At 40.0% G+C, this 72,089-nt stretch overlaps 2 protein-coding genes across 2 annotated transcripts; one reads left to right on the top strand and one right to left on the bottom strand.

Moving 5' to 3' along the window:
- Positions 1-24,761: 24,761 nt before the first annotated feature.
- Positions 24,762-26,926, top strand: LOC128745533 (pro-resilin). The gene is made up of 3 exons (XM_053842608.1): positions 24,762-25,381; positions 25,450-25,764; positions 25,825-26,926. Exons 1-3 carry the CDS (start codon positions 24,762-24,764, stop codon positions 26,924-26,926), a joined length of 2,037 nt encoding a protein of 678 aa, XP_053698583.1.
- A 9,658-nt stretch (positions 26,927-36,584) lies between these two features.
- LOC128732755 (high-affinity choline transporter 1) lies at positions 36,585-58,567 on the bottom strand. The gene is made up of 9 exons (XM_053826096.1): positions 58,402-58,567; positions 51,327-51,434; positions 50,801-51,255; positions 50,615-50,744; positions 50,225-50,546; positions 42,385-42,427; positions 41,066-41,295; positions 40,826-40,937; positions 36,585-36,821 (listed from the first exon to the last, which is right to left on the bottom strand). Exons 1-9 carry the CDS (start codon positions 58,565-58,567, stop codon positions 36,585-36,587), a joined length of 1,803 nt encoding a protein of 600 aa, XP_053682071.1.
- Between the last annotated feature and the right edge of the window lie 13,522 nt (positions 58,568-72,089).

A 72,089-nucleotide genomic window follows, 5' to 3' on the forward strand; every position in this document is an offset into this window, starting at 1 on the left:
CAGAATTTGTTTGGAATTTGTACAAATTTATTTGGAAAAATCAACTCACTAGTATTTTTGATTCTATACACCACTATACCTTCATGCTTAAATAAACTGCTTTTCTTCGCTTTTTGCTTTTCTTGTACAATTGTGAGTAACAGCAAGTGAAGAAAATGACAATTGAAATCTGAAATCAAAGAAAAGAAAAAACTTTTCGAATGAATCCCGCTATTTAATATTTATTTGCAACAGATACGTAGTTCTCCTACGACGTGCAGGCTTCATCAGTGTCTTATTTCAAAGCGTATACGTATCTGTCGCGAATAAATATTAAATAGTGGAATTTAGTCGGTAAAAGTTTTTTCTTTTCTTTAATTACAGAGTTCGTATTCCATTAAGAGGCTTCAAAAACTTCAGACAATTGACATATTTCTCACTTTTCTTGAGTTTCATTGCAAATTTTAAAATTGCAAATTGTCATCACATACATACATACACACATACATACATACATACATACATACATACATACATACATACATACATACATACATACATACACACATACATCACACACATCTCATACATTGAATACAATCAACATTTGATTGATATGTTTTGATTTCACACGTTTTAACGGTTTAATATACGGGGCTTAAATGTTAAAGTTTGAATAACTTTTGAATGAAGCGACCGATTTTAAATAACTCGGTTTCGTTTGATAGATCTCAGCAGTAATTTTCAAATAATCATAAAATGTGTGATGTTTTGCCTTTCTACTATATAAATATATAGTATAAAGGTATAGAAATCACTCGGAAAATCGGAAATGGAAAGAAGGTCCTGCGGGCCGAATGTCATATACCATTCGACTCAGTTTCGAAAACTGAGCATTTTCTGTGTGTGTGTATGTATGTGTGTGTGTGTGTGTGTGTGTGTGTGTGTGTGTGTATGTGTGTGTGTGTGTGTGTGTATGTGACGCTTTTAATCTCACTCACTTTTCTCGGAGATGACTGGACCGATTTTAATGTTCTTAGTGTCAAATGAAAGGTCTAGGTGTCCCATTGGTCGCTATTGAATTTCATACTGATCGGACTTTTAGTTCAAAAGTTATGTATAAAAATATGAAAAATATGGGACTTCATTATCTCATAGGTCCCTTAACCGATTTGAACAAAATTGATTGCATATGAAAGAGGAGCCTTGCAAACCCTTAACTTCCAAATTTCATGACGATTGGGCTTGTAGTTTGAAAGTTACATAAAGAAATGTGAAAAAATAGTATTTAAAACATATTTTTGTAACATATAAGCATTAATTCAATGAAAAACATCACACATTTTATTATTATTTGAAAATTACTACTGAGATCTATCAAACGAAATCGAGTTATTTAAAATCGGACAGTTCATTCAAAAGTTATTCAAACTTTAACACTTAAGCACCTTATATTAAACCGTTAAAACGTGTGAATTCAAAACAAATGTTGATTATATTCAATGTGTGTGATGTATGTGTGTATGTGTGTATGTATGTATGTATGTATGTATGTATGTATGTATGTATGTATGTATGTATGTATGTATGTATGTATGTATGTATGTATGTATGTATGTATGTATGTATGTATGTATGTATGTATGTATGTATGTATGTATGTATGTATGTATATATGTATGTATGTATGTATGTATGTATATATGTATATATGTATGTATGTATGTATGTATGTATGTATGTATGTATGTATGTATGTATGTGTGTGTATGTGTGTGTATGTGTGTGTATGTGTGTATATGTGTGTGTATGTGATCCCAAGCAACAATGTGAGTTTGATTGTACTTTTATGGTGGTTTTCATGACCAATTTTGGTCTTGAATGTCATCATAAGAGTGTAATAAAACTCAAATTGTTACTTGGGATGACAATTTGCAATTTTTAAATTTGCATTGAAATTCAAGAAAAGATGTTTCTCACTTTTCTGAATCAATTGTCTGAAATTTTTGAAGCCTCTTAGTGGAATACGAAATTTGAAATTAAAGAAAAGAAAAAAACTTTTACCGACTAAATCCCACTATTTAATATTTATTCGCAACAGATACGTATACGCTTTGAAATAAGACGCTGTTGAAGCCTGCACGTCGTAGGCGAACTACTTATCTGTTGCAAATAAATGTTAAATAATGGGATTCTTTTCTTTTCTTTGATTTCAGATTTCAATTGTCATTTTGTTCACTTGCTGTTACTCACAATTGTACACGAAAAGCAAACAGCGAAGAAAAGCAGTTAATTTAAGCATGAAGGTATAGTGGTGTATAGGATTAAAAATGAGTTGATTTTTCCAAAAAAATTTATACAAATTTCAAACAAATTTTGCGCATCAATAGATGCTCTTTCCAATCAATAGATACTAGAGCTTAGAAATGTTATATGAAAAATAGGAAGTAAACGTTGCACGGTAGTAATTTTGTAAGATTTGTTTTCGTTAATGACATTTTAAAGGACAGATGTCTTATGTCATGTATCATGTTTCAACAAATAAATCAAAAATGACAAGCACTGAAAATCATATCGATCATATTTCCCATTCTCAAGCATGTTTAAGGCGCAGTTTTTGCAACCCTCTTGTTTTCCTAACCCTCCAACATTGTAAAAACGATGCGATCAAGCTAATGACTATCTTTTCATTAAAGTACATTCAAAAAAAGCATAAGTTTTGATTTTCATGCAAAAATAATTATCTGAAGGAGCGCCAGCTAAGAAAAAGTTCAATTTCTCTTTTTCATATCTAATGCTCTATTCAGTTATTTTTTCTAATTCAGATATACTGCAAAACTGAAGCCAAGCAAACTAATAGTAAAATTTTGAGATTAATCATTTTGTTGTCGATATTCTTTGTCTTCAAAGGCGAAGTATAATAATAATTTTTCTGAACTCTTGTTTTTCAAAGATGCTAACTTTTGAACACATGGTATTAATTAATTATCAAAAAATCTGTTCTGAACACATATTTCATATTGTCAATTCAAAGCAAGTTTCCTATGTGGCTCTGAAGCCCGAAAGTTTAGGCCGACCGATTATAAAACTAAATAAGGCGTTACAAGTATTTACGCACACAAGGAAAGAAAATTTAATTATTCTACGCAATACGTTGTGAATTTTACTGGCAAATAAGGATTTTGAGGAATACGGAACGGATATTTAAAAATATAATCAAGTTAATTATACATAGATGTTCCTGAGAAATTAAATGATGATTATTGTGACAGTAGAAAGGCTAGGTCACGCCGCTAGGTGGATTAATTCGGGTTTTTCATTGAATTAATGCTTATATGTTACATAAATATGTTTTAAATACTATTTTTTCACATTTCTTTATGTAACTTTCAAACTACAAGTCCAATCGTCATGAAATTTGGAAGTTAAGGGTTTGCAAGGCTCCTCTTTCATATGCAATCAATTTTGTTCAAATCGGTTAAGAGACCTATGAGATAATGAAGTCCCATATTTTTCGTATTTTTATACATAACTTTTGAACTAAAAGTCCGATCAGTATGAAATTCAATAGCGACCAATGGGACACCTAGACCTTTCATTTGACACTAAGAACATTAAAATCGGTCCAGCCATCTCCGAGAAAAGTGAGTGAGATTAAAAGCGTCACATACACACACACACACACATACACACACACACACATACATACACACACACAGAAAATGCTCAGTTTTCGAAACTGAGTCGAATGGTATATAACATTCGGCCCGCAGGACCTTCTTTCCATTTCCGGTTTTCCAAGTGATTTCTATACCTTTATACTATATATTTATATAGTAGAAAGGCAAAAGGTTTCCAGACCAAGTAGCTAGTTCGGAACATCGTACAACAGTTCCATTATAATGACGCTATGATCAAAATATGGCCGACGAAAACTTGACGTGACAGAGTCTTTTCCGAATAACAAAACAAAAAAATTGTTCATTACTTTCCGAGAAAAAGGTACACATCAAGCTTTCAAATCTTGTTTTTACAGGAGCGGTGTTTTTCTGTGCGGCACACATGGAACACTCATGTGTATGATCGCTTTTCATCCACTTCCCGTGATCGGAGCATAACAAAATTGGTATCAAAATAAGCGGAAACGTCCGTAGAATCGAAATCTGGAATTAAAAAAAAATGATTTTTCAAAATTTTTAATCATTCACGCGACTAAAAATTTTGAAAAATTATTTTTTTCATCATTTTTTTGGCTTTTTCTATATTTATACTAATCAAATTTTAAAACGAAATTTTTTTTATAGAAAATTGTTTCTGTTGAAAATTGTTTTTTTTTTATTGAAAATTGTATGCAATGTTGTTTGACCAAATTTTGATCGTAACACCCTTTAATTACCAGAAGCCGCATACAATACTGTAATTACACGAGCAAATCTACTCACTCAACTGGAATATAATTCTTCGATTATTTTTCATTTCCTCTCCATTTAATTTTCTGTAAATCCCCATAGGATCAAATGATGTAAATTCTGTTTGAAATAAATTGTATTACATCTTCATTGCTTTAGTTGAGCTACTGTTGTCAGAACCAAACCGTAAATTATTCTTTTCTCGAATGGTCCGCCGTATTGAGGACTGTCGAAACAGAAGGTTAAACTCCCACGATATCTGTTTACGTAGCTTTTACTTTCTGCAGCTAGGTTAGTAGTTTACCTAATGAAGGTATAGGCTGTGGAAATAAATATTAAAGGTCGGATTACATAGTTGAACGGTTAATTTTATTTCTTTCCATAACCGACTGTTTCACGTTTTATATCGGTCTAGTACAGTTCACAAACCTGGCATTATTTACCGCAGTCTTTTTTGAACGACAAGGTTCTTTTATCGATGATGCAGTCTTCCAAGAAAAATTTATGAATCTATGCTTTATTTCCAAAAAAAAAAAAGTTTCTATGGTTTGTTCACAAAACGGCTTATAACCACACCTTATTTTCACACACATAAACCACATGTGTTTGGGTGGTTTGTTTTCCTCCACTTCCATTTCGTGTTGGAAAGTTTTCTGGATGACAAAAAATTGTGTACATGTGAAAAATGAAACGCTAAAAAATTGATCATACGTGATCAAGTGAACACTGATTATGTTATTAAAGCTTGCTTCAGATAAAATTGCAACCAAAACAATTGCGTGTATTTCAGTTACTTATTATTGAATTTCAGATCTTTTCTTACACAAATGTAGCATTTTCTTCATACTCTTTAGAAAAATTACGTATAAAATTATTCGTCACGGTTTTGAAGGAATTCTCGAACTTTTCCTGTAATATGGCTCATTAGGCGGGGCACACTTTCTTCGTCCATCGTTTTGGCTATCTTATTCATTATTCACCACCAGGTCTTCATCTGATTCATGTCTTTGAGAACTTTTCCCTTTGCCTTGAGTCTCTTCTTCATGATTACCCAGTACACTCAACCCCCGCTAATATGAAAAACTCCTCGTTCAGATTGGGCGAGTTCATTTTTAATCTGAATATTTGGTAACTCTATTCATTTGCACATACGCGCAAGACGCGCACCCTATGAACTTGTTGTTTTGATTTGACGAAAACAAACGTTTTGAAAACATTTCAAATATGCACGAATTCTAAACGTCCGGTTTGCAGAAGAGGTAATTGGCTCGGCAGTTTCGACTAAAATGGTCTATTTTGATTGCTGGAGAGAGGTAAGTTCCATATGAGCTATATTACCAATGCGCTTGAGCAAGAGGAAACGAATTTTTTTGCTTTTTTTTAATTTACCCGGGCAACTTTAACGTCAATTGTGTATGACGCTTGATCGGTTTTTAATGTGAACGCATTCATACCACCTCAACGGGGTACAGATTAAAAATGTTCAGATTAAAGTAGGTCATACCAACGGGGGTACACGGTATTTCTCAATAGGGCGGAACTGGGGGCAATTGGGTGGGTTAAGGTCTTTCGGAGCAAACTGGATCCCTTTCTCTGCATACCATTCTTGAACAACTTTGCTGTATTAACAGCTTGCCAAATCTGGCCAAAACATCGCGGGATGTTAGTGGAATCGAATGAACGGCAAAATTCGTTTTTGGAGAAACTCCTTTTGGTACAGTTCCGACGTCATTGTCTTGTTTGTAACGAAAACTTTCGTTTTTTTTGCTTGGAACATTCTCTCGTGCCGTTGCCAGGTAAAATTTTTGACCTGGCATTCGCCCGAAGTCAGACATATGCTTTATCGTCCATCAGAAGACACCCGTCGAACTTGGTTAGCACCCGGTCGTATAGCTTTCGAGCACGGGTTTTGGCCACTCTATTCTGTTTTATTTTTTCCCTTCTTTCGGCTTTCATGTTGTTTGTTTACAAAATACAGTCGTTTTGTGGAATGTCAAAAATAGGTGAAACTAACAAAATTTTCGACACGTGGGCGCCAAGAACTTCCTAATCCGTCCACCAACAGCGCCACGATATGAGCAAAAGCTTGTTCCAATTCTAAATGAAGCAAGCTTTATATCACTTCTACTGACAAATAATGATTATATTGAAAAATAATACCATTGGACATACAAATGAGTGTTCCTATTTTGGCCACTCTGCTGAAAAAGTATCGCAAAACATGTTAAACTATTTACAGTCAGTTCACAATCATGGATCACACACAATTGTGGGTCATTTTAGCTTTAGCTGCTAATTTCCGTTTAAATATCACCTAATAATTGATTAGGTTATTAGTTCTATCTATGAGTAACAATTTTGTCAATCAATTAGTTAACATTTATGCATTAATCGGCAGTTAAAGTTAAATACGCATATAAGCTAGACCGATGAGAAAATTCTGAACTATTTTCCATAACATATTGCAGGTTACAGTCAGATGTAAAAATCTTTCGAAGACTACTACTTGCTAGGTCTAGTAGCGTTAGTTACAACCTATACAGTAATATTATATATACGGTAGCTCCACGTAGTGAGGCAATTCTACATTATTTTCTATATTATCTGCAAGGCTGCTATTACTGAAACAACTTTTCCCTAGAAAGTAAACCAAAGATAGGTTACATATGGTTTATAAGCTATAGCAAATAAAACGAGGTCTTTTATATATTAGCGCCGCACATTGAGAATATTCTGCACTATTTTCAATGCCGTCTCCGAGATGACAGTCATTTGAACAATCTTCCCGAAGACTGCAACTTGCTAAATAGTCAGTAGCGTAAGATACAGCCTATACAAGAATATTACATAAGCACTAGCGTCATGTAGCGAGAAAATCCTGAACTACTGCTTCCAACCGACCACGATTCTGAGGAGGAAAAAGCGCCAGAAGGAGGACAGAGATCGTGAGGAGCTAGAACAACTATTCCGGGCTAATGACACCCGCAAGTTCTACGAGAAGATGAACCAAACTCGCAAGGCCCACACACCAAAACCTGACTTGTGTTGGGACGAGGGATGGGATCTAATCACAAACGAGAGCGAGGTAGTCGACAGGTAGAAGCAGTTCTTCGATGAGCACCTCAACGGCGATATAGCAGCTGGAGACGCAATGAAAGTTAACCTCGGAGTACCTACAAACGACAACAGCGTACCGGCCCCCGATCTCGAAGAGATCCGGCGAGAAATTGGGCTGCTGAAGAATAATAGAGCCGCCGGAAAGGACCGACTCCCAACAGAACTCTACAAAAATGGCCAAGAACCGCTAGCAACGGCACTTCACAGACTGATTTCAAGGATTTGGGAAGAAGAGAAACTAACGAAGGAGTGGATGGAAGGCGTAGTCTACAAAAAGGGCGACCGGCTGGACTACTGTAACTACCGCGACATTAGGCTGGTCAACGCCGCCTACAAGGTGCTCTCCCAGATTTTGTTGCGTCGTCTATTTCCAATAGCAAGAGAATTCGTAGGGCAGCGGCAGAGGGCCCGTGCTACTACGGATCGAATTTTTACTCTCTGACAAATCCTCCAGAAATGTTGAGAGTACAACGTGCCAACGCATCATATTTTCGTGGATTTCAGAGCAGCATACGATATCGTTGAACGCAAACAGCTATGGTAGATAATGCACGAGTACGGTTTTCCGGACAAACTGACGCGGCTGATCAAAGCTACTCTGAAACGAGTGATGTGCTACGTGCGCGTTTCGGGGACACTCTCGAGTTCTTCCGAATCGCGCAGAGGGTTGCGGCGATGGGATGGACTGTCCTGTATGTTATTCAATATCGCTATTGAAGGTGTGATCCGGCGAGCGGGCATCGAAACGAGAGGAACGATCTTCAGCAAGAGTAGCCAACTCCTAGTCTTTGCAGGCGACCTCGACATCATTACTAGAAACCGTGGGACGGCGGCGCCAGACTAAAAACGGAGGCTAGGAGGATAGGGTTACAAATTAATGCGTCGAAAATCAAATATATGGTAGGAAGAGGCTCCCGAGAAAGCAACGTTTACCTCCCACGGACAGTGACTATTGATGGCGATGAACTGGAAGTGGTTGATGAGTTCGTATATTTGGGATCTCTGGTCACCGCCGACAATAATACGAGTAAGGAGATCCAACGACGCATTTCCAGTTTGAAATCGAGCCTACTTTTCCCTCCGCAAAACGTTTCGATCTAGGAGCATACGCCGCCGCACAAAGCTGACGATGTACAAAACGCAAATCAGACCGGTAGTCCTCTACGGACTTGAGACAGTAACTTGGCTTACGGAAGACATACGTACACTAGCCGTTTTTGAACGAAAGGTGTTGCGGACTATTTTTGGCGGAGTACAAACGGAAAGCGGAGAGTGGCGGAGACGTATGAATCATGAGCTACAGGCACTGGTTGGTGAGATTCCCATCGTACATCTGGAAAAAAGTTGGGAGACTACGGTGGGCCGGCCACGTCGCAAGGATGCCGGACGGCTGTGTAGGGAAATCCGTTCTCTTCAAGAACCCCACCGGCACCAGGAATAGAGGGGCTCAACGTGCTAGATGGCTCGACCAGGTTGAAGCCGACTTGCGTGTGTCGAGACGCGAAACGGATTGGCGACGAGTAGCCCACGACCGAGTACAATGGAGAGGAATTCTTGATACGGCAAGAGCTACCCCGGCTCTCGGCTGAATAAGTAAGTAAGCCTTACTACTGCTGAAATACTACTGCCAGCCCTTTCACCTGCCTTTCAATGAAGATGATTGGGTAATATGATTCTAAGATATGCACTTGCACCCTTTTCACACCAAGTAATAAATCCTTATAATCGAATTTTCTAGGTAATGTTAACTTTGGATCTGATTTTTTCAAAATTTTCTTTTGGTCGCTCTCACCCCTTTCCTTCTGACCCAATATTGGAAATCCACGAGCACGATTTCAGAACTAAATAAGAATAGACTTTACGAATGGTGAAAACGGGCGTATGAAATATGAAATCGCTTTAACGTATGGTCACAAAACGAAAAGTAAAAGTGGAACTCGTTTAATCTTCTTTAACTTTTATCTATTGCTTCACGCTATCAAATCAATGAATCGATCTATTTAGTTTTAAAATTCTACGTAGCAACATTATGGTAAGTATTTCCTAAATTTCTATTCTGATATATTTCTTTTCCAGGGTCGTTCTGGATTTAATTGTCCTCCAACACCACCAAGTTTACAACAGCACGCCACTTTTATTTATTTTATTTATTGATTAACTGATTGATAGGCTTCGCCCGTTATCATCATTAAAAACTAATTAATTATCACATAAAATTTACATAAAACAATCTAAAACTACACTTAATTTGCTGCTTTGTCATTTGAACATTAACAATATCTCGATAATTATTAAATATGGACATCATTCTGTATACTGGTTCGTTTCTAGCATAGTTTTGGACTCTATTTGTCAGTTGAAAAGGCCTAACCCGCCTCAACGAAGAACGTCCATCGTACACGGTTATCTGACTCAATAGATATGGCGAGTTATACCTGCCGCTGAGTAGATCCTTTAAGAAAAGAGCATCTGTGGTACGTCGTCTGCTCTCTAAGCTTTCCGTTCCAATCAACATGCATAACGACTTGTAATCGGGCATCTCTCCAGACCATCCTAAATTCCGAAGGGCATAGCGTATGATTTTTTTCTGAATTCGTTCGACTCGTTTCTTATGAACTTCATAGCATGGTTGCCAAATTATGCTCGCGTATTCAATACCACTGCGTACTACGGAATTGTATAGAGTAATGATAGTATACGGGTCATTCAGATCTCCACTAAGGCGTTTGATTAAACCGAACAGCGAATTTGCCTTTGCTACTATCTTTTCCACATGACGAACAAAGTTGAGCTCATTATCTATTTCTACTCCAAGATCACATACACAATCCTTTCTAGGAATTACGTCACCTTCTATTAAATACTCAGACAACAATTTGTTTGGTTTTCGAGTGAACGAAACCACGCTGCACTTCGTTGTATTCACTTTGAGACCAAACATTTCGCAAAAGCCGACGAGCCGATCGACGCTATCTTGAAGTATGCGACAATCTTTCATGCATTTTACTGGGAGAAAAATCTTAACATCGTCGGCATAAATTAGGACGTAAACATCGGGAAGTAGTTCCGGAAGCTCGTTCATGATAGTTACGAATAGTAAAGGTCCAAGATGACTCCCTTGGGGTACACCAGACCAAACGGGATACGACATTGATTTGCTTTTATCAATCTTGACATATTGCGATCGGTTTCTTAAATAGTCGTTTATCCACTGCAGATTCATTCCGCCTATTCCATATTTTGGTAACACAGCTGTAATCGCATCTATATTAATTACGTCAAACGCTTTCGACATATCCGTGTAGATTGTATCCACCTGATAACCATCCATCATCCATTGCGCAGTTCTCGAGACAAATTCTGCCAAATTCGTTACCGTTGAGCGTTTTTTAAGAAAACCATGTTGAAAACTTGAAATTTTTGGTTCAATAACAAGATACAATTGCTCATATACCAGAGATTCAAACATTTTAGGTATGGCCGAGAGAATGGCAATTCCTCTGTAGTTCTCAACCGGCAGCTTAGAACCTTTTTTGTGAATGGGTATAATGTGCGAGATCTTCCATAACTTTGGGAATGAACCTGTTGCTAATGAGGCACTGAATAGGCTATGTAGTGGAGCTAATAAACCATCTACACAATTTCTTAACAAAGCATTCGGAATTCCGTCAGGCCCACTGGATTTAGAAGTATCTAAAGACAAAATCGCATTACGAATGTCTGTCAACGATAGTTCGAATGTAGCTGGTGTTGGATCTGATAACGGAGATACAGGGTATCCTGACCTTGGATTGGAGTTAAACACATTTTTAAAGAACTCAGAGAACAACTCAGCTGCTTCGAATGCATTTCCGGCTTTTTTGTCTTTATACGCAACATTTATCGGCAGTCCTTTGTCCTGGCGCTTCGAATTAACATAAGTCCAAAAGGTCTTCGGGTTGAGCTGAATGTCCCTCTGCAACCTGTCCATGTATAGTTTATGTTGTGCTCTATTCCTGGATTTAAAAGCATCACGAACTTGCCTATATGCCAATTCGTCGGAAGATAGCCTGCTTTTTCTGAATTTATTATACAACTTTTTCTTCCTTTTTAATAGCGAGATTGTTTCACCGTCAAACCATGCGGGATAATTGGTTGCTAACTCACGTTTACCAATTATTGCGCAATGCCGGGATAGAACTTTATATATTGCATGCCACTATACACTATCTGCTTGCCAAATGCGCCCATCATCAAGTGCACACAGTAAGTCTTCACCGACCACACCATTCTCTCCCAGATGCCGCCCAAGTGCAGCATCACAGCAGGTTTGAAATGCCAGACCGTTGCGGAACTCTTCACACAATTTCTGCAGTAAGCGTTGTTTATTTTCGCTGTTTTGTGCATTGTAAGCGTCGGTAGAGGCCGATTGTGAAGATAGTCATTTTATTTTTTACTGCTCTGAAACATGTCGCATTGTGTGCGATTTTCTTAGGCGTTCCAAATTTGCTGCTGGAACGAACGATACTCGTTCGGCGGAGACTCATGTTGCTGCGTGCTGATAATCTAAATAAAGTCCTGCCTGCAATATGTAGCTATTATGGATGTTCGCTTGATAGCAAATTTTCAATATAAATTATGATGATAATCGTATTTAAATTTTAGAGCCATCTAAAAGGGTCGCGTCAGAGTCGGTTGCTATATGCTGCTGTAATCGAGTCTGCTATTCCAAGAAAACGCGATAAAAAAAGAATAGTTCATTAATTTGAATCTAAAGTTACATTGTTTAATAATGGAAGGTAAGACCATTGTCACAATCCTTTTACAGTCATCATCACCAATGACATTGTTTTCTGATACAGAAAGTATCCAAGGAAACAACAAGCATTGTAACCTTCGCTCATATCATAACTCACGCAATCATCGGTTTTAAAAGTCATAAAATAACTATCATTGATAACACTCACGATTGTTTCCGCGTTGTCACCACACCAGGTGCATCTAGTGATGCCGCATCGCTGATCATCAATGCGAGCACGACGCCATACGTCGCATATCGACTCGATCGAATAATACAAAACGCAATCACTTAGTAAACGAAGCATAATCACTTAACAACGCATCGTCTCCATCACCTCGTATCGGTCGCGACGCCACCGCGCACCTTTGCTAAGATGAACCTGCGCGAACAGCGCCAGCTCGTACAGATCGCCTCAAATCAGCTGTGAAACTGTGAAGTGAAGAATGGTATCTTCTCCCTCTCTGTCTCTGTCTCTCTTTCTTTTGCATGTGTGCAAATCACGTCACGTTCTCTGCTCGAGCTTCAGCTTCAGCTCCAGTGGGGGCTGTTTCACTCTCGTTTGCCACCCCCCGGAGAAGGGGTTCTTTAGAAGTAAGCGGCACCAAACATGAAAACAGCAGCAGAAAAAAACCAACGCTCACCCCTCGCCGATGGATGCTCCCGTGTCGAATTCCGCGGGCCTTCTTCGTGCCTAGGCTACTGGCATCAGAAGAGCCGACGTCTCCCTCGCTAGTTCTATGCGTTGCCGTTCGTCGTCGTCTCAGCAGACGTCGTCATCAACGTCAGCGTCGGTTTTCTCAAGCCTAAACAAACGAAAAATTGCACTTTTGTTTAGTTTTCGGTATAAAAGTGCCGATTACTCCGATTTGAATATCATTCAGCTAAGTACATCGGTTCGGTTCATTAGATTTTAAGACAACTCCAATCGGTCTCCGTTCCGAGAGTTGCACCGTTCTGCCGTGAAGTTAGAACGATTCCGGCGTGTCTACCACCCACAAAGGACTAGGAAGGATTCTCCCGAGCGGATCCTGCTGCAGCCGTTAAAAGTAAGCATCGTCTGTTCGTGATGGGCAAAGCGGGAAGAGAAAAAAAAAGTTTTTCTCGTAATTTTTCGAGAACGGAAACACGCCAGGAAAAAAAGGGATATCCAAAAGTTCGTGCCACTGGCATGCCAGTTCGTGGCGCATGGACACAACTTTGTGATCGGAGAAAATTTAATTTGTGTCCGTAAAGTGCTGGAAATGGGGTAAAAAACAGAACTTATCGTACGTAGTGCAGGAACTGTTCATCCATCGGGTTTAGTGCTGACGGCGAAACAGGAAAGAAAAAAAAGACTAAATCAGTTTTAAAGTGACTTACGAAAACTGTACCAATTTGAAACGGGAGAGTGGTTTAATGCACCGAACGGAACGGATATCCAGTGCTAGTGATTCTCGGGTGAAAAATAGATTTTTTTTCTATGCTAGTGAAAAGGGACTAACTAAAGGGGCTCTTAAATGTGTGGTAAAATTGTTTTAGCTATGAAGTGAAATGCGGACAATTTATACTACACAAAAGTGTGGTATAAACATTGTGATATTGCTTAATTCAGACATTCTTAGCATTACTACAAAGTTTAAAGCTGCTTGAAATTTTCTCCAAATCTTGTTTTTGTATAATACAAAAGATTGTTTTAATATATGTTGAACAGTTATCAGTTTTCTCAGCTTGCACTGTGCTGTGATATTGCCGTTGCTCTCTGTTACTACGATCTCGTTAATGATGATCGTTAACATTTACGACGGCGCCAATATAAGGACGAAAATTTGTTTGTTTAGTATTTCTGTAATTATACTATCGCTCGTTACAAATGTAAAGTGCAGCAATAAATTGAAAATTATTTTCATTGTGTTAAATCATAGTGTAAATGAAGGTCGTTGTAGTTGTAAACTGTTGTTCGACTAAAATCTAAATTATCATGATTGACTAAAGTTTTTGTGAGCACCTTGAGGGATTGCAAAACTTCATAAATTTTTCACAGACTTTATTTGCTGAACCGGTTTATTTTAGACTGACTAAGAGATATAAGAGATAAAAGCTGCTTTCTAAAAAGAAATTGAATGAAAATTTTTATTAAACCATCCACTTTGTACCACATAAATAAGTGTTTTGTGATATAAAATTTCAAAACCAAACCCAATTCTTATTCAAAAGTCACTTTGCCAGCCATCACAAATTACCATTAGTGTGAGCAGTATGTGGATTTAGTAACCTTATGACGTAGTCCTGAACTATATATAAGAGCAATTTTAATATTAAGCTTTTCAAAATTTGACCGCCGTCCAAATTTTGTAAAAATCTAAAACAAATATATTATTTATACATTTGAATGAATAATTTATTGATGAAAAAAAAATGAGCGGCACCATCTTCGAAACACTGAACAAATGCTCTTAAAAAATTTTTCGATTTTTTTACAGTGATATTCGCATCGGAAAATTTCCACAAAATAATGGAAATGTGTCCTGCGGTGAGCTTAAAGGTTGTGATTTTTTTCAGATTTTTATGTTACAATTGGTTTCGGAGTAAACTACGAAAAATGAAAATCACTCTAGCCGCCATAACTGATTCAAGATAGCGTCTAATGATATGAAAATTTGCCAAAATGCTCCCCAGGTCATGAGCTTTGTTTGAATCATTCCGGACATTCGGGGGCATTTATTTGTGTGGAAAACTTTTTAGCCCAACTGTTGTTTCATAAAGAAGCTGATAGTTATCTACCAAATTTTAAACAAATGTGGAAAGAAAATCACTTACGATATTGGAGAACACTGCTAAACGCCTAATTGCTAAACGCCTATATGCAACTGACCACTATTCTTAAAGTAGCCAAAACAGCATTGTTCACCATTTTTCCATTGGTTTTATCTGAATTCACTATAAAGCGCTAATAAAACTAATACTTCTTAATGCCTGAATTACTTAAGGGAACAAAGTTTTTTGCAAGATAGCCCTAAACTTTGTTCTTCTAATGTAAACAAAATCGACGAAAACAAACAAACGAAATTTGTTCCCTCCGGCTACCTTCTGGACGAGTTTGAGAGAAACCAAAATATATTTACAGTTCGTTTATTGCTGTGAATCTGAACCGTTGCCCACAGTCGGTTCAAACCCCTGATGATTAAAAGAAGCCTTGCATTTCTTTTCGCTTGCAATTGCTGGAGACGCTTCATTCAGTAACGGTTTTAACTTGTGTTGAAAATGATGGAAGGTATGTACAAGGTGCCTGTATCGTATCCTAACGAAAACTATGTGCAAGGTTGTTTTCAACTTCGTTAGAGTCGCTACGGTTCGCTAAGTTCTACATTAAAGAAAGCTTTATAAAAATCGTTTTCTCTGGTCGAAAAATTTCACAATAGAAGTTCGTTATTTCTGACTAGAGTTACAGCCAAACTATGAACCATACGTTAGAAATATAGAAATATAGTTTTTTCTTCCACTTGGGTCACTATAAATAGTTTTAGGAGGGCCTTTAGAAATCTTCCTGAGAATCTTCTTTACTGTGGGCCATTCTAGTTTTATAGGATTTTTATGGCCGCTCTATTGCAGTTTTATAGAATCGCAAGTTTTATGATAAACTTAAAGCGCACTTTAAAAACTAAATTTGTTACTTGGGTGACGTAGCACTGCGAATGTAGGTACAATTGATTGGAGTAAAATCATTTCGACTTGCGTATTTTTGATCCACTTAGCATCCGCAGCTGGGAATTCGAAATTAAACATTTTTGTGAAGTGAAGATGATACTATTTTTAGATAACTTTTAACCGCTAGATGAGCAATCAAACTATATTTATTTTAACTTGAACTTTTGTGCGTCTGCAATATGGACAATTTCCAAAACATATTGCTAGATAGTCTTTGGTTAGTGAGGTAGCACGGCAGTCTATAATTGCGAATAGAAATATTCCTAAATATAATAAGGTACCCCGAGGCAAGTGGGAACACCTCATTTCCTCCAACTGCAATTCCAACTCCAACTCCAACTCCAGATACAACACCAATGCAAACATTAAAATCATAGACCATTTATAATTGGCATTCCAAGCACCAAAATTGAACTTTGAATTTGAGCGCCATTTTAAATTTATGTTGTAAGTTGGACGCATCATTTTAAAAATGATGTTTTGGTCACACGCTTTCGTAAAAATGTATGTTTTTCTGACAGTATATAAACATAATTAACAGTGTATTAACCAGTTACACACGAAAACTAGTTGTATAATTTGACAAACGACATTAAATATATGGGTCGAAATAAAGGCGGCACTTTAGTGTGCCCGGGGCGAGTGGGACCTTTTAAAAATAACGTGTTTCAGGACAAAACTTTCTACGTTAATACATTTTTTCGATATACTCACTACCGAACAATTTCAGCTCAATTACATAATATTTATACCGGTAAAGTTTTAAAATAAAATCGAAAAGGTTTAAGCCAAGAGGACCCAAAAAAGAAGTTCATTTACATGGCTTATTAGGGAGAAAACAGTCTGGTCACATTCTGGCGACGCATAAGCGATGTTAATTGAGTCTGTGAAGGCAAAGTTGATATAATTAAGCTAATCTGCAACTGAAAGTGAAACAAAAAAAAGTGTTATGGTTGTTATAGCATAACAATTTCTCTTATGGTAGTTTCACTAGTAGCACTATCGTATTGGGCAAAAAGATCATAATCGTACGAGCTATTAAGGAAGGATTAATCATAAATTACGTCTTACAAGAATTACATAAGGCTATATATTCAACTGCATTGCGTTATTTTACTGCATAACTACGTAATTGCTGTTTTATATATTAATTATAAAGTCGCCGGTAGTGCCTTAAAAGTGCTCTGATATTTTAACTGCGTTTTTGATTGAGCCATTCGGAGAAATATTGTCTTTAGTTGCTTTTTTCAATGCTTCAACGTTGCTGTCTATTAGCATACACAACTTTCTGTTATTTTGCACTTTTCAATTAAATTTAAATACAGGTCCTACTTGCCCCCGTGAATGTTTAGAAACCAAAATAGATGGTAGTCTGACGGTATCAAATCAGGTGAATACGAATGCCGTTATGTCAGTTAAATATGGATTTTACCAGATCTTGGATTGCGCACCAGTCCAACCGAAATACCTTAAAATATGTGGGCCAATGCGCCGGTTTGGCCGGAGTGGCTCTTGCCGTATCAAGAATTCCTCTCCATTGTACTCGGTACTGGGCTACTCGTCGCCAATTTGTTGCGCGTCTCGACACACGCAAGTCGGGTTCAACCTGGTCGAGCCATCTAGCACGTTGGGCCCCTCTATTCCTGGTGCCGGTGGGGTTCTTGAAGAGAACGGATTTCACTGCACACTCCCAACTTTCGCCCGGTGTACGATGGGAATCTCTCCAAGCAGTGCCTGTAGCGCGTGATTCATACGCCTCCGCCACTCTTCGCTTTCTGTTTGTACTCCGCCAAAAATAGTCCGCAACACCTTTCGTTCAAATACGGTTAGTGCACGTATGTCTTTCGTAAGCAAAGTTACTGTCTCAAGTCCGTAGAGGACTACCAGTGTGATTAGCGTTTTGTCCATCGTCAGTTTTGTGCGGCGGCGCATGCTCCCAGATCGAAGCATCTTGCGGAGGGAAAAGTAGGCTCGATTTCCAGCTTGAACGCGCCGTTGGATCTCCTGACTCGTACTATTGTCGGCGGTGACCAGAGATCCCAAATATATGAACTCATCAACCACTTCCAGTTCATCACCATCAATAGTTACTGTCTGTGGGAGGCAAATGTTGCTTTCTCGGGAGCCTCTTCCTACCATATATTTGATTTTCGATGCATTGACTTGTAACCCTATCCTCCTAGCCTCCGTTTTTAGTCTGGCTGTAAAAAGGTTATCAGACAGACACATTTTCACTAAATTTCCTTTGTTGAAATAAAATACATTTTTGGAATTTCAAAAGCAGTTTTGTATGCTTAAATTAAATGTTATGTTTACAAAAATATATTCATTGTATTCTAATAAATGGAACGAATAAAGTAAAACAATTTGATGAACATTACTATTGTTTTGAGCATAAAAACTACTTTTGAAATCTTAGAAATCAATGATTTGTGCTTGAACCATAAACTCTACTAATTAGTTTCTTCTAACAAATCAGCATCTTTGGCTCGAGCAGCACGACCGGAAAAAAGTTTCCTCTTTTCTTTATTAACTGCACTTTTACATCTCCAGTAAACAATATTTTAGACACGTTTCTAAAAAAAAGCCATCGAATAAAATCACTGACAGATCTATACCAAACTGTTTGTTTTTTTTGCCAGACTTTAAAAAAACTCTGCTCTGCTGGCGAGTATGGCCGGTGCGGTGGTGTCAAACTTCCAGTCTTTTGACCAGTGCAGCAGCATGTGGCCGAACATTGTCTTGATGTAGCATCACAGACTGTTACGTACTTGTACATTTCGATCGTTTTGCTATCAAAACTCATTTCAAACGAGTCAACAGAACGCATTTTGTTTTCTATACACGATTGAAAATCACAGTATTTCTCGGGTACTTTTTCATTTTGACGCATGGTTTATTTCTAATTCCCGTCGTAGTAAGTAAAGCCATTCTAAAAATAAAAAATAAGAAAACTTATCCAATTTAATTCTACTATTTGTATTTTATTCGCGACAGATACGTATTTCGCCTACGACTTGCAGGCTTCCTCAGTGTCTGGAAATTGGATAAGTTTTCTTATTTTTTATTTTTAGGTTTCGTATTCTACTAAGACGCTCCAAAAACTTCAGTCAAAGCCATTCTAATTTTCATCATTTGTTGGAAGGGTTTAATGAACACTTCAAAAGTTCTTGTGGTGATTTGACTAAAACACACTTACCTTCCGATCCGTGAATTTTGAAATCACTGAAAAGCGATTATTAAAGCATATTATTGAAAATACGCAACTGATTTCCTGTTGCGTCCATCAAAATTTTTCATTGTCCGAACTCAAAATCACAACAATGTTTACGAAGCTAACACGTTTGTGTATTTGTGTAAGACGGCATGACAAATGTTATGCTGCAAAATTTTTGCAGGCCAGGTAAGTTTTCCTGGCTAACGACAATGCCTTGCGTGAGTTATTTTCATTTATAAATGACGGAAATTAAAACGATTAATCGACATTTTATTCTTCGTCGCACGAAAAAACGTAGGAAATTTGGCTGGTAGGACTTCTCTAATGATAAAAAGCATTTAAATAGATCTCAGCTCACTTTGATTAATCGCGTGTGATAGACAACAAACTAAAATATTAGGGAATAACTAGTTTTGCATTGTGTGTCATAAAAATACTGATATTTTTAATAATTTGTGTTGGATAGGACGGGAATAGGCAATTACGACGAAGCAGCAACGTTGTTTAGTTTTTGCAAAAAAGACCGAAGAGGAATTTAGTTGAACGGCAGCGCAGTTTTGTGGCTATTCTTTGTAAAGGTTATTTCAGTAAATGATAACCACAAAAGCATCAAAATTCGCTTCTCTTCAACCAAATTCCTCTACGCTATTTTTGCAAAAACTAAACAATGTTTACATTTTCCACTCAACCAGCAAACAGTCGTAGTGGCTTCCATAGTAACCGAAGTAGCCGCTCCTGCATTGAATGTCAAAACCGAACTGTATCCTTCAGAGAGTTGTACTCACCAGCCGCCATTACCGGTCGTGGAAAGCTGGATATTGCTGTATCGCTGTAGAAAATTAATGTAAACAAAACAGATGCGGGTAACGGTGAAAACAGTCAAGCCACACTGCTACAGCATTTTGTTCCGCAGCAAGCGCTAGCAGTTTTCGAGCACTGTTGCCAAATTGTTGGCTTTAGTTTCCGCATATCTCTGGTACTCTGAGTATTTCTAGGTCAAATCACATGTAAAGAATCTGCATACATAGAATATACACACAGATTTTTGAGCTTTTCGCGCTATGAACAATTATAGTGAGTGATACAGAGATAGTCTGCAAAATTACTATTGATTCACTCTCATTGGACATATTTTTGCACAGATATTTTCCCTCGCTGTAACAGATGGCCAGAGTTTGCTAACAAAAAAAACAGAATTAAATATGGTACCCCTGGCTGCATTGCCTCATTTGTCCATGTTACTGAAAGAGTAATGTTGTTTAGTGACTACTTGACTAGTGTGCTTCAGTTTTGTTAGTCTAGATCGTAAAACATGTCGTGCAAAGATTGTAATGATTATATAATAGGACCGTAGCATCAAGAACGACAAGAATTACAGAATGACCTAAAAACGAATAACAGATTATACATTTAATGTTTTCCTAATCTCATTTTATTTTTATTAACTGAAAGACGTAAAATTGCTTTTCTTGATGTTGATTACTGTTCAAATAAAATTTTGCCAACATAATACACGAGATTCCATAATTAGACTAATAAACGACTCCGCAATAAAGATAAATGATCGGCATTTTTAATGATGACATTTATAATAGCCGTCATTTGAAGGAGCTTATTACATCAATTTTCTTTTCATAAGCTTGCCTTTTGTCAACGCTGCGTGACCTTCGGAAGGAGCTGATTCAAAACATCACATTAATAGACCGTTTTATCTGACTTGGGGGCTTATTTTTAAACTGCTTCTAATTGCACCGGTTTACCAGATGAACATGATTTTTTTGTGCTTTGCGATCAGCTCTCGCTCCTTTTGTTTCAGTTTACGGATAGAATTTATCCGTATGTTAAATAGAAATAAAATTTTAACAACCAGCAATTGAAGTCAACAAAAATACAAAAAAAAACGTCTCTGAAAAACAAATTACCTGCGCACTTCATTTGCACATTAGTTTTATAGAGATTTAAACAACCTAGAAACTGATTGAAACATTTTTCTCAGTCCGCTGTGCCCATAGAAGTCAGCTTAAAATCTATAGTATGAGCACAAGCACATATTTTGTTAGCTTTTACCTTTGTAAAAAAGTTTACAATAACAATAACAATCATGTTATAGTTAAAATTATTACTTACATTTTCTTCTACTAGATTACCGCAATGCTCGGCTTGTGTGCACCTCCCAAGACATATTTCTTTGATTTTACGTAATTTCGCTGAATCGTTGATTGATATCATCAAAATACGTCACAGAAAAATGTGACTAGCAGCGTTATTTTGTTAGCAAGTACCAATTGTTTACGTCCAGCACATGAAATGATAAAAAACAACGCTTTACCGTCTAGCTTTTCCCTAACAACGTTCCCCGGATCGATTCATGCATAATCTCGTCAGCTCATCGCGCGACTACAGAATTGCTCATAACAGGCAGACTGTAATTTGTAAATTAGTAAGCTTAATTTAATTAACACCTCTATCGCTCCGATACGATCGTCCCCGTGTTAAGCCATCGCAGTAGCCACAGTGTCTATCTTTTCAGCGCCACTAGGTGCTGGCACTTTTTTACGCTGTATGTTTTGGTAGATTATTTAACCGACAGGTGGTGGACAGTTGAAAAAAACCTTTGAAGTGAACACGATTTTCTTTGCTTTGTCTAACCATCCTAGTGACAGGCGTAGGCAGATAGAACTGTTTTTTTTTCAGTACGGTGAAGATTAGTGCTACGGCATCCCATCCTCATGGATCAAACTAGCTTTTTTTCACTGCTTGAAGTTGGATATCTACCACAGAGAACAGACAACTCATTTCATCTTCTACTTTTCGTTGTGCAAAAACGTAAACGTTATTTTGCGTCTGTTTTACACTGAGAAAAATTTTCATATAGTATATTTATGACCACATAAAAATCACGCGAAATTTCGTATGAAAATTTTTCCATTAATTATGTGCAGTAGTATTCTACATAGCTTATCATCTGGCATGTTCAACATCAACAAATCAAAACACCGGTTTGATCGATGCAAGGCAAAAATCTAACTTACTTTAATGATGAATTCCTAGATGGCGACCGAAACATGGCGTGATTTGAACTCTGGATAAGTAGCACCGCTGGTGTGCTCATTGTATTCAAGGTGAATCATTTTGTTGATTGTTTCGCTGGGAATTATCCTCGGGTCATATATTCAATCGATTTATAACCTCAACAAGTTTTGTTTATCTCGTTCCAATGCATCACTCCACCGAAAAAAAAGTTTGGTTTCAAATTGAACATACAAGTGAGAAGTGTTTGGTCAAATGTGCCCAAACTTTTTCTAAAGTGTTTTCCTGTTGAATCATGAACTTCTCGACTCAAGACTAAAACGGAGAGATGAGGATTTTATGGTTGCTCGTTTCCCAAAACAAACGTACACAAAGGCGCAACCACAACTGCTGGCTGCTATGACCTTTCCTGCTGTCACTGCTCATCGTGCTACTGCGATTTCCGTAATGCCCTTTACAACCCACAACATAATTGCAATAAACCATGCCACCTAAACACAGCTTTGTCCGGCACATGGTGGCTCAAATTTAAGGTGCCACCGTCGAACAATGTTTCCATCCTGCCGTTACAACTAGCCTACAGCAAGCTTTGACTGGAGAAAACTAAACGGTTCGGTCAGAGGCCACGTTTCACTATCGAGGTGTATTCCCAGCATGCACAGCCTGCTGCCGAGCATCTCCCCCTTATCTCAGAAAACTATATAAACTCAACTGCTACTACAGTCGTATCGAGCAGCCAATTGAAAGTGGATATCATTCGCGTAGGCTAATCTCGCCAATGGCACAGATGAATGAAAAAAATGCACACAACAAAACAAAGCGAAAAATAATTCAGTTTGACAGCATAATTGCACATTTCAGCATCACCGCTGCACAGTGGCGCCAGTCAGAACAAAACTGAGACAAAACTAATAAAATTGTTAAAGTAGTATGGAATTTACATATTTTGTATATAACTGTGAACCAAATTGACTACTATAACTTAAAGTTTGAAAATATTTTAAAAAATCAATAATTAGGGTGTCTCTAAAATAATTTTCTAAGAAAAGTTTTATAACTACTTGAACTATTATTTTTATTTTGTGTCTTTTTTGCATTGGGCTAATTAGGAGAAGTAGTAATGACCTTGTAACACTCAGCAATCCATAACGTTGAGCCACATTTGAAAATAAATTTTTGAATTTTAAAAATAGCACTTTCTCCAGCCAATAACCATGTTTATTCACTAAAATTTGAATATCAAAGTGTCACTTCTGCTCTGCTGACCTGGTACTAACCTTTAGCTGCTAAATGCTCAAAGATTTTCTTTAAAAATATCTATAATAGTATTGCTAGAAGTAATTACAAAGCGGAATTGCCTAAAACACATGGTTCTAAAAAATTCAATATTTTTAGTCTTTGCGCAAATCTGCGCAAAATGCGGATATGATTTTTGGAAAGTAGACTAAATTCTACATAAAATATGAAAAAATAACGGTTACCTTCCGTTCCCAAAAAAAGATGCTCAACTTTGAAAATGCGAAGTCACATGTGTGTTATTATTTTGAGATTTGAAACAAATATATTTTAGAGTGTACTTGATTTTCGTCAATTTGCAAAATAAGGTTCTAATCTATAACCATTTCAATACCAAATCACGTTTCCTTTGTATGCAAATACCTAACAGGATACGATTAAAAACAGTTTTTCGAAACTTCCGTTGAAGGAAAAATATGGGAAGTTTTCCCACAAACTTCAGATTCAAAAAATTCTCCAAAAAGCTGTATCATTCCCAGCGCTCTGAAATTTTGGAATATAGTTATTTAGTCTATCTACTTTCATAGAAAAATAATAATTCATGGAAAACTTCAACTCCATTTTGAGTGTTTTGTCCCAGTATTTTCCACTGTGCGCTGCTGCCGTGCGCCGGGCAATGGCATCACTTTGCTGCCTTTGCAAAAATTTCACCGAGTTGCTTCTAGCAGAAGAAGATAATAACACACAGCCTCATATATACAGCACGATGCACCTCTTGCATTGCATAAGGCTTCTTAATAATTCATCAATTTTGTGTTTGGTCGAGCGCTCATCGTTGCTGCTAAGTGGGTGGCCCACACCAACAGACCAGCAGTGATAATTCCTCGACTGAAACGTCATATAAAACGAACAAGTAATCATGCAAGATCGATCACCATATGTGCCACACTTTTTTCGAAGGGGTTATGTAAAAAAAAACATTACAATAATACACATGTAAACACACTGGCATCTGGGTTACGATCGTAAATATCAGACAGCTCGTCAGAATCTCGTCAATCTTGTCGCTACGCTACACCCAGAACAATTTACTTTGTAATACATGACTTCACATGGCATAGACAAGCATGAGTTCCGACTCGATTGTTATCGGAGGATTATTTCCTACACATTCGTTGTAACGATTAATTGTAGGTCACAGTGTAGATAGAAGGGTCTAATCCATCACCTGTCAGCCGTCGCACCATTTTGACCTTGTCTATAGACAAAACACTAATGAAGCACTTTTTTGTCACTATTTTAGACTGATATGAAATTCCAACACCCACTATCAGCACTTTTTGTGCTGTGCTGTGCTCTTGGACCAGCTTTTACCGCGTCACTTGTCAAACGAGAGGCGCCTCTTCCTGGCGGTAGCTATTTGCCACCATCGAGTGCAGGAGGTGCCGGTGGTTATCCACCAGCTGGTCCACCGAGCGGCAGCTACGGACCACCCAGCAGTGGTAGTGGTGGTGGCTATCCATCAAGCGGTGGCTCTCCGTCTCAGCAATATGGTGCTCCATCACAACAATACGGAGCACCTTCCCAGTCCGGTGGTTTCGGAGGTCAAGCTCCATCACAGCAGTACGGTGCCCCATCTGCACCATCCCAACAGTATGGAGCTCCATCTGGCGGTAGCGGCAACGGCTTCGGATCTCGCCCACAAGCTCCTTCGCAACAATATGGTGCTCCCTCAAGCGGCAACGGTTTCGGAGGCCGTGCCCCGTCTCAGCAATACGGTGCTCCTTCTGCTGCTCCTTCTGCTCCATCTCAACAATACGGCGCTCCATCCTCAAACGGTAACGGTTTCGGATCTGGTGGACGTCCTCAAGCACCGTCCCAACAATATGGTGCACCAAGCAATGGACACGGATCTTTCGGTGGATCTCGGTGAGTGGCAAAAACTCCCCAATAGATATGGCATAATTTTTTATTTAAACATTTAATCCCTCGCACAGCCCACAAGCACCCTCTCAACAATATGGTGCCCCATCTGGTGGTGCTCCTTCGCAGCAATACGGTGCTCCCAGCAATGGAAACGGCCACAGTAGCGCTCCATCACAACAATACGGTGCTCCCAGCAGTGGTAACGGTGGATTTCGGCCACAGACCCCTTCTCAACAGTATGGTGCTCCATCCGGCAGTGCTCCATCCCAACAGTATGGCGCTCCATCTAGCGGCGCTCCTTCCCAGCAGTACGGAGCCCCATCCCAGCAATACGGCGCTCCTAGCAATGGTAATGGCAACGGACACGGTTCAAACGGTGGTTCTCGGTGAGTGTTGTCATGATTAATAGGTTTCCAACTAAAATATCATATCTATCAAAACCGCAGCCCACAAACTCCGTCGCTGCAATATGGAGCTCCATCCCAACAGTATGGTGCACCGTCCAATGGATTCGGAGGATCTTCTCAGGCACGTTCATTCGGACCACCAGCCACCAGTTACGGAGTACCTGCTGGACCTTCAACTGGAGGACGACCATCTAGCCAATATGGTGCTCCTGCTCCAGGAGGTAATGGCAACGGTGGACGACCAAGCCAGCAATATGGAGCTCCATCTACTGGAGTGAGCCGTCCATCGAGTCAGTATGGTGCCCCGGCTCCAGGTGGAAACGGAAACGGTCATAGTCCTTCGCAACAATATGGTGCTCCAGCTCCCGGTGGAAACGGACATAGTCCATCTCAGCAATATGGTGCCCCTGCTCCAGGTGGTAGCGGAAACGGTTTTGGAGCACGGCCATCTCAACAATACGGAGCCCCATCTGCTGGTGCCAGCGGTAATGGATTTGGAGCGAAGCCTTCCCAACAGTATGGTGCTCCTTCTCATGGAGGAAGTGGAAATGGTTTCGGTGGACGCCCGTCACAGCAATATGGAGCACCGGCACCAGGTGGTAATGGAAATGGTTTCGGTGGACGCCCATCACAGCAGTATGGAGCACCTGCTCCAGGTGGCAACGGAAATGGTTTTGGATCACGCCCAAGTCAGTCTTATGGCGCACCAGCTCCTGGAGCCGGACGTCCATCGTCGCAGTATGGTGCTCCAGCACCAGGCGGCAGCGGAGGTGCTCCATCGTCTCAATATGGTGCTCCTTCAGCTGGAAATGGCCACAGCAGCGCTCCTTCATCTCAATACGGTGCACCCTCAGCTCCATCGCAGCAGTATGGTGCCCCAAGCCAATCTTCCTTTGGTGGCGCTGCCGCTCCTTCCCAGCAATATGGTGCTCCAAGCAACGGCAACGGACATGGTAGCGGAGGATATCAGGCCGGTGCATCAGCTGGTAATGGCTTCTCACAGGCTTCATTCTCAGCCAGCAGTTTCTCGTCCAACGGTAATGGTGCTTCAAGCAGCGGGTACAGTTCTGGCCGACCAGAATCATCTATTCCGGCCACCATCCCTCAGTCATACACCTCGAGCGGAGGATACAACTATTAAGCACCGGATGGCCTGCTAAACCGAACAACCGACCGCCTATCACACCCACATTGTGACATGTCCCGTTTGAAAAGTGCCGTAAAACATAGCGTTCACTTCATATTTTGTATGCTATTATTTCCTTCAGTCAATTAGTCAAATGTTCGACACAATTCAGCAAAATACTCCGATTACAACACCCCTCGTATACAAAAACACGTTTGATGCCATTGTGTAAATCTGAAATGGAGCTATGTTTTTAACTGTTTATGGTTAATTAATTTAAATTATTGTATAATTATAGGTTAGCTTTATGTTTTGTATGTGCTGAAAACATAGCTTGATGAGAGAATCTTGACGATAGAATGCCGAGCTTATTCCGTACCGAGGGACAGTACGAATGCTTCCGGCAAGATTTCATCGAAACAAGCTAGCTCACATTATTTGTACTGATGCAAGAAGCAATTGCACTCAAATGCGCGCGGTAGCGCAGGACAATCATTGATAAAAGCATTTACTGACGCGACCAACCCCTGCAGCGTACAGTTATATTCAATATACAATCACTGAAATTAAGTCATCTGCAGATTCAAGTATTCGGCTTTAAATTTGCATTTGTTGAAAAATTGATTCGCGTAGGGTTGGATGACGAAAAAACTGCAAGCAGAGAGATAACAGAAGACGACTAATAAAAACATTAAACAGTTGCAATCATCATTTTCCTCCAAAAAAAAACCGGTGTTATTTTAATCACTTTAGTTGTGCTCAAGAAAATCCATTCCGAACAATAATAGCAGCTTGGTGTTCTTCGTCCATGGAAAATAATCTACGACAGGTAATAATTCCCGAAAGTCGAGCTTTTTAAGGCCTGCGAATATCGAATTTGCAAAATATTCTCTGATCATGTAGAAGACTCCATTGCCTTCGACCTCGGTAAGAACTTGGCATCGCTTTAGATACATTTGACTTTTGTCGTCAGTTTTATAATCAATTGGTGAAACAGTGCCTGCTCATGGTTCAAACGCCTATGTTAACCTCCAACGGACTCTCATTCGGTGGTTGGACTACAATAGACGAACCATAGAGATTCAACCTGACAGGGCTGGTTTGATGTACGTCGCACGCTTAATAAGAGAATTGAGGAGTTTCCCTTTTGTCTAGTCCGCTGTGGTTCAAACGTTCATCACTACCTGCGATCCGCGAAGGCCTGCGAGGAGCAGTGGGTTCAAATCCGGTTATAATTGGTTCCGATTATAGCTTGGTTCAATCCGCGGACTCCCCAGATAGGATCAAAAGGAGCGGTACACAACTTCTCTTAAGCGTTGCTTCAATTGCCCTCCCTTACCTAACTACCCGCACTTTCTCATTTACGCCTGGCCCCACTCTGTTGGGTCCTATCAACATCTTTGTTTCATTACTTTCTTCTTCCGTCCCCTACGTTAATTGTAAAAAACTACTATTATGAAAAGTAAAATTTTGAAATTAATATTGTTGCTTGAAGCTAGTTACACAGTGGAAAATACTACAGAGAATATGTACCGAATCAAATTATCCGAAAGTTTTGTTTTCAAAACCATTTAGCGTAAGTGTTACCCTAGAAGGAAATACCTGCTACGCAGACCAAATTTCGAAAGAGAGATCTGCTAAATGAAGCACTTCCAGCTCTCGAACTCCTGACGCAGTTGGCCCTATTACAAAAGAAAGGTAACATTGAGGTAGAAAATTTTCAAATTTAGCCAAAGGAGCGGAGAAGGAAGAAGAGTTGCGAAATCATATTTTTGTGGACTTCAGGGCAGTCGAATCACGCAGAGGGTTACGGTAAGGAGATGTACTGTCCTGTATGTTATTCAGCATCGCTATTGAAGGTGTGATCCGGCGAGAGGGCGGAACGAAACGAAAGGAACGATCTTCAGCAAGAGTAGCCAATTGCTAGCCTTCGCAGACGACTTCGGCATCATGGGACCTTGGGACGACGGAGGCAATTTCCGCCAGACTTAAAACGGAGGCTAGGAGGATTGGCTTACACTTCAATGCGTCGAGCACCAAATATATGGCAGTAAGAGGCTTCAGACGAAACAACGTAAGCCTCCCACAGAAAGCGACTGTTAACAGCGATGAACTGGAAGTGGTTGATGACCGCTGACAACTGTACGAGTAAGGAGATTCAACGACGCTCCCAAGCTTGCATTCGAGCCTACTTTTCCCTCTGCAAGACGCTTGGATCAAGAAACATACACCGTCGCACTGTGCTGACGATGTAAAAAACGCTAATCAGACCTGTAGTCCTCCACAGACGTGAGACAGTAACTTTGCTCGCGGAAGATATCCATGCACTTGCCGTATTTTAACGAAAGCTGTTGCGGAGTATTTTTGGTGGAATACAAAGAGATAGCGAAGAGTGTCATAGGCGTATGAACCACGAGTTGCAGGCACTACTGGAAGAGATTCCCATCGTACACCAGGCGAAAGTTGGGAGACTATGGTGGGCCGGCCACGTCGCACCGGATGCCGGACGACTGTGCAGTGAAATCCGTTCTTCTCAAGAACTCCAATGGCACCAGAAATAGAGGGGCTCAACGTGCTAGATGGTTCGACCAGACTCAAGCCGATTTGCGTGCGTCGAGACGCTCAACGAATTGCCGACGAGCAGCCCAGCAGCAGTACAATGGAGAGGAATTCTTGATATGGCAAGAGCCACCCCGGCACTTTGCTGAAGCTGGTAGAAGTAAGAAGTAAGTAAGGTGACAGCTTTCGGCATCACAGCTGACGACTAAAGGCTAATAAAATATTTACCGAGAAAAATATTGTGGCACACAAAACAAACAAAGTTGCATAATTCAACAATCATTACTTCACACCATTGCTGAGAATTTATGACACGCTTTGGTACATCTCTTTTTGTTATGTTTTGTTTTGTTTTGTTTTAATTCAATGCTTCCACTGTACGGCTAAATTTTTGCAGCTCATAACAGAGTACAATGTACCAGCCTTTTAAATTTTTATGGATGCACACGCCGACGTGGGCGCTTATGCGTGGACAACGGCGACCAACTATGCTGAGCTCATTGGTCTACAAAGAAAGAAACGAAACCTGACTCTCCTAGGGAGTAGGAAGCGAAAATTTCCGATCAACAGAATGAAACAAAATAAAAACAAACGCCCTTGACGAATGGATTGACTTAAATCTATGCACTAGAAGAAAGATATCCGATCAAGAAACATACTCAGGCGTTTTTAAGGCTTTTTAATTTTCCATATTCTTCTACACTCACAATGTCGGGTTACTTGGTGGACACTTGGGTTTCAACCAGTCAATCTTGCCAATCTCTTTATCGTTGAGATAAACTGTAAAACGTCGGTCGTTACTCGTTTGAAGTAAGATGATGAATTTAAATACACAACACATTAACATTAAGGTAGTCATTAAAGATGATTTATCTTAGTTTATTGCTATATTTTGTCGTAGCTCAAGTAAAAGAGTAAAATAAGCCTCTTGTTATATAAAGTAATATGTATATATTTCAAAATAGGCCTACCTATCTCAACAGGCTACTTTCAGACTTGTCTTAGCTTGCGTATAGCTTGTCTTTGCTGACAAGTTACGTTTGCAAACAATAAATTCATTTAAATGCGAACGGCTGATTAGGACTCGACAGGCAACTGAATAGATGAGAACGGATAATATGTGAAAAAAATATTAATGAAATATTAATGACATAACTAGTGCCATAATGCTATAATGGGAGCAAGCAATGTCATACGATGTAACTACCACCGAAGTAATTATGAAAATTGAAGATAGAATTAACAAAAGGGCGAATGTCGCAAGCGTAAACAAACCGAGTGAGGGTTGATTTTCCTATGATGGTCCAGCGAAAAGTAACTCTCACTCGTTTTGTTTACATATGCGACATTCGCCCTTTTGTTAATTCTATCTAGAATTTAGTTTTGCTAGTTTTATGTTTTGTTTTGGTCCTGTTTTGGTGGGGATCCAGAAATTGATTTATATAATATAAACCACGTCGCATTAGGAGCATCCAATTCAGCCATGTTTAATTAGTGGAATGCTTAGTTTTGATTTAGTTATTTCTGCTCGTGTAGACTATATCCATCCCAAACTTTCTAATATCCTAGGAAGTTGAGTTGGTAATGTAACATCGTATTCGACACTAACACTTTACAGATTTTCTGTTATTGGAGTGAGTGTTGTACGAGGTTTTTCTACTTTTGTTCAGAATTCCTTGTATGATTCTTTTACCTTTTGACGTTCCAACCCAGTAATTTCGAAGAAATTCAATTCCTTTTGTTTTGCCTTATAGAGTAGGGCGGGGCATAAGTGCGATGTTTGAAGTTGTCATCAATTTTCTGGAGATAAAAAGAAAGGCAGCAACATGATACCCCACTAACGGGGCAAAAGTGCGAATACCGCGGGGCAGAAGTGCGAAGCTCGAATCCATCAAATTAGCACAACAGTAGCTAACAATACCATATTATCTTCAATCTGCGTTATGTTTTGGTAAGGAATATTCTCAATTTGCACCTTTCCTATTTTGCGCTGGTGTATTGCAGCCTCCGTTAGGTCGATACTTTTCCAAACGTTTGTTTTTTGTTTCATCAGCGGAAAAACATTGGTTTCCTTCGGCCAACATCCGTAGAGCACGCAGTTTTCTGCAGATCTTCCATTTCTAGTATCTGTAATATAGTGCCTAAAGCTGTATATAATTAGCTATACATTTTTGCCTCGTGCATGAATCGCACTTTTGCCCCGTCCGTGAATTGAACTTTTACCCCGCTAGGCGCTTGACGGTGTTAGATTAAATTACGGAAAAGCGAAAAATATTTTGTAAATTCTTTTCACCGTATTTTCAAAACAGATATGTGAGTGATCTAAAACGCTGCCACAAATTTTCATCAAGTAATATCCTTCTGTTAATATCGTATTTGCCGTACAACGGAAAATTACATCAAAACCGCCCTAAAATAACATTTGCACATAACTCAGCAACTATGCTTCGCAAGCAACCAAAGTTTACGTTAGATTCAAGTTGTCAAAGTAGTCACCCATCCATGCCAATGTAGTCAATTTACTCGGAATCTGCACCGATAAATCATTGAATCGCACTTTTACCCGCATCGCACTTTTACCCCTCCTTACTCTACTCATTACTAAGAGGCACAGTTTCCATACGGTTAACTATATGGTGGAATGAGGCTGAAAAGAATGGCTCGAACTATTAGGCAAAATTCGCTTGGTATTCGCGGGTTTTCAAAAAATTTCAAAGTTGGTGGACTTTCGTACAACTTTAGTATCTAAGCACAAATTTTGTTATTCTGTTTTTGTTCGGCAGTAAATTTATCTACGTATAATCCAAGATCGAGTTGAATGGAGCTTAAAACAGCACGAACCATTCCGGTTCTAAGCTGCTGACGACGCCGACGAGGATTGTATAACAAGCCTCGTACATTTCCTGTGCTCTAAACAGCTGGTTGTGAAATTTCAGGCTTAAAAGTGTAGAACAAATTTTCTTTTCTCTCATTTACCAACTGTTTTCCGTTTAATTCTGTTACATAACAAAAATCGATAACAATATTCCCGTATTCGAGATTCTGCTAAGACGCTCAAAGTAATGATTTTAATTACTTGACATTAGTTTGATTTCCTTGCGCTGTAAGTAGAGCAAAACTTTGGGTATAACCCTCTTTAAGACATGACCCTTCTTCATCGGCAGGCTTCGCAGCCGGTTATTAGAGTACAGGACAATTACAGGGCTAGTGTAAGGATCCTATTAAACTATAGCAGTAACACACAGCCGAGATTAGTACATACGACGACTGGCTTATTACATTAGCATCGTACCTTGCTGTTAACAGGGCAATGGGATATAGTAAACATTATGATTTATATGTCTCTAAAAGACTGAGTAACACTTCTTGGAAATGCAAATTAAATGATGAAGATACTAAAAGAGACAAATGGCTTAGCATGTTTTAAGATAAGTTTTGAATGTACTTTCACTTTAATAATATCTCGGTCGCCAGTTTTTCCAACTTTTTATTGCATAGCAGTACGAAATATGGCTAAATTTTACCTAAATCATTCATTAACTCGCTCTGTATAGAAGATACGTGTTCACATTCTTCTGCAAAAGTGTGTGATTTTAATAGATGCAAATGTTTGCAGAACATTATTTTTGCCTAAATCACATAGTTTTGAAGCTACAGTGAAAACCCCGATTTTTGGGGGTCCGTCATGAAAGACGCCTAATATCTCAAAAACTGTGATACTTAGAGGAATAATGTTTTCAGCAATGAAGCTTTTTGCTGATTATCTAAAACTTTCTAGAACATACTATAGCTCTATATCATCAAATTAGAAAGTTAAATTTTGCAGCACCACCTGTGTTTAAGTTCCGAACTAATACTAACCACCAGTCGTTGCGTTTATTGATATACAGAAATTCTTCCGAAGATACCATATTGAAAAAAAAATACTATGAATAGAGTTATTAAAAGAGTTCACGATTCCGAGCAATCAAACCACTGTGCACCGTCTGGAATCAGAAATAGAGGGATGCTGGCAGGGCTGGACCAGGCTGAAGGTGACGACAAAAATAAAGCCGCATAATGTCCTTGATATATTTATTTATTTATTTATATACTTTTTTCCTGTCTCATTAAATACTTTTAACAACAATTTATTTCACTAAAGTTTAAAGTCCTAATATAGCTGATATGTATCTTGTTCTCCAATATTCATCTTTGTGGGCTCCCTTCGGTTTATATTTAGTGTACATATAGGTATATATATTTTGGTAATCATAATACAGATTTTGCATGGTACTCCCGTTTGTTCAGTTACTCGCTAATTTGATATGTGTTAAGACTTTGTGTTCCTCTACAGGGAAGTCTTCCAGGGCTTGCCGTTAAGCCATAAACAGTTACCCAGAGTTTACTGCTCGCAGGTGCTCTAGTTTTCCGGCTTGGTTTCCGTTTTTAATCTACAACGCATAATATGATACATTGAGGATGAACGAGCGCGGGCCGCCTAATAGAAGGACTCAATTTTTTTGTAGGATAACGGTTTTTTGAGCACAAAACCACGGTTCCAAAAATCCCTTTTTACCAACCCGCGTGTGTACATCTTTCCAAACATTTTGAGCACACGTTCTTACCGGAAACCAGAGCTGCTAGTATTCCGAAGGTCCAAGTTTTGGTAACGTATACAAACATTGCGTCTCCTACCATCCTCAAAAGCCCTGGCCTTACAACACTAACTACAAGGTTAAGCTTCTCCTGTTTAGTTTTATGTGTGTATAGACAATCGTTCTCAACAAGTTCCGGCCCGGAAGTGATTGACTTCCCGTAATGTACAAATCGTGTTAGCAGATAGTTGCTAAATGCTCTGTTCTTAGTCGATTATAACTCTAATCATTTTTTTGGTTTTTAGCTTTATTCTCTCTTCGTGTATATTTATAGTTGTTTCTTTTTTCTTCAATTTAGTTTACAATATGTATATATAGTAGTAGCGTTAAAATACGATAACATTTGAATAACAGTTGATGATATGTTTTGATGAAATCAGTTTTTTAGTCATTTATTGACAACTTTTCGAACCAAAACCTATAACAAATTGTTTGTACATAACTGAAAAAGAGATCACAGAAAATAATTTGGTCTCAAATGCTGCTGGATGGATTAGCTGCTAAGAGTATTGAAGATCACAATAATTACTATTCGAAATCAGCTAATTACCAAAAACTTCAACCAAACAATACGGACCGACTGCTTAAAGATTTGACGCTTCTTCATCGAGCGACTTCGCAGCCAATTGTTAGAGTACAGGACAATTATAGAATTTAAATTTACTTTCGAGCTTTTTTATTTAACGCGATATTAGACAACGACAATTGGTTGTAATAAAATATATTTTTTTGATATTTTTACCACCTCATCTAAAAGTGTAACGCAAATAATTTTGCAAATATAAAGCAGCTGGAAAATAAGGCAAAAGTATTTGTCTATTATTTAGGTTTTCATTTTTAAACCCGAAGTTTATGGTGTGATATGATGATCATGATATATTTAGTAAACAGAAGACATTCAACAAATAATTGACACAAACTAGTAATTTTAGTTGCAACCAAATTCACTTCAATCGCCGGCAGATCCGAACTCAAATTAAAAACTTTTCAAACAGCTTGACCATAATAGCTGTTTAAAAAAATATATTGAAAACATGGAGCTATAGAATCGCTGGAAAAATTTAAACTGGCGGTCGGTTTAATCGACACTTTGCGAGCATTTGAGATTCAACAAACATAGTAAATTGAACAAAATTAATAGAACGACAATAATTTATTTTATAACGCTGCGAATGCCAACTATCAACAAGTTCCAAATTTGATATTCCAAATACACCCTAAACGAATGTAACCATAAAAGAGATTTACTTCTCGATGTAAACGGGCTAAGTTAGCTAAGCTGCTGGATAGTACATCTAGTAGAAAGCGTTTCAAACAGTTTAGTTGCAACAACCGAAGTGACTAGAATGTACGGAATTTTCCGTTGTAGAGATAAGTTCTTCATAATTTTGTTTGCTTTGGTTTTAAATTTGTCTTCTTTCACTGGAAGGGCACCATTGATATGTTTTAGGTTTCACTTATCGTCTGCTAGTAATTGCCTTTGTTTCGCCACTAATTCTAAAGTTCTGATTAAAACACCTACAGTTTTTAGTAATATTTGCTTTACAGGTAAAATTATGACTACGATTCATTAGTTCCTTTATTACATAATCAGTTCTATTAGTATATACTTTTTCCACTTACAAGCGACACATCAACCTGCATTCTCGTCATAAAATCATAACTAATCAACACAGTAATAGACTAGCAAAAAAACCTAAACAGTATTCTTGATGGTCTGTCAAGCAACAGATTCTTGTTAAGCAATATTTCACTAACAATGTTTCATTCACTACTTTCTAGCACCTTTATCCGACTTTTGAGAGACACTGCGGTCTTATCCTAACTTCTGTATCTCATCCGAAACTTTCTAAAACTTCCAAATAAACTTTATTATTGGACAACAATTTCCTATATCCATATTTCCATAGAGATTTCGAGTAATGAAAGAAACATCAAACCCAATCGTCAACGTAAATAATAAATTTGTACATTTGTTGTTTATTGCATGGTGCACATGTAGACATAACACATTTGGTGTGAAAACGCATTCACTCATACCGTACAAAACCAACAAAAACATTTAATTCTACAATTGCTGCGCTTCACTGTCCTATCCCAATAATTTCAGTTCAAACCGCTTAAATCTCACATTCATTTAGATAATGCTATAACTCCATTGGATTTCGTTTATATGTGTGATAGGTTTAAATTTTTCTTTAATGGTTGTTTTGTCTTTGCTTCTTGTTTTGTTCTTGCGCCCTAATGACTAGTTTGATATGTATCAGTTGTTTCTGAGTTAAACTCAATCGTTTATAGTAATAATATTTGATATGTATCAGTTAATGGTTCGTTTTCATCTGTGAATGAGTGTCTTCTACTAATACTAGCTGAACCGTGGAAGTTAGTTCCACTACGGTAGATTAAAATCCGTGCTATTGCAAATAGCGATTGCCCTAGAAGATCGGCGCTAGCCCATCCTACTGTGGCATCGTCTTTCAGAAAGCCGTGTGTCCTTGAGACTGCCCGTGAGCACCGGGGACCACACTGCCGCTTCCCTGCATAACACCGCCCCCACCGCCAATCGAGCCGGACTGCATCTGACGCTGTGCTTCCCTCACCGGTAAATCGTCGTCCGCTTCAAGGGCCGGATTGATTCGGCCGTTCCGTTCGTCCTTTCCGACCATGGTGGCTGCGCCGTACATGCGCGTCATGCCACCCGCCATTACCGACAACTGCAATAGAAGCGAAAAAGCGTTTCGTTAATGCCAGACTATGACAATACAGCTATATAAAGCTTTACTCCGGTGTTCCACAGTGAAGTAATAAAGGACCATTACGTTTGCTCACATACCTACTTCAATGAAATCTCTTTTGTAATCATACCAGGATGAAAATTATAATATACTAGTTGAGCCCGAATCTCACGATCCGGAAAATATAAATATCTGTCAAGAAAACTGTGGATATATTTCATTTGCCAGTGCGTGCAAAGATGTTTGATCGTTGTATATTCTTTGAATTTTATATTAAATTTCTTTGCATCAGGGCATGCGAAGATCTTACAATTGCAAAAATATAGTTCTACGATGGTGTACAAAGTCATAGCCTGAAACTGAAGCAATTAGTTTTTATGCTCGCATTTGGGTTTTATTTAACTGAATAAAAACATCTCTACTGTGCTGATTCTATAGGTGGGCAAAATGGCCCTATGTGTGAGTCGCTCTGAACTGAACTATCCATTTTTTGCAGTGAACCGATTCAAATGAGCGACACGTTGATATCGCAGCGAGCAATCGAGTCGAGCAGGTAAATCGAGCAGTCGAATCAAACAGTCAATTCGAGCAGTTAAATCGAGAAGTCTAGTCGAGCAGACGGGTCGAGTAGTCAGTCGAGCAGTTGAGTCGAGCAGCCGATTCGAATAGTCGAATCGAGAAGTTGAGTAGAGCAGTTCAATCGTGCAGTCGAGTCGAGTAGTTAAGTTGAGCAGTGAAATCGAGTAGTCTAGTCGAGCACTAAGTGGAGCAGTTGAATCGAGCAGTAAGTCGAGCTGTTGAGTCGAGCAGCCGATTTGAATAGTCAAATCGAGCAGTTCAGTCGAGCAGTTGAGTCGAGTAGTCTAGTTGAGCAGTTGAATCGAGCAGTCCAGTAGGGCAGCCGAATTGAACAGTTTAGTCAAGCAGTCTAGTCGAGCAGTTGAGTCGAGCAGTTGGGTCAAATGGTTAAGTCGAGCAGTGAAATCGAGCAATCGAATCGAACAGTTAAGTCAAGCAGTTAAGTCGACCAGTTCAATCGAGCAGTTCGGTCGAGTAGTAAGTCGAGCAAATGTGTCGAGCAGTCAAATCGAGCAGCTGAGTCGAGCAGTCGAATCGAACAGTGCAGTCGCGCAATATAATCGAGCAGTCTAGTCGACGAGTTGACCAGTCGAGCAGTCCAGCAGTCAACTAGTAAGGTGACTGAAAATAGAACCCATTGCTACGACAGCATGACACCCTGTCAGGGGCTTGATTTTAGTGACCGATAAGCCTCTCATGACGTCAGGGACCTGGTTTTGGCTACAGACAAGCATTAGTTTGAGTTTTTCCTGTTTTCTAAAGAGAATAGCTGCTAGAAAAGCTACAGATTTGATTATTTCGGAAAAAGAAAAGTAAATAATTGGGTTATAACCGACAATAAGACTTGACCGACCTTTTTATCGACAGACTTCGCAGCTGGTTATTAGAGTGCAGGACATTTACGGAGCTAGTGCAACGATCCTATTGACTCTAGCAGCTCCACCCAGCCGAGATTCTAACATACGACAACTGGCTTACTGGGCGGTTAGATTTTAGGAAAAATTGAAATTTTAAAAAATCCCTAAGTTACGCATTTGAACGGGTTGTATCACAGAAAATATTAAACAGAGACCTTTCTTGTCTTCAACATAGTTGTTTTTACAACACCACAATATATTTCATATTTTACAACAAATGTACCCAGGTCGAGATTTTCGGCTTTCAGCTTTGAACTGTTCCATTGGAAATAGCGTCAGAAAGCTCTAGATACTTATAATTTATACAATTTTACATAAATTGAATTATCTATGGCTCTCATTGCAGGCCAAATAGTGATGCTTTCGTACCTTCTGAAACCATAAACCAGTAAATTTATCAAAAGGAGTGCTTTCAGAATGAATTACTGACTTTTCTGTAGCAGCACCGGTACAATGGTAATGGCGTCACTGTGGAATCCGATCAAGAAGTAAAATCTGTGAAAATGCAAATTGGTTGCCAAACACGGGGGAAAACAGCTGACCCCAATAAGGTTTTGCACGGGCGAGCATAACCTCACTTCTTTGACGTCTATCAGTGGTTTGTTTACATGGACTTGGAACATGGGTTAACATGTTGAAACTGAATATTGCTTAAGGCCTTAACGGCAAATCAGAAAAGCACAAAAACTGCCATTCCGATCCGAGTAGTTTGGAGGGTGACACTGCTGGATAATACGCTTTTTAAAACGTTTAACTACAATTTATGCATATCGCGTTCGCTTAACAAATAGTAAACAAACCACGAGTGGCTGTCGAATGGGTGAATTGCGTTCATTCCGGTTCATTCGTGACGTCACCTTGCAAAACCTTATGGCGATACGACATGTTCGGGGAAAAGTGCAGACATTGGGCAATGTTAAGAATTAAGGCTGAAATATTGGTCTTACAATAATGGAGTATTTGATGGGTTCCTCTACGGCCACTCGGTCAGTTTTCGTCTAATTTCCTTACAAATGCACGAAAAACCAGCATTATAACAAACGTTGAGCCAATTACATTCAAACAAATACTTGGCACAATAGATCAAAGAGCTGGTCGCAGTGGTCCAAGGTCTGCAACAAGGGGAAAAAAATACTTGGCATCTATATTTACGGTTTATTTCTACGTAATCTACAAGAGATTATGCAAGCTGAATAGCTTCTGCACACGGCATAACGAATACATGCATATATTCTTGTGAACAATTGTGTGCGTCCATGGTAGACGAAAGGAAATCTTGTTTATGACGAAGTGCAGTTTCCGTATAATGAACTCCCGCTAATTTGTTTCTGTGAAAAATGTAAGTTCCGAAATATTTTATCTATCTAAAGGAGTGTATATGTACGAGCATGAAGTGAAAGATTCATCTCGCGTCAAAAACTTTAGTACATGTGGATATAATTCTATTAAAAACTGGAAATAATATTTGAATCGTGACTACGTATGACGAGGTAGCTCCATCACCCTATCTTATAATGAGAATTATAAGTTTTGTCCCGAATAGGGGAATTGGGGGAGTTTCTTTATAGCACAATTAATACAGTTTTCTTTTTTTTTTACTTTTTATTTTTAGTCACCGTAACAATTTTTGTCGAATGTTTCGTTGATATTTCTCGGTAAAATGAAACCCTTATTTTCTCGATCTGCAGATTGTTACGGTGACTAAAAATAAAAAGTAAATACCAGTTGATCCAATAAAAGCAAAATGTTAATTGCCAAATAATTAGCCGCTAAATATGGCTTCGGTGAGCAGAACGAGAAAATAAGGGTTTCATTTCACCGAGAAATACCAACGAAACATTCAACACAATTAATATGTATAATTAACATTTGCGGAAAAAACAAGTACCTACCTAAATAAGTAGATGTCGAAAAAATTAAAAATAAAATAAATAAATCCCAAATTGAAAATAAAACATACAAAATCTGTTTGTTTTGTAATTGGGGTTCTTCGATGTGTTAAATATTTCAACATAAAGAGTAGAGACAAACACAGCAATAAATTCACATGCACGGTTCATTTTATGAGGCACGAAGCACATTCATTACCTTTGGAAGGCAATATAAAGCATAACACAGGGCGTTCTGTTTGATGCCAACAACTGAAGTTGAGTTGAAATTGAGAAGAAATAATGAAGATTTAAATTTCATAAACCCTTAGCTCTAACTCATAGTGGCCCACTTTCACAAAAAGATTTTACTTGTTTATCATCTTGGAAGTTATTAAGGGCCAAACAAAGTGCTGCGTCAACACAGTCAGCGGTTAGCGCCAATTTGACAGTTAACGGTTGGAAAAACTGTCAGAATAATGCTGACGAATGCATTTACGCAGCATTCTGTTCGGGCCTTTACTGTGACAAATAATAATACCACAAATTTCCAAATTGAAATGTTGCAAAGTACATCAGTGTAATGAAAACAATGAATCAAACTACATACTACACTCACCTGTTCACCGGAATCGGACGGTTCCTCGACACGATGTAGCTCTTCCGGAATGTTGACCACACAGCGGAAATAGTCATAGTTCGGTGCCAATCGACCGGTCTCGAACACCCATCTGTGTGTGACGAAAAATGAAAACCAATTTTAGCTAGGACAATGTAAAAACAAGCAAATTTTTCCACCCCCATTTAAGGCATTCGCCATTCGTCAAATAGAAAGGAACGTGTAAAAAGCGTTACTTACTTCGTCCACCAGGAAACGCCTATCAGTGTGATCAAACTCAAGATCATAGCCATCGTCCGGAAAGGAAACATTTGTGTTCCGGTTTCCTCAACGTAGCCCGGATAGTGAATCAAGGCTGGTAGTCCAAGCATCGCTTCCCCACCGGACAATCGCACCAGGAATGCGATTATGTAAGCGGATAAACTACCGTAAGTATTGCAGTGCTTCTTGAAGTGCACCACCATTAGTAGCTGATGTTAGAAAAGAATGAGAAAAGAAGCGAGCATCGAAAAAACGTTAGTAAGCTTACACAGGTGGGAAATTTCGAATCAAAATCGAATCATGCAGACCAGTTATCTGAAAATCTTTTCTCGTGTTGTACATAGAAATAGAACCATCGCGTATGTACATACATACAGGCTGAAAGTGAAAATTGGTAGAACCATCGTGAATAATTCAGCGCTCACGTCAAATTGACGAATGGATAATGAAAATGGAAAACAGTTTCCCACATAGGTATTGAAGCATGGATTTTCATTTCCGCTTGGAATTGACAATGAGCAATGGTTGTAGCGATGGTTCTGCTGATGAAGAGGATGAAGTTAATCATTCCGATAGTAGTATTGTCGTTAACAACAAATGAACATTTGGCAAAAGGGGATGACGTCAACGTGCAGGAGTTGAGTGGTGATGAAACCAGACACAGGTCGTGCCGCGAATCATTAATTAATCATCGGGAATAATACCCCGTGTTGTCGTCTATTAGTATCCCAATCAGAAAGGAATGATAAAAGCGTAGCTTTGTTAGCTGATAACTTTTAACATAGGTTGTTGTTACAAATTAGCAAAAGTAAAAATAGGCCAACTAGTTTTTCACAATCGACGAAAGGGATGATAGAAGAAAATAATGAAACTAAGATATTGACAGTGTTTCAAACAGAACGGGTACGAGGTGTGCGGATAATTAGGTAAGGGATGGTCATAGAAGCAACGCTTAGGATGTTGTGTACCGCTCCTTTTTGACCAAAGTTGGAGGGTCCATGGATCGAACCAAGCTGTAATCGGAGCATTACAACCGAATTCGAACTTACTACTTCATGCCAGGGCCTGTGGCTGTGGCTACAGCGGACTGGGCAAAAAGGAGACTCCACAACCCCCTTATTAAGCATGGGACATATTTCAAACTGCCCCAACACTAGCGGGTTGGGTTGTTTATAGTCCTTTTAAAAACACACTTTCAAATATATTTTTTTTAAATTTGTTTCCGTTGGAAAAGCAATTTCAATTAATATGCGTAATTGTTTTACTACATGCGTGCATAGAACTAAATTAAACCTTACCTGAGGAAACAGAATGCAATACACCAAATCAGAGCACATCGACCTGTGGATGAATTAAAGAAGAATATAGATCACTTCTTGAATTAATTTGAATAAATTACGGATCTGATATATTTCTATTGCTAATATATCAACTTTCCGCTTTCGCGACAATGTGAGCTCACTCACTCACTTTGGTAGCAAATTCCTTTCAGAACTGCGTACGTCCAACGAGGCATACCTATATCTACTAGGGATTCATTCATATATTATATAACGCAGAGCCTCATCAATTTTAATTGCTCCCGCTTTTCCTGCGTAACGCAATACTTGTTGGTATGTTCAAGCATTGTAACATGACGCCAGACAAAAGGGAAAACTCCGCTGAGCATATTATGTAATTTCATAGCGGTTTAAAATATACCTTATTAATGAAACATAACCCATCCAGCTTCATCATTTCCATTACAAAAGAGCACGGCTAAAGTGCTGCAGTTGACACAAATTCATATATGTATTTTTGTTATCACTGACTTGGCTAGGCCCAACGAGAACAAGGGGCCCGAAACTTTTTCAGCATTCAGCACCCCTTATAAAATAAAATTTTCAAAGTAATAATTTAAAAAACAACTAGAAAATGTTACAAGAACTACGTTTCGGAAAAAAATAAACAGCATGGTCAATTCAATGTGTAACTATAACTGAATCATTTCTCAATTTTGTATCAAATATATCGAGATTTTTCTCTGTAATTATCACAATTGTATCTGAATATTACTTTAACGTGGTTTTAAATTAACTGTACCTACTTCACGAACATTTTTCGCTAACAGATCGAAAATGCCGCAATCAGTGTTTGAAAACATTGACAACAAGACGAATATAAAACGCATTCAGCGCATACAGTTTTACTCCTAATAGTATTCTTTGATCTGTCAGCCCATAGACTTGACTACTAAACTGCTGACAGTGTAAGTGCCTCTCAAAGCAATTCATGCCCTTACTGACTATCCGACGAACCGACTATCACCAATTGCGAACAGATTTGTGGGAACTTCTCAAGCCGGCTTCGTCGTAGGTCGGTCTAAACCGGATCAAATATTTACACTGCGGCAAATCCTCCAAAAGGGCCGTGAATACAGAGTTCCCACGCATCATTTGTATGTTGACTTCAAAGCCGCATATTATACCATCGACCGGAAAGAGCTATGGAAAATCATGGACGAACTGATTAAATCTACGATGGATGGTACACAGTGTTGTGTTCGGATTTCGGGTGGATTGTTAAGTTCACTTGAATCACAGCGAGGGCTTCGTCAAGGTGATGGTCTTTCGTCTGCTTTGCCGATGGCATGGATATTATCGGCAGAACATCTGTGGCGGTGGCTGAACAGTACACCAGACCAAAGCGCGAAGCAGAAAAGATTGGGTCAAAGGTAAATACGTCTAAAACAAAGTACATGCTGGCCAGCGGAACCGAGGCCGAACGGCACCGCTTGGGCAGTAGTATATTGATAGACGGCGATGAGTTTGAGGTAGTCGATGAATTTGTCTACCTTGGCTCACTGGCAACGGCGGACAATGATACCAGCCGTGAGATTCGGAGGCGTATTATTAGCGGAAGTCGTGCTTACTATGGACTTCACAAGCAATTGCGATCGAGCAGACTAAGTCCCCGTACAAAGTGCACCCTGTACAAGACGCTTATTAGACCGGTTGTTCACTACGGGCATGGAACATGGACATTCTTCGAGGAGGACCTGCGAGTGCTCGGAGTTTTTGAACGACGAGTGCTAAGAACGATCTTGGGCGGCCTACAGGAGAACGGAGTATGGAGGCGGAGGATGAACCATGAACTCGCACAGCTCTATGGCGAACCCAGTATCCAAAAGGTGGCTAAAGCTGGACGGATACGATGTTGCAGGAATGTCGGACTTCAAATCCGGTAGGAACAACACGACCAGGAGCGCAGCGAGCAAGATGATTAGACCAGGTGGAGCGAGATCTGGCGGAGAGTACTCGGTGTCCGAGGAATTGGAGAGCGGTAGCCCTCAAACGAGTTACATGGAGTAACTATGTTCAACAGGCTTTATCTTGGGACGGCAAGCCACCTAAGTCAAGGCAGGAGATTTATTTGGAACTCAGGAAACTCTCATAATATGGTGATATTAAAAAATGTCCATTACTAAGTTTTTAAAAGTAGTTTGAACCAATGCACCATATTCTTGATCTAAGCAAAGCTTTGGGTTATAAACATCTCTTTGAGACCTGGACTTGGACTTGGACTTGGACTTGAACTTGGTCTTGGTCTTGGACTTGGACTTGGACTTGGACTTGGACTTGGACTTGGACTTGGACTTGCACTTGGACTTGCACTTGGACTTGCACTTGGACTTGGACTTGGACTTGGACTTGGACTTGGACTTGGACTTGGACTTGGACTTGGACTTGGACTTGGACTTGGACTTGGACTTGGACTTGGACTTGGACTTGGACTTGGACTTGGACTTGGACTTGGACTTGGACTTGGACTTGGACTTGGACTTGGACTTGGACTTGGACTTGGGCTTGGGCTTGGACTTGGACTTGGACTTGGACTTGGACTTGGACTTGGACTTGGACTTGGACTTGGACTTGGACTTGGACTTGGACTTGGACTTGGACTTGGACTTGGACTTGGACTTGGACTTGGACTTGGACTTGGACTTGGACTTGGACTTGGACTTGGACTTGGACTTGGACTTGGACTTGGACTTGGACTTGGACTTGGACTTGGACTTGGACTTGGACTTGGACTCTGACTTGGACTTGGACTTGGACTTGGACTTGGACTTGGACTTGGACTTGAACTTGGACTTGGATTTGGACTTGGACTTGGACTTGGGTTTGAGTTTGGGTTTGAGTTTGGGCTTGGGCTTGGGCTTGGGCTTGGGCTTGGGCTTGGGCTTGGGCTTGGGCGTATGGCGTAGGGCGTAGGGCGTAGGGTTCGAAATTAGATTCAGCTTAGATAGAGAAGGAACGGTAAACAATAAGACGAGACGATAATATAGACCTTCTTCGGTGGATGCCAAATCCAGAATATTCCATTCGTGACGAAATGTCCCTGTTATACGATAAAGCTGCGTTTGCATAACATTATCAATGTTAATTTAACATGTTATGCTACAGATTGGTATTTGAGAAAATCAATCGCCAAATTTAACTTTCATAGTGCCTGTCTTAGGTGTTTGAACCCACAACCCCTTCCCCACTGGCGTGCTCAGAGGTGGGAACCAGTTCTACAAAACAGGTTGGGCGGTTGGCCAGGGATATGTCAAAAACTGATTTTTTTCATCGCTTGTATCTTCTTCTGTCATGAAAACTTAATAGTATTCATATTTTATCCCAGAACTGGACTTCATTTCCAGTCGATTGGTAAAAAGTGGGCGAAAATCCGTCCAGAAATAACCAAGTTACGGTCATTTTCGTGAAATCAGTACCAGTAACATCTATTGCTTTGACCATTTTGGGATATTTTGGGATCAGTTTTTGACATATTCCCCAACCCGGAATATCTCCGGTTTCCACTGGCTACTGCCAAACTTGAAATATTTGAGAAAAACTAGAAAAAAATCCCCGTCAAAAGCAATTGGTTTCATCTAAAAATGTTATATTTTGTAGAAGTTCTGTCCGTTTGAATTTCGTCAAAATTTTGCCTGCCCCGATCATTTTGTCTAACCCCTGTATATATGTATGATTTTTCCCCGCTACTTTTGCATTACCAATCTCGTTCTTGGAACCAGTGGAACAAGTTATAATTTGTCCTTATCACTAATGTTATTTATTTGTCATGATTCCAATTGACCATAACATCCAACTGACCATAATTGTCAAAAATCATGTCGACTAACAGCCATATGTCGGACCGGTTCGTGCAGACCATAATTGGTACAACGTTTTCCTACTCGCAGAAGTTCTTTGTGTCGTTGAGGTCGGAAGGGCAATGCAATTGAAGCGAAGAAAGTATAGCTGAACAGTCATACAAAAAAAGCAAAGTCTTGGACTCCACCGTCTTCTAATACTTGACCCTTCTTTATCGACAGACTTCACAGCCGGCTATTAGAGTACAGGACAGTAACGGAGCTAGTCGGGTAATCAACCTATTTTGGACCTTCCCTGTACATAATTTGGACACTTCCATTCGATTTTGCTGTAAGTGTCCAAATTATGTACAGCTGCTAAAGGGGTTCAAAATACGTTGGTTACCCTACAACAATCCTACTGACTCTATCTAGCAGCACCGCCTAGCCGAGTCATTACACTCCTGCTAGAATTTTATGTGCCGTTGTGGCTACGATGTCATTCCGTCGTTGTTTCAGCCAAGTGACACCGACCAACAAGCAAAGGTCCTCATAGGGTGAAAGATTGTCCGGATTTTTTCACGGTAAGTGTGCAACCGTCCACTCCGGACGAAGCGTTTTTGGATGCTCTTAATCCGCCTAGACCAAAACTTAAATTGCGGGTTTCATTCAACACAGTAAAGATCGCGTAAAGTGTACGCAATGTAACTGGATCTCGAAACTCTTTTCCAATTCTTATAATAAGTCCAAGTTGGCGATTAGCTTTGTTAATTATCATATCAAAATGCTGTCGGAAAGTTAATTGATCATCTGGCACGACGCCGAGATCAGTTAGAACATTACTACGATTCAAATGCTGACCGCAGGTGTAGTAGTCATGACTCAATGTTTGCTTTTTGCGGGAGAAACTAATAACTAAACATTTGGGGAAGCTGATCGTCATATAGTTACTTCACAAATATGTTGATCAGCTCCTGCAGTCTCAGTCAGTCCATTTGTGTACAAATGATTGTATAAACTTTAACGTGTGCAAGATGGTAGTACTTAGTTGGGATAAGTTTATAAATAGCGAAAACAGGAAAGGTCATAGAGTGCTACCCTGAGGTACTCCTGAACCATTTCCGAACCAGTCAGACAAACATGCACTTAATTTGACAGCCATTTTTCGGTTTTGTAGATAAGAAGCAAACCATGTTACATGTTTTTAATGCTCCCAGTTTATTAAGCTTAGCTAGTAGAATAATCGGTCAAATGCTGCTTTCAGTACCGTGAACGTACTATATTCTGCGCAGTTAAGACATTTTTATGATTCTTCCGCTATTCTAAGTATTCTAGATTTAAATTAACAACGTGGATAGCCTCAACGTGTAGTACTACGGTCTATAATATCTGGTAAAAAATATAGGAATTATAAGTCGACCAACAATTGAGTATATTTTGCGTTTTGTAAACTTATCCACGGTGCCTAATTCTGCGCACTTTCTTGCCCATGTTCCTAATTCTGCGCATGTTTGCTCCTAATTCTGCGCACCCAAAAAGTGAAAATAAATACTCCTGCCATGCTGTTTATGTTTTTATACGCTGAAAGCACACCAAAAAATGCGGCATTAGCCATTACCATAATTAAATTCATGCTCCGGCCTCCTTGTGCTGTCCGGGTGGCAAAGGAATATTGTTATCATTTTGATTGCTTCATTTTAAATATTTTATTCTCGATAACGTGAAGGGAGAATTGATTCGGGTTTTCTGCATACTGAACATTACACTTTAGACTAATACTAAAAATTGTGTTTTCATATAGAAACCACTGCCCCACTCTCTGACGGCCCCATGAGGTTGGACATTAAAAAAAATAGAAGACATGGTTTCATGAATTGGCGCTCGTGGGTTCGGACCCCGAGACACAGCACATCAGGATTCAAATCAATGCAAGTTAAAGATTCTACTTGAATTTTCATGCCTCTATACCTCAGCCATTTGGGTGTGGTTGCGTATTCTTTCGCGCTTTCTTCGTACGATACATTACTGCGCAGAATTTGGGACATGAATAAAAAATCTGTGCCTAAATCTGCGCATTATTGCATCGCATTTTTCTAAGGAGAGCAATGCATGCAATCACTCTTTTTGTCTCAAACATGACTAAAACTAATTATTCTTTCTAATTATGCTGGGTAATTTGATCATTGCAAAGAATTTCGATCATAAATTTGTTAATTTTCTAGCAGGACAATCTTAGCGTTGGTGCTAACGACGATGTTTTCTGTCATATAAAATACTTTCAGATTCACATTAAATTATTTCGCTCTCAAATATTATGGCCCATTGGTGAATAATGGTGTAATATTCAACAGACATTTATTAAAAAATAACGCAATGATCATAGTTATGCACAATGTTAAAAAATACTTATATAAAGAAAAATGCGCATAATTAGGAGCTGCGCAGAATTAGGGGCGGTCACGGTATAAACGGCATCTACCTGATCTAACTGGTCCGCAAGCACAAAGAAGTAAAATGTGTCAAAGTAAAGTCGAGCAAATATGTAGAAACCGCTCTACCGGGAGAATAACCAAGCTGTGATATATATAGTTTTTGACGTGAAAGAAAAGATAATTGTAAACGATTGTTACCAACATCTTAAGTATAATATGTATAATAAGTAAAGGTGCTTGAGAATAAACCCACGTAAAAGTCACTTACCATCGAGTAGAGTGGCTTGATTCTACTAAGGATCGAACCGACCACTGGCTTGCCAAGGGTGACCATTTGCCTACAGGGCTCCTGCATTCAGTTAATATCAGGGATTTGCAATAAAAGTTGAAGCAGAACCCTGACCATATTCACATTGGAATCAAATTAGGAATGGCAATTGTGGAGAAAAAAATTGACAATATCCCAAACCGCATATTCTTTCATCCTATTAGCGAGGACACCATTAACAAGGTTTAGCACACCTGTTAGGAACAGATGCTCTGTCCGATTCCGGTATTGAATTGACAGCATCGAATGCTAACTTCTTAGAACTTTCATGAGTCAGCTAGTAATTAGTAAAATAAACAATGTTCAGCAAAGCAGCAAATTTCGACATGAAAGATAATTAGCCTACATGAGTTTCAGAACCGATTTTTCATTCTCTCGAATGTAAATTCCGGAATCACAGAAAAAGTGCATCGATGTCAACAAAAACTGATGATGCGACTCAGATATTTTTTTGGCATTTCACTAACGGTCATTCTAGAATAACGTCAGTTTATAATAATTTAAAGAATATTTCCATGGAGCAAATCATACCTCTCACACTTACCTATCTCTTTGATATGGGTAAGTATGCAACAAATATTAAAAATCTCACTGTATTTTTCATTAGGATGAAAAACAAATATTCCCATTGTTTTTGGAAAATCTTAGTATTTGTTAAAACGGTTTAATAGTTCAGTATTCTCAAAAAATAGCATATTCATTACCAACAACAGTTATTTTTAGACCAATGCCCAATAGAGTTACATTTTTTCGAAGGTACTCATACTTTAAATACAATTGTTTAAACAGTGTGTCTTTTTTTCATATAAAAGCTATAAATATATGTCAACTCATGGTGTGTTAAAGTTCACCCATCGCCTCCAATCGGTCAATATCCCGGCAGTCATCGTAAAGCTTAATGACCCGCGACGTGCGAACACGCATGGCATTTCCTCCCACGCAAAAATGTGTACAACCGGTGGTCGGGTGACAGTTACGGATCAGAATCATTCCAACCGAGCATCCCTCCGATACGCTCGTTACGGAAAACATTCAATCCAGCCCACACATGCACTGGGTCTACTCCTTCTCCTGCTCTATTAGCCTAGATAGGAATTTATGCCATTCTTAATGGAGGTGGAAGCTGAAATTACACGCCGGCTAGAATGTGTAGCACTTACACCATATGAGGAGCTACATTGTTTATCGCTGCAATCTTTTCCCCATTTTTCGTCGTCGTCTTCATCATTCGTCTAAGATACTGAAAAACAAACCCTACTTACCACAAGCCGTAGATGGATGGTATCGTCAATGCCATTATGGTGGACAAAATGCCTACCACAAGGATCGATACACGCATCACCCAGATAATTTCCATTTCGGAAGCTCGCTGTCTGAAGATGAGCCGATAGACGTTGCGGGCGAACATCGAAGAGGCTGATAATACTGAAGAATCGGCAGAGGACATGACAGCCGCAGAGACAGCCCCAAGTCCGAAGAAGGAAACGAAATCTGGCGTCAGGTACTGCAACACCATCGGCAGTATCATACTAGTTTCCTGTGCAGTTAGTGGCCAGGGGCCCTTGTAGTCGGTTTCATTCCATGCTATTGATCAAAATGAAAGCCCATCAATAAAAATAAACAGCTCTAAATCAAAATTATCAACAGCTTACGAGTTGCCTTCGCGATTGCTCCGATCAGAACCGGAGGGATTGCCATCAGAATACAGCCAAACGCGGCTACGTACGATAGGATTTGTGCGCGTCCTGCTGTTTTGCTCGACAACACTCTTTGGAAGTACACCTATAGGTTACACAATTCAGTGCTATGCAATTCATTTGCAACATATCAAAACTTACCTGCCACGGGATACCTCCAAAAATCAGTAGCAAACCATAATCAGCGTAGTACCAGTGATAGCCCTCACCGATTTCGCCAATCCAGTCGACATCCATCGATGACAAACTTTTGACGTGATCGTTCGACCAGGCAAATGGAATGCACATCCACAGCCCAATGAAGATACAAAACAACTGTATAACGTCGGTATAAGCTACCGAGTACAGCCCTCCGAAAAGGGTGTAAAAAACCGCGATGCACGCGGACAGGATAACCGAGGTCTCCTGCTCCATGTCGATAATGACCGACAGGGTAGCACCGAGGGCAGCCAGGATGCCGGCAGCCCAGAACACTTCACCGCACAGAGCCGGCAAAAACAGCAATCCTCCCATGCGTTCACCGAAACTGTCCTGCAGCGGATCCAACATGGTGATGTAACCCTGCTTTCGCATCGGATTAGCAAAGAAAATTCCGCCTATCGGGAATGTTAAATAATGCCTGGTAAATAAAATTGCTCCGGCTGTAACTTTAGCTGTAGTTACTTACCAAACACCAAACTCAGTGCATATCCGAACGGGGCCTGACACCAGACCAAACCGGATGTGTAGATTGCTTCCGCAGTGCCATTGATGTAGCCGCCTCCGACCCACGTTGCTGGAAGAAGCAGATGGTACAGAATGATGATTCATCTTTTGTAATAAAATTTTGCGAAATTTATGACAAAATATTTGTTTGAGAACAGATTAATTAATGAAACAATTCTCTCCACCACCGTCCTGAAGAATTATATTAATCGATGTTCAGAAATAGTCTAAACAAGAGTATGTGTAATCAAACAAATTTAAACGCAGCTGCAGTAAAAAGAATATTTTTTTCATATCTCTTTGTACCTTGACAAGAATGGGATGAAAAGTACCTAGGATTTAATCGCATTCGCAACCACTGTGGTCTGTGATTGCAATGAAGGGGTTATAAAACATATTTGTCGGGTAGTTCTTACCTTAGCACCCCATTCTCCTTTCATCACTGAGCAGTATGCTACACTCAGACTTTCGAGATACACACAGGGGGAATCGAGAATCAGGGGGTACATCTTTAAGTTTATATAAGTGTTTGTAATTCTAGAATTACAGACAAACTCCGTTTGACCAAATTCGAATGTGAAGTTGACATACTACTAACTCTTGTTTCAGGTGATCCTATTCTCAATGAAGCGCACACAATATGTAGACCTTTTATCAGGTGTAGAACCTGCCAGGTACCCAACAAGCATTAACATACCCACAATAGTAAGAGATTTTGCAGTATAATACAGGGCTCTATGCGGGCCCATGTAACAACGGATCAAATTTGCACACTTCGACTGCACATCTTCTAGCAATTTCAGGAGTCCACCGTATCCAAGCTTCACATTTGCGTGGATTTGAGGGCAGCATACGATACAGTCGAGCGCGAGGTGCTATGACAGGTAATTAACGAGAACAGTTTTCAGGATTAGCTGATGCGGCTGATCTAAGCTGCCGTGAAGCGAGTGGATGTACTACATGTATGTTCCGGAAGTACTATCGGGTCGCTTCGAATTGCGTAGAAGGTTGCGACTTGGGGATGAACTGTTCTCTATGTTATTTAACATCGCCATTGAAGGTGCAATCCACTGAGCGAGCATCAAAACGAGAGGTACGATTTTCAGCTAAGCTAGCCAACTCCTACGCTTCGCAGATAATCTATGCGACTGCGGACGCTATCTACGGTGTGCTAAAAGCTGAGGTTAGCGGGATTGGGTTGAAAACAAATGCGTCGAACGTCAAATACATGAAAGGCAGTGGCGCAAAGGAGTCGAATGCGTGTCTCCCATGGATGGCAATTGTTGAAAGTGACGAACTAGAAGCGATTGATGAGTTTTTGTATTAGGCATCGCTAGGGACTGTGGACAACCGTACTAGTAAGGAGAACGAGCGGAGCATTCAAACGAGAAATCGGCCTACCTTGCTTTTCGCAAAACGCTACGATCTAGAAGATCTTGCAGATGAAATTTGGCGAAGTGCAAACTGAAAGCGAAGAGTGACGGAGGCGTATGAATCACGAGCTAGCTTGGAGAGATTTCCATCATACATCAGGTGACAAACGCTAAGCTACCGTGAGACGAACATGCCGTAAAGATGCCGGATGAAAGTGCGGCAAATCGGTTCTCTAAAACCGACTCGAACAGGCCGTAAGTACTTCTGCGATTTGCGACTTTTGAGATGCCTGGGAAATTGGCGATGAGATTGAGTTGAATGAAAACTGACGACGACAACAATGACGAAGACACAGTACACACTTCGGCGGAATTTGGGAGGCGAATGTGAAATCGGTTAAACTTCATTTGAAGCTGACTCTGGCTAACTCTTCATTAACTTTTGAGTTTGCTATGTTCTCGCAGTCTTGAACTCCATATTTAACTGCATCACTTGACGCAGTCGAAATAATGGTTGAATATGAAAAAATTTAGACAAAAAAATCTTTTGAAAGTAAAACTAGATCAACTAGACCAACCAGCATTTCTCAATCAATCTTAGCTCCCGCCTCCGGAATATTCCCCGAGCTCCGCTGCTTGGGATCATTTGCACAGTAGTCCAAAAAAGCTAAAAGTAGAACTCTTTTCCTAGTGTTATTGGCTTTCATTTTATTATCTATGATCCTCAGTACGTACAGTACAGCGATGGAATCACAGGAAATATGTTGAACTGGATTTATACATACCTGTCAAATAGGAAACAATTCGTAAAGCTTAATAAGTCTTGCTCAGAAACCTTCGATGCAAATTCTGGAGTTCCACAAGGGAGCCAGCATGGGCCCTAGTTCTTTATTGTTTTAATGAACGATTTATCTGAGTACATCAATGACGCGTTCCTGCTAGTGTACGCTGGTGACGTGAAAATGTTTTACCCGGTGAAGAACAATATAGACTGCTGCAAACTCGAGGCTGATTTGGAGAACTTCAAGACATTTTGCGACAGATGTGGTTTGATGGATAACACTTCGAAATGTAGCGTTTTGACTTTTTCACACAAGCTATCTAATATCTTACATCACTATCGCATAAGAGATTTCGATTTACAACGATCGGACACAGTACACGACCTGGGAGTGATTATGGACAAGAAGCTATCTTTTAAACGCACATATCGATAGAGTGATTTCGAAAGCCTTCTCAATGTTCGGTTTAGTAAAACGTTATGCAAAAAATTTTGACGATCCGTATACAACTGTGACACTGTACACAGTTCTGGTACGATCAAGTGTGGAATACACAGGAATTGTTTAGACACCTCAGTATAAGGGACCATTCAATAATGACGTCCATTGCTTATGGGGGGAGGGGGGTGTCAATTTTGTGACAGGTTGTGATAAAGGGGGAGAGGGGGTCTAGGCAAATGTGACATCCTTCGAAGAAAATTTTATTTTCATCAATAGGCTGCAAAAATTTGCGATTTATTTCGATTTTCAAACTTATCTTACTTCAGAAGATCGCAGCAGGGCCCGACATCGTCGAAACACATAAATGAAACTGATCCTACCTTTGCTTCACTCAAGAAGCGACTTGTTTCATTTGTTGAACAGAATCCTTCAAGCAAGCTTCAATTGAAGCTGGTAATTGTTCCAGCAGACGGCGCTTGAAAGTCAGGAACAATTTGTCAATGTTAACTAGATAGATCACGCATTACGTTAAAGAATATAAGTTGCTCAATTTCAGTTCGTTTGCAATCAAAGTTTCTAGCCTTTTAATAAATATTTGAAAGAAAAGTACAATGAACTCTAAAAGCTATTGTCACGATGTAATGAAACCTGCTTCGCCGACGCAAATTGAAGCTTGTTTTGAAGCAAAGCGGTGCTACTTTAATTGAAACCAAAGCTTCATTTTTTCACTGATTTGTGACGATTTGCAAGAGATGATTGAGTCCTTATTCGCAGTTCATAAATCGTTCCCATAAAAATATTTCAACTAAAAAAATTACATACAAGCAAGTCAGCAGTTCTATAAAAAATCAGTAAAAAAGCAGCATTTTCTATATTTTTTAATCATACTCAAACTCTTAAAAGGTTAAGCTTTTTTTATAAACCACTTTTTGCTATCAACACGCTTTTCATTTTAATTTTGAGTTTGTGTGACGTCCTGAGGAGGGGGGGGGGAGGTTGAGTTTTGTGACACAATCGGACAGAGGGGGAGGGGGGGGGTTCTAAAAAAGTAGAAATTTGGTGGACGTCATTATTGAATCGTCCCTAATATGCACAAACAGCGGTTGGAATGTGTTCAAAAGAAATTTGTTCGGTTCGCACTTCGTAACTTGGGTTGAAGTGATAGTTTAGCACCATACTTAGATCTCTGCAGATTGATAAACCTAAATTCGCTGGATTGTAGACGGACAATGAATGATGTGCTGTTCCTGAAGAACCTATTAACGAACCGGTTCTACTCGCCATATCTTCTAAGTCAGGTAACGTTTAATGAAGGAAATATAAATTTGAGGAGAGTTCGCCAGTTCCAGTTACCCACGAGAAATACGAACTACAGCATGAACGAACCAGTTCGCCGCATGATGTCCATGGCAAACGACGTAAAAAACGTAGTATCGATTTTAGGCTGTAGACAATCAATTAAAAATAAGTTGAAAGTGCATTTTATGTAATTTATGTTATATGTTTTTTACGTTTGTGATTTTTTATATATCCTGTTGATGAAGGACAAGACGCATATATTCGGATTCGTAATCTATACCTATAAAAAAGGATTTCTGTCTGTCTGTCTTTCCCTATGTTCCTTACACAATCGAAAACTACTGAACCGATCGGCGTGAAAATTTGCATGTAACGGTTTTTGGTGGCAGGGAAGGTTTTTATGATGGCTAGAAATCCCTTCCCCCACTAAGAGGGGGGCTCCCATACAAATCTATACCTATAAAAATGGATTTCTGACTGTTTGCCCGAATGTTCCTTATGCAATCGAAAACTACTGAACCGATCGGCGTGAAAATTTGCATATAGGGGTTTTTGTGGCCATGGAAGGGTCTTATGATGGTTGGAGACCCCTCCCCCCACTAAGAGGGGGGGGGGCTCCCATACAAATGAAACACAAATTTCAGCATAACTCGAGAGCAAATGGAACAAAATTTTACATGTGGCTGTTTTTGGAGACAAGAATTTTTTCTATGGTGAATTGAGACCCCTCCCCACTTTGGGAGGGGGGGCTCCTATACAAATGACTTACAAATTTCCCCATAACTCGAAAACTAATTAATCAAATGGAACCATATTTGGCATGTGGGTGTTTTTGGAGGCATGAATTTTTTCTATGATGAATTAGGACCCCTTACCTGTTTAGTAGGGGGGGTTCCCATACAAATGAAATACAAATTTCCTCATAACTCCAGAACTAATCAAGCAAATGGAACCAAATTTAGCATGTGGGTGTTTTTGTAGGCAATTTTTTTTCTATGGTGGATTGAGACCCCTCCCCTCTTTAGGAGGGGAATAATAACCCCTCTCCTTTTAAAGAGGGGGGCTTCCATACAAATGAAATGCAAATTTCCTTATAACTCGAGGACTAATCAAGCAAATGGAACCAAATTTGACACGTGGGTGTTTTTGGAGACAAGAATTTTTTCTATTGTGAATTGAAACCTCTCCCTACTTTAGGGGGGGTGTTTTTGTAGGCATTTTTTTTATGGTGGATTGAGACCCCTCCCCTCTTTAGGAGGGGAATAATAACCCCTCTCCTTTTAAAGAGTGGGGCTCCTATACAAATGAAATACAAATTTTCCCATAACTCGAGAATTAATTAATCAAATGGAACCAAATTTGGCATGTGGGGGGTTTTGGAGGCAGGAATTTTTTAAATGATGGTTTAAGACTCCTCACCTCTGTGGTAGGGGGATAAGGACTCTCATACAACTAGAACAGAAATTTTGGCGTAACTCAAAAACTAATCGAACTCCAGAAATTTTAGACTCTTTCATAAAATATTAATCAATAACAAGACCACCAAAAACTATCAATACTAACATTAGATAATGCAGCGCGAGACGGCCACAGGCCGCGTGTGTTGCCGGCGACTTACCGTCGGAAACGCTGGCCACTGCGGGGGGCAGCCCCCCGTAGAGATCACCTATATCTAGGTTTATTTATTTTCCTAGATCTACTGACCTCTATTACTTTCCTTCACCCCTGCGAAATGTTACTTTCTACGAAAAGGTTTTCCGTGAAATGGTACATCCCGCGTAAGGTTTTTCGCGAAATGGTATTCTGCGAAACTCTATATTCCGCGTTATGGTCAACCGAGAATTGGTGTTCCGCAAAATGGTATTCGGCGAAATGGTTTGTAATGATGGCGAATATTTAAATGCTATTCACTTTATTTTATCAGGCTAAACAATAGGGGTAGTTTTATTCTACTTTACTGTGAGGAAAATTTGTATATTAAAACACCCATGAACTCCCCAAAAACTTGCAAAACTCAAGATTGTGACAAAGATCATTCGAAATTCACGATTTATGTACAACACAGTTTAATTTGTAGCAATACGAGGTTTGTCGGGTCAGCTAGTAAATAAATAAATAAATAAAGTACTTTTGTTCGTATGAATATCTCCCTTAATATAAAAGTGTCACTTTTTTGTGTTAGGAAATATAGACAAAGTTTCTTCGGCAAAGTTGTAAATAATGTAAAAACAAGCCACTTTACCGAAGAAATAAAATTTCTATCTTTATCGAGTACCGAATTATACAGCATATTTTTTTAAACTTGCTTAAAAATTAGTTTTTCATACTTAGCTTTTATTAATTGCATTTTACAAGAATACATTGTTCTAACCAATTATCGAACCACTCAAAACACACGTTTTTGCAGAAGACCGAAAATCTCTTGGACCTTTACTTGCTAAGTTATCGCATATTCATGCTTTAAATTTCCATAGCTCACAGCCTATGGAGTAAAATGGGGCAAGTAGATTTATGAAATAGATTCTTCACCTTAAAGAGGTCGAGTACTACAAACTTATATAGGTGCCGCTTGTGCCCAACCACCCAAATGAGAGTACGACAAGCATACGTTTTATGTGTTTCGCCTTCGCTATAGGCTCGATACATGTCCACTTTTTGTGTTAGTAGATAGACACATGGTTTCTTCAGCAAAGTTGTAGAAAATTTAAAGACAAACAAGTTTGCTAAAGAAATGGCATTTATATCTCTATCGAGTGCAAAGCTATAGATCATTTCTATGGAAAATCTTTCATAATAAGTTTTTCATACTTAGTTTATGTTGGTTGCATTTCACAAGAATATATGGTTCTAGGCGATTATTGAAGGACTCAAAACACATGGTTTTGCAGAAGGTTGCAAATCTCTAGGGCCAATCTCTAGGGTCTTTGTAATCAAAGCTGTCTCTTATTTGAGCTTTATTTTTCGTTTACTTCACGTGTAAAGTCAATATTGTCATATAAAATAAGTATTTCAAGATATTGTTAATGTATGATATTATACAATTCAATTTGTTTCTACTTTTTCTCCCATTTAATCTTAATTTTCCCTCCAAAAAATACTCTTCAAACAAACATACCGCTCAATTTCCATTAGACCAACTCACCTGTCATAGTGAATATGCCGACGAACAAACCGATCGAGCGGCCGGCAAGCATGACCTCCTCCTCGGAGTCGTTGCCGCTTTCTTTCTTGCGACCGGCCCATATTCCAACGGCCAATATAAGGATATAGAACAGAACAATACTGATTACGCCGGCGATGTTTATCATTCTGCCGAGTTTTTCTTCTGCTGTCCTTGGCAAATTTGAACACGATGAGAGTGCAGGTATAAATCTAAACGCAATCGATCACCCGCCGGTACTGGTCACGGTCGGAAAACTAGTTCCGTTCGTCCTTTTTCAAGCACGAAAATCGCTAACGGCGACTCGGTTGAGCTTCGCGTGCGTTGGTGCGTAGGAGACTGTCTTGATTGGGGGTAGCTTAATAATACTTAAAGCTTTGCTTTCTATTATATCCGTACAATTTTCCCCTTAGTTGCTTTGTGCGCGAAAACAAGCGAACGCCTGCGAGGGGGTGAGATAACTACTTCGTTGTCGCCAGATAAATCCTTGGTGATGCTGATGATGAGATTTCTCGCTTTGTGAACGTTCTGTTGCTAACCGCTACTGGAGGAGCTTGCGAAAGTGATGTGTTGCTCTTATTTTTAAAATTATTGTTCTCGGGATTTTAATTGTTTAATACGTGTACTGTTGGGCTGGAAAAAGAAAGAATAGTAAAAACATGTAATAATTTGCCAAAAGCTAGTGTGGGCAATAAAGACGAACGATATTGTTACTTTTTTTCTCTCTTTTTATTTTCGAGATTTCCAGCCGTGGGTTATTATTACTTTTAAAATATAATCGCAAGCATTTATTTTTCATAGTTACGATCACCATTATCGATTTTATGTTGCACAATCAATCAATCCTTTATTAGGTTTCTTTTCTATTATGGACCATACGGCAAAAGTCTTGAGCAAAGTTTTTAACAGCGAAAATCATATTGTAATAAATCATATCAAGCAAGACGCTAAAAACTAAATGACTTTTGACTAAATGACTGACTTTAAGTAATGTTTCTATCATACCATTCTCTATTCAATAACGAAAAGTTTCAGTAAATAGCTTACAACCACCGAAATTGATAAACAAATTCAATATTTATCGAAAGCTCTCCAATGACTTCGACTTTATTGACAGAGCATTACTTGACTATTTTCTATCATCAACCGTATATCCCTCTTCACCGGCGTTACTCGTTTCCATTGCAAATTGCATTATCATTTAATAAAATCAAATCGAATGATTACCGGTTCCTGCGAGACTGGCATCTCTCTACACCCCTCTAAGGCACAGACCACCGAGGACTGGGTGTAGTTCGTCATTGACAGTGATTGATGTATATGCTTCGCACGTTGGTCTCAAAAGATTCCCGATGCGGTATGTGGAAATTTGCCGAAATTGGCTGGGGATAATTTGGGCTCATTCTGCAGTCATGATCGGTTCACTGGAAACGATGAATATGAATGTCAAACGTTGCTGAAATTTTGATTTGTTCGTATCAATGTTATCATACATAGCCATTTTTAGCTATTTCGAATACCCAAAAGATGAACTGTAAAAGTTAGGGATTACCAAAGAGGACGTTTCATGCAATCAATTTCCGACCTAATTAGGGCAATCATTTAATTCAATTTCCCAAACCATGTAGGTATCGATATTTATAAACGCTTCATTGGAAAACAAAAATCGCATGAAACAGTGCTAGTGCAAACCTTACCGGATTACCTGTACTTGTAGTTATACGATAGGTTGGGGCAAACCCATTTGCTTCAGCCAGCGAAAAATAATCGTATCTATTTATTCGCCACAAACTGAATAAACGTAATGGAAATTTGGGCCTTTCACACCCAACAACAAGTCCTCTTTCCTCTCGCCTCCCAGAACCGACGTTTGCTTTTTCCATGCAACACAACGCGTCAACGCGATGAAGTATCAAATTAGCTCGACAGACACCGACTTCATATGAATGAAAATAAAGAAATAGAAAAAACTTCACCACCTGGCTTTTTCCCACCGTCCGACTGCGTATCCTCCAGAAATACGGACGTAATGTGTAACCTTGAAGGTTCACGAGCACGCGCTGGTATTTACCCCAACATTATGCTGCGTGGCTATTCGGCTAATGTACACCCAAGCCCCTCTGAATGATTGATTGACATGGCGTGAACGACAAAATGTGACAATTTGCCAGCGCAGATCTGTGCTAATCCGGATAGAAGTGTACTGCAGTCAATTCGTCTTTTTTTTTTCTTGTCGAGACTTAATCACGACGACCTCAGTTTTATTGTATCCTGCCTGACATTCATACACAGGCTCTGAAATAATTTTTCAAGTTTTCGCCTAAAAAGTGTAGCCGGCCCTGGTCGATCCCTATTCAGCGTGCAGCTTAAGCGCCACTCCGTAAGGGAGACTGCACGCCACGTTGTGTTTGCCCGGTGAGACTCCCCTTAGGGTCAGTCAAAGATTGTTCAATCGAAAGGAATCAGGATCGAACCAGATAGGCTTACCGAAATTAAGTCACCAAAAACGGGTACACTACCCTTTTATCAACTAACAGCAATCTTCAACACCGAACTACACGAAACGAAAGCTCGCGGTAAGAAACACCAAAAGTTCAAAAGTTCTCATCACTGGCAATGTCGCTATTTGCCACCAGACGGCGAAAGCATCTCAAAAATGTTTTGCCGTTCATTCAAACTTTGACGGCCGAGATAAACTCAAACTAAACGAAAACGAAATGACGTGAACACATTAGACCGTAACTAGCTTCACTGCAAGAACAACACGTTGTTTGACTATCCTAGGAAAACATTTTATTAATTACGGAAAACGGTTTGTATTTAAATTAGTTGTTAACCATTTCATTTAATGCATGCATGCTTCAACGTGTTTATAGGTATTCATATTTGTATTCTTATATTCTAGACCTAACTTCTATCGGTGTGTGCGTTTTTCTCTCCCTACTGTGCTCTATCGACCCATGTGCTTCAATTGAACTTCAATCCAGATTGCCATCAGCTGCTTCAAAATTCTGCAGTGACGTCACTATTAATTCTCGTACGGTGTCTAGACAATTCTGGTTGGGGCGGCGATCATAATTTCGGTAACGCGTGCACGCGGTTACATGCCGACCCCAACCTCAAACTATATCAAACAATAGTCGTGATCACGCCGTGCTTGGACGGGTTAGCTTCGTGAAATCACGTTTACGGCACTATGGCGTATTTCTAGGACGCGCTCTTTAGAATGAATGAATAGATACGACTCACCAAAAGCTGTGTGCTGTTGCTGCTGGTGGTGGCTTACGTAGCGTCGGCTGCTGCTAGGCGATCGCTACCGTCGGCTGCTGTGCGATCACATGCGGTACGGTAGAAAATCTACGATGCGATGCTAGATGACTTCACAGGCGGGAACTAAAACTGCTTAGTGCCGCTTTCCGGGATAACTCGACCGGAAACGGCCACTAGCCTCACCGGAGGACTCCGGTCCGTCCGATGCTTCAGAATGTGGATGTTGGGCGATCCACGTGTCGACCGGCAGAATAGCGTGCGCCGGGAGAATTCGTCCGAATGGTGTCGATGCGTCTTTCGCTGTCCTTTTCTCCTCTCGTTCGTTGTGCTGTAATGAAATCGTAGCCGTGCGGCTATTGTCCAAGGGTCATTAGCACATGTTCGGGTCAACGACACTGTGAGCACGTTTTACCTTCTAACTTTTGGCGCACTCCAAATTTCCGCACACTACAATTACGCAAATTTAGCACTGCCCTATTCAACGAAACATTCAAATAAAATTAGCACAATTCTAAAATAATCACGTCACTGTACATACTTATTAAATTCGAAGGAAAAAGCGCGGACAACAGACTACTGGGACACTTCCGAAATGCTTTGCGGTCTAGGACGAAATGAACGATCATTTTGATCCTCAGATAAGGGAAGGTGACTTCATTTCCCGCTAACTTCGTTGGGCCAATTCGCGAATCTACGATCCTGCTAGCTGTTTCATTTCGGCAACTCAACTTGGCTCTATCTGATTCTCTCCCACCTTTCTACGAAGCATCTTTCGTTGCTTCCCCTTCAGTTCTGTCTCAACGGAATTTACGAGTAGCTGCACGGGAGAGAAATTTTAGGGGTTTCGCCATTAGGCCGAAAACCGGTTCAACATTTTAGCGCAACGAACTCGTTGGACTAATTAATTAACTACGAATAATTATTAATGTATAATTATTCGTATTACATAAGTGAAAGACTTTGATTACATTTAATTTAATTTAACTATTGAAGTGCTACATTAATTATGAATAACAAATGATACTGCTACATAACACCAGGCTAGTTTTACGAAAATTTGGTTGTAGGATTACAACCAAATTTTCGTAAGGGATTTCGTAAGTCCCAAACGAAAACATCAACATCATCAAATCTACATGAGGTAACCATCAATAGGAACAACATAATTCTTAATCATATGCTGTACCTAATAATATGCTATGCTCAATCCTTGGTTCGCTAAGACTGGAAAATTGCTGAATCACTCGACATTTCCTTTCGTTCCGCTGGTAATTCAATTACAACATAGACTTCACTAACTTCAACAGAAAAATTCGACACGATTCAAAATAGTTCTAAAATTTTAATCGTATCGACCGACTGAATGCTACGTACTTCATTAACTCCATTACTCAAAACATGGCTCACTGGACTTCAGGATTACTCCAATCATTACGTTGGAAATGTTTCCTTACTCCCAAGTTTGCCTACAGGTTTGGTTGTCATGAGATTTCAAGGCTGCTCTTTGACTAATCCTCTTCTTACCAAACCGCATAATCTACACAACTGCAGCGATTACTCCTGCTGAATTATATCAGCCCATGCGAATCCTGCTTAAACTTCATCATCACCATACACAATACATTATAGCATGCTTCTACGTCAATTCATACTTTGACCACCGAAACATACTTTAAATCATCATTGAATTCCTACAACTTCACATATTAGATCATGTTTCCACGCCAATGCATATCGACTTAACGAAACATGATAAAAACGATAAGTTTGAAAACCTCTATTAAAGCTCCATTAGTCTCACGCATACATTGAACTACCAACAAGAACGAAAGAGAAACGTCAATGCTAAAGTTATGTTGAGTGTGTTGTGCTGTAGTTTTCTGCTGCTGATAATCATACAAAAATCAGGTAAATATACGTTTTTATGGCAAATTCCGTAGTAAATTGTAGTGAAAATCATGAATACGATATAGCGGGTAAGTTATTGATGTAATTTACTTCTATTTGATTCCTAGATTGAAGATGTTGCCGAACGCAAAACGTAAACAAAGTTTACGATTGCGGTGTCGACTGCTAACTACTTGTGGACAAAATTATGGACCGGTGGCTCTATGGACAGAGAATTATTTCGGAACTCGATACTGTACGGAAAAATGCGTAACAGACTCTACGAAGGGAAGCTTACTTCCAACGAAACTAGAATGTGTGAGCGTGTTCTAATGCTGTGTTTTTTTCTTTCTTTTTAGGAACAACCGGATGTACGAACCAAAGGACAAGGATTTTCGCGACAGAATGGCCTGCAATAACCAGAGAAAAAAAAATTCTATTTAACCTAACCCATAATGTTATAAATAACGAAACCTAAACTAGACTAAGTTCTAATAAACACAAAATATAATAAATACTAACCCATGAAATATATACAATTCTAAATATACAATAATTTTAAGTACTAACATAGACTAAGAAACATTGTGAACTACAACTAACATTTCTCATCCGATTAATTTTTTTTTCATTTACAATTGGCATTGGATGATCGTGCATAGGCACAATCTCCTTCTCTCCTTTCTGACTATCTTGTTAGGTCTCCTCGTTGTACTTCTCGATAGAACTTCGGTCAGAAGATCGTTTAATTGATCCGCGGCTCAAACATTCGATATTGATCGTAGCCAACACATTCGCAAAGTTCTTCTTGGGCATGAGGTTAGTCAAAGCACCAAGGATCCCCCCAGTAAATACTTGTTATTGTGGGGGTGCACTGTCTTAAAGACAGTGCTAACTTTACGAATGGTGGGACGATATTTTTAGCAACCAGAGCGAAAGCATCATGGTGCGTGGTCTCAATCAGTTAAACTGAGAGGTACATAGCTGGAAAATTCTTGAAGATTTTTAGCAACCAGAGCAAAGCATCATGGTGCATTGTCACAATCAGTTAAACTGAAAGTTACATAGCTGAAAAAATTTCTTGAAGATTTTTAGCAACCAGAGCAAAAGCATCATGGTGCATTGTCACAGTCAGATAAACTGAAAGTTACATAGCTGAAAAAATTATGAGAACGCTAGGGCGGAAGAGCAAGCTTCTTGAGGTATTTGCAATTAAAAATCCCAAGTCGTTTGCCCTTTAAATCTTCGAGGTCATAACAGTGACTTCCCACAACCCTTTTCACGACAGCTGGTATATATTTCGGAGCCAGCTTTGCGCTAAAACCCTTGCCTTTGTCCGATTGTTCCGTGTTTTTCTTCAGGACCTTCTCTCCTACGGAGTAAGTTGGACAATTAGCATTAGAGCGTAAATTGTAATGGGACGAATGCTTCTTGTAAGCCGCTTTCAAATTCTCCCGGACATCTTCATAGAGCTTTTCTCTTTCTTCATTTTTCAACTGAGTATCACCGACTGGCCCAGAGTCCCGTAAATGCCGATATTCCCTACCATCAGAGACCATGTTCCGCCCAAACATGACGAAGTATGGAGAATACTTAGTCGCGTCGTGAACTGAGTTGCGAATAGCGTTGGCAATTTGCTGCAAGTTACTCGTCCACTCTTTATGGTCCTTGTGGATCGTCGCGCGAATCGCCGTAGTGATGACACGGTTTACCCGTTCGGTGTCATTGACCTGCGGATGATAGTTGGGGGTTCTCCAATGGGTCACATTGTATTTTGACAACAGACTCTGAAATAGCGCGGATGTGAACTGCGTTCCGTTGTCTGACAGGATTACTTCTGGGACACCGAATAGCAAGAAAATTATATTTTCCACGAACTGAACTAGCGTTTCTGCGGTTGCTTGTCGGAAAGGCTGTACTAGGACGAATTTGCTGAATAAATCTGTCACTACCAGCAGGCATGTACTGCGTCCTTTGCCCGATACCGGAAGTGGGCCGACGTAATCCATCGCTAAAAACTGCCACGGATATTGGGCCAGCTTTTTCTGCTCCGCCATGGGTGGGGTTGTATTCTGATTCGTTGCTTTGCTTGTCTGGCATTGCAAGCAAGTTTGGCATTGTTTTTTCACTTCAGTGTTCATCCTTGGCCAGAAATATCGCTCCTTTACTGCTGCCAGCGTCTTCTCAAAGCCAAGATGTGCCTGTCCATGGATTTTGGTGATGATTTCTTTACGCTCTGACTTCGGTGGATAACGCTTCCACTGAAACCGTGCATCTTCAACCTTTCCACCCCCTTTCACATACTTCAGTATCTGGCCATCAACTATACGAAAGTCAGGATAGTTTGCTGCATCTCTCTGAATATTTTCGATTAGCTCTTGGTGTTCTAGGTCGACGGTTGTTGCGAGAATTGTTTCCACAGACCTCGATAGACAATCGGCGAGAATGTTATTTTTACCCTTTCTATACTCAAGCTCGATATCATACGATTGTATTTTTAGTGCCCATCTCAACAACTTCGAATTTCCCGATTCCACCCCAATCGTGAATAACCAAAGTAGACTCCGCGCGTCCGTTATTACTTTGAAGCGAGATCCTTCCACATAATGGCGAAAGTGTTCAATCGCTAGCAAAACCCCCAAACATTCTTTTTCTACGCTGGCATATTTCCGCTGTGTGCTGCTTAACTTCTTGCTGAAATATGCAATTACTTTGGTCTGTCCTTCGATCTGCTGCGTCAAAGCGGCGCCGACTGCGTTATCCGACGCATCGGATTCAATCGCAAACGGCTGGCTGAAATCCGGATTACCGAGAATCGGTGCAGACACTAATGCTGCTTTAAGTTCTCCCAACGATGATTCCGCTGCCTCTGTCCACACAAACTTCTTTACTTTCGTCTTCTTCAGCAAATCAGAGATTGGTGCCACGATCTGACTGTAGTCGCGAATAAACTTTTGGTAGAACCCTGCTAGACCCAGTAATCGCCTTACGTCCTTTACGCTCTTTGGTCTAGCATAGTCCAGAATTGGCGAGATTCGGGAATTGTCAATGGATACTCCACTCTCGGTTAGCAAATACCCCAGGTACGTCACTTGCTTCCTGCAGAACCGGCTTTTATCCAGTGAAATGGTCAAGTTTGCCTTAGCCAAACGTTCTGCCACCACTTTTAATAGTCGCACATGCTCATCGAACGTTTTTGTCGCAATCACGATGTCGTCCAGGTAGACGAAAACATTCGGTTCTAAGTCGAAACCGATGACACGATCCATCAGCCGACACATCGTAAACGGAGCGTTTGCCAATCCGAATGGGCAAACTTTAAAACGGAACAACCCCTGTGGTGTTCGGAACGCTGTGTAATCTCGTGATTCCTCTTTTAGAGGAATCTGAAAATAGGCGTCCTTTAAGTCTACCACCGAGTAGTACTTTGCCTTTCCCAACCGATGAAAGATCTCCCCCATATTGCGCATTGGGTACGAGTCTTTCTTTGTCCAGGCATTTATCTTACGAGAGTCTAAACAAACTCGTAGTTTACCATTCGCTTTCCGAACTGGTACTAGAGCGCTAGCCCACTCACTAGAGCACTCCTCGATCGCATCCAACTGTTTATATCGTTCAATTTCCGCTTCCATCTCCGCTTGTATGGCCGGTGAACACCGGTACCATGGTTGTCGTCTAGGTTTCGCTTCCTCACTCAATATGATTTCGTGCTGCAACAGTGATGTTCTTCCTAGACGGGATTCCGTCGTGCAAGGAAACTGTCTTATTGCTTCGACCAATTCCTTTCGCTCATTCTTCGACAATTCATGTTCCGTTTCTACCGTTTCTGGCGTCGTTTCGGACGGCTCTGGTAATTCAAGCGCCGGTATATCGAGAGTTGCATCTGGTTCTGTCTGTTTTAGCATTGGTAGTGTTTCAATTGGCATCAAGGTGAATTCGATCGTATCTACATTGCTTTCCGTCCCTTCCGTTCCAACGGTGGCTACACTTTCAAATCCCCCCGTGCTTTTAATCATCGGCTCTATCCCAAATGATTTCCAAAAATTGTACCCCAAGATCAAATCGCGACATATTTGAGGTACCACCAGTGTAGGAATTACTCTCGTAAGTCCTCTGAATTCCATCGGTAGCTGCACATACCCCAAACACTCGTGCACTGTTTTATCCGCCGTTACAACTTTCAATGGACTTCGCTGCATCTTCAGGCCATTCCTCTCTGCAATGTCTACCATGCTTGTTATGCTTACGCTAGCTCCAGAATCCAACAAGGCATTGTGTTCTTTGTTAAATATTCTAACGGTCACGTGTGGACAACTCTCGGTGTAAATTTTCACTTCGCAAACATTTTGAAAAGGATCTTCGTACGGACTACAACTGGGAACCTTACACGCCGAAGGAATGCTGGAGTTCCCTACAGTGCATTCCTTTCGCAGTTTCCCGACGGATTGTCCATTGAACGATGGTTCCTGTTCGGGTGGTTTTCGCACGTCCATGCAGTTTTGTTGGGGTTGCCACACAAATAGCAAAATATCCGTTTCTCCTCTCTGCAGTTCCTCCAAACATGTCCCGTCTTTTTGCAATTCCAACAGACTTGGCCATTCCCAGCTACCGGAGTAGGTTGTTGACTTCGAACTGCTGGTTGCCCCGATGTCGTGTGCCGTCGGTCTTTATTGGGACGTCTGTCTAAAACATTGACCTCTTCTGCCTCCGAATACGAGTCTTCCGTTTCCTCCTCTGCCTCTACATTGCGTACCGCGTACGATTGACGAGGCGGTCCCTCTCGAGATTGCCGAATCGACGAATCGTGTGCATCAATTCTATAGGCATAAAACTCTAGCTTGCGGAGATCTTTTACTGTCTTACAAGCTAACTTGGAACGGTAGTGAGGGCGCATGTTATCCCAAATTACCTCAAAAATCCTTTGGTGGTCTAACGGCGTCGTGAGCAGTTTGTTGAGTCGCTCAATTTCCATCTTATATGCAAGGAATGTTTCCCCTCTGTTTTGTTTCCGGTCATAAATCTTCTGTCGATTTCCCTGGTCTTTATTGGGGTTTCCGTACATGTATCTGATTCGCTCCTCGAAGTCTTGCCAATCTAGAAACTCATCTGCGTAGCACAAATACCATTCATAGGCATCGCCTCTCAGTATGGTGTGTACTCTCTGCAACAGCGTATCCTCATAAATCCTATCCATTCTTGCCAAATGACTAACTTTTTGCAAAAAATCCTCTAACGACCGCTGTCGTGTATCTCCACTGAAAGTGAGATGCCATTTCTCCATCCTCCTATCCGCGTTCTGAATTTCCCTGTCGTCGATTTCTCGCTGTGAAGAATGTCCCGATCTGCCGTATTCAGGATTGTCACTCCTACGTCTGTCGTGATTTTGTCTTCCACTCCTACGATGGTTTCGGTTACCATGTCGATGTTCGTGATGATCTTCGTAATCATCCGACTCCTCTCGATCGTCCCGGTTCCACAGCGCTCGTCGGGTGCGACCTTGAATTTGTACCTCTTCACGATAGTTACGATTTCCCCGTTGCTGATTCCTATTCTGCTCTCGTCGGTCACATCGCTGGTTGGTCACATTGCAGTCTACGTTGCCTCGTGGAATGTTCCTCTCTTGCCGTACCTGCCCTTTCCGACTGCTGAAACGAGTATCTAAAATGCTTTGCTTGCTATCCCAGGCACTATCGCTGTCCGATTCTTCAGAGTCTGTAGCTACACCCGCGGTCTGGGGTCCTCTCCGTCTATCCCTACATTTGTCATTCGCTGATTCACGCGCTGATAGCCTTGCCTCTTGCAACTGCCTCTCCACCAACGCTAACTTCTCCTTTAGCTGTTGCATCTCCTGGGCTGTATCTTTACGGCTCTGTGGTGAATTTTTAGGGATTGTTCCAGTCGGCTTGTCGACTCCTCCCGTCGCTTCGTTTTGCTCACTCTGTTCGTCCTTCTTTTGCTCTAATATTGGTTGCTGGTTGTCGTCAACTTTCTCCCCACAGTCCTCCTTTCTCGGCATGAACTTACTCAACACACTTCTAATTTCATTTCCTAATTCTTTACGCATTTGTTCCGATGCGCGATCGTTAGCCAAGCTACGCGCGACCCTCAAAGAATAGTGTTTTAGTCGAGAAATGCAACGGTCAGTATCTTTACCCCTCTCTAGCTTTCCCATTAACTCAGTGATTATGCCCGCCACACGATCGTATTCCTGATCGATAGTATATATAGATTGGTATTCACGGTTTTCCCTAACATCTTCTGAAAATAATTTTCTTAACAAACGGTGTTTTGCATCTACATCAGCATTGATTTCATCCGCCTTACCACGAATTATTATCTCGTAATCAACTTCTTCGTTAGTCAAATGATCTACACGCGGAAATTTTGAAGCCATCTCTTTAACGTATATTATTTCTACTTAACGATTGACTATAATAACCTAATTATCCGAAATATAGATTAAACAACAGGCTAGAACCTCATCAACAACGATACTTCAACAATAACTTCAATATTTCATCAGCATAAATTCTCCATCAATATCGCAACATAAACTACAATATTCCTGTTATTTTATAACTGCATTAAACTCGAAAACAGCATAAACCTAGATTTATTTAAGCAAACGAATAATATAATTTGTTACCCAAAACAATATCTTTATATTATTTCCGAAATCCCAACACATCAATATTCATCATCAAAATGTAGCATAAACTTGAGAATATAGTATCACTTCATTAAGCATAACGTAATAGCAGCATTAATCGTCATAAACGTATTCAACATCAACCATCACTAACACGTGAATTTCTGCAGTTGGGCGCCAAAATATGGCCGAACTATAACCAACATACAGCATCCACTCTAAATAGCTCCGTACTTATCTGTCGCCAAAATGTGGCCGAACAACATTCAAACATCGGTATCTACAACATAAGTCCGTATTTTCCGTTGGTCGCAAAAATGTGGCCGAAAGAACTCCAACGTACGGAATCTACAGCATAAAATGGGTTTGTACTGTCGTTGGGCGCCAAAATGTAGCCGGCCCTGGTCGATCCCTATTCAGCGTGCAGCTTAAGCGCCACTCCGTAAGGGAGACTGCACGCCACGTTGTGTTTGCCCGGTGAGACTCCCCTTAGGGTCAGTCAAAGATTGTTCAATCGAAAGGAATCAGGATCGAACCAGATAGGCTTACCGAAATTAAGTCACCAAAAACGGGTACACTACCCTTTTATCAACTAACAGCAATCTTCAACACCGAACTACACGAAACGAAAGCTCGCGGTAAGAAACACCAAAAGTTCAAAAGTTCTCATCACTGGCAATGTCGCTATTTGCCACCAGACGGCGAAAGCATCTCAAAAATGTTTTGCCGTTCATTCAAACTTTGACGGCCGAGATAAACTCAAACTAAACGAAAACGAAATGACGTGAACACATTAGACCGTAACTAGCTTCACTGCAAGAACAACACGTTGTTTGACTATCCTAGGAAAACATTTTATTAATTACGGAAAACGGTTTGTATTTAAATTAGTTGTTAACCATTTCATTTAATGCATGCATGCTTCAACGTGTTTATAGGTATTCATATTTGTATTCTTATATTCTAGACCTAACTTCTATCGGTGTGTGCGTTTTTCTCTCCCTACTGTGCTCTATCGACCCATGTGCTTCAATTGAACTTCAATCCAGATTGCCATCAGCTGCTTCAAAATTCTGCAGTGACGTCACTATTAATTCTCGTACGGTGTCTAGACAATTCTGGTTGGGGCGGCGATCATAATTTCGGTAACGCGTGCACGCGGTTACATGCCGACCCCAACCTCAAACTATATCAAACAATAGTCGTGATCACGCCGTGCTTGGACGGGTTAGCTTCGTGAAATCACGTTTACGGCACTATGGCGTATTTCTAGGACGCGCTCTTTAGAATGAATGAATAGATACGACTCACCAAAAGCTGTGTGCTGTTGCTGCTGGTGGTGGCTTACGTAGCGTCGGCTGCTGCTAGGCGATCGCTACCGTCGGCTGCTGTGCGATCACATGCGGTACGGTAGAAAATCTACGATGCGATGCTAGATGACTTCACAGGCGGGAACTAAAACTGCTTAGTGCCGCTTTCCGGGATAACTCGACCGGAAACGGCCACTAGCCTCACCGGAGGACTCCGGTCCGTCCGATGCTTCAGAATGTGGATGTTGGGCGATCCACGTGTCGACCGGCAGAATAGCGTGCGCCGGGAGAATTCGTCCGAATGGTGTCGATGCGTCTTTCGCTGTCCTTTTCTCCTCTCGTTCGTTGTGCTGTAATGAAATCGTAGCCGTGCGGCTATTGTCCAAGGGTCATTAGCACATGTTCGGGTCAACGACACTGTGAGCACGTTTTACCTTCTAACTTTTGGCGCACTCCAAATTTCCGCACACTACAATTACGCAAATTTAGCACTGCCCTATTCAACGAAACATTCAAATAAAATTAGCACAATTCTAAAATAATCACGTCACTGT

The sequence above is a fragment of the Sabethes cyaneus genome, chromosome 1 (assembly GCF_943734655.1).
Source record: "Sabethes cyaneus chromosome 1, idSabCyanKW18_F2, whole genome shotgun sequence".
Taxonomy (NCBI): Eukaryota; Metazoa; Arthropoda; class Insecta; order Diptera; family Culicidae; genus Sabethes; species Sabethes cyaneus.

Excerpts from the sequence above, each read along its gene's own strand:
- LOC128745533 (XM_053842608.1), top strand. The coding sequence starts at position 24,762 with ATGAAATTCCAACACCCACTATCAGCACTTTTTGTGCTGTGCTGTGCT. Across the intron at positions 25,382-25,449 it reads GGATCTTTCGGTGGATCTCG|CCCACAAGCACCCTCTCAAC; the intron begins GTGAGTGGCAAA and ends TCCCTCGCACAG. Across the intron at positions 25,765-25,824 it reads GGTTCAAACGGTGGTTCTCG|CCCACAAACTCCGTCGCTGC; the intron begins GTGAGTGTTGTC and ends TCAAAACCGCAG.
- LOC128732755 (XM_053826096.1), bottom strand. The coding sequence starts at position 58,567 with ATGATAAACATCGCCGGCGTAATCAGTATTGTTCTGTTCTATATCCTT. Across the intron at positions 50,745-50,800 it reads TTGGAGGTATCCCGTGGCAG|GTGTACTTCCAAAGAGTGTT; the intron begins GTAAGTTTTGAT and ends TGTAACCTATAG. Across the intron at positions 40,938-41,065 it reads GGCGTTTCCTGGTGGACGAA|ATGGGTGTTCGAGACCGGTC; the intron begins GTAAGTAACGCT and ends CGTCACACACAG.